The 68,039-nt window shown below is 52.8% G+C and overlaps 4 protein-coding genes and 1 long non-coding RNA gene across 11 annotated transcripts in view; 4 read left to right on the top strand and 1 right to left on the bottom strand.

Annotated features, from left to right (window-relative positions):
* DPF2 (double PHD fingers 2) overlaps positions 1-11,520 on the top strand; it is a 13,579-nt gene extending 2,059 nt beyond the window's left edge. The window contains exons 2-12 of one of the 2 annotated variants that reach the window (XM_061163941.1): positions 2,607-2,767; positions 3,154-3,261; positions 3,586-3,749; positions 4,561-4,653; positions 4,816-4,894; positions 5,404-5,445; positions 6,447-6,584; positions 6,710-6,838; positions 6,986-7,098; positions 7,613-7,694; positions 10,222-11,520. In XM_061163941.1, the coding sequence (XP_061019924.1) occupies positions 2,607-2,767; positions 3,154-3,261; positions 3,586-3,749; positions 4,561-4,653; positions 4,816-4,894; positions 5,404-5,445; positions 6,447-6,584; positions 6,710-6,838; positions 6,986-7,098; positions 7,613-7,694; positions 10,222-10,298 (1,186 nt within the window). In that variant the 3' untranslated portion in view covers positions 10,299-11,520. The remainder of the gene's footprint in view (positions 1-2,606; positions 2,768-3,153; positions 3,262-3,585; positions 3,750-4,560; positions 4,654-4,815; positions 4,895-5,403; positions 5,446-6,446; positions 6,585-6,709; positions 6,839-6,985; positions 7,099-7,612; positions 7,695-10,221) is intronic. The other variant, XM_061163934.1, reaches the window with a different exon arrangement.
* Positions 11,521-14,602: 3,082 nt separating this feature from the next.
* TIGD3 (tigger transposable element derived 3) lies at positions 14,603-17,748 on the top strand. Its single transcript, XM_061156571.1, has 2 exons — positions 14,603-14,756; positions 15,671-17,748. Exon 2 carries the CDS (start codon positions 15,687-15,689, stop codon positions 17,100-17,102), a length of 1,416 nt encoding a protein of 471 aa, XP_061012554.1. The 5' UTR covers positions 14,603-14,756; positions 15,671-15,686; the 3' UTR covers positions 17,103-17,748.
* Positions 17,749-28,298: 10,550 nt separating this feature from the next.
* On the bottom strand, positions 28,299-34,726 carry SLC25A45 (solute carrier family 25 member 45). 6 transcript variants are annotated; one of them, XM_061163896.1, is made up of 7 exons: positions 34,578-34,726; positions 33,832-34,038; positions 33,018-33,061; positions 32,760-32,831; positions 32,260-32,445; positions 29,898-30,156; positions 28,299-29,761 (listed from the first exon to the last, which is right to left on the bottom strand). In XM_061163896.1, exons 4-7 carry the CDS (start codon positions 32,784-32,786, stop codon positions 29,493-29,495), a joined length of 741 nt encoding a protein of 246 aa, XP_061019879.1. In that variant the 5' UTR covers positions 32,787-32,831; positions 33,018-33,061; positions 33,832-34,038; positions 34,578-34,726; the 3' UTR covers positions 28,299-29,492. The 6 variants fall into 6 exon arrangements, with proteins under 6 accessions (XP_061019879.1, XP_061019883.1, XP_061019869.1 ...); XM_061163900.1 differs by lacking the exon at positions 33,832-34,038 and having other exon boundaries at positions 33,018-33,106; XM_061163886.1 differs by lacking the exon at positions 33,832-34,038.
* Positions 33,552-37,076, top strand: LOC133071307 (uncharacterized). The gene is made up of 2 exons (XR_009696401.1): positions 33,552-33,809; positions 36,166-37,076. It is a non-coding gene; the product is annotated as an uncharacterized LOC133071307 (long non-coding RNA).
* Positions 37,077-41,199: 4,123 nt separating this feature from the next.
* FRMD8 (FERM domain containing 8) lies at positions 41,200-62,532 on the top strand. The gene is made up of 11 exons (XM_061163864.1): positions 41,200-41,359; positions 41,668-41,752; positions 43,387-43,554; positions 45,705-45,806; positions 46,138-46,196; positions 46,320-46,486; positions 48,748-48,972; positions 51,096-51,219; positions 52,123-52,266; positions 58,398-58,596; positions 60,882-62,532. The coding sequence occupies exons 2-11, from the start codon at positions 41,668-41,670 to the stop codon at positions 60,998-61,000; spliced, it is 1,392 nt and encodes a 463-aa protein (XP_061019847.1). The 5' UTR covers positions 41,200-41,359; the 3' UTR covers positions 61,001-62,532.
* Positions 62,533-68,039: the final 5,507 nt, after the last annotated feature.

Below are 68,039 nucleotides of genomic sequence, written 5' to 3'. Positions count from 1 at the left end.
TCAGGACTACTAGCTCATCTTTTCTGACTTGCATCTTGTTCTGGGAGAAGAATTTTCCTGTTTGTAAATTCTCTGTCCCTCCCAAATGTGGTGTCAGAATTGAAACAATCTTTAACGGATCTTACCAGGGCAAAATAATAGTATAAAAGAGCTGTGGTTGCTGACTGGTTTTGAAATCCTCTAAGTTAGGTAACAAGATCTGAAGAATGATGTTAGCTTAAAATTTCTTGCAGTAGGAGCCTTAGATTCTTAAGAGAGCTGTCATTCTTCCTTGCTCTATTCTCATCAGATGCTCTCTTCCTCCAACTTGTATTTCGTTATCAGCTCTCTCACTCACAATGCAGTTTGCCCCACCTTCTGAAATCCCATTTAACTCACAGGAGCTTTGATAGAACATCTCTCTCTCATCCATATCTCAACCCCTGCCCCTCCCCGCACCGCCACACAGTTTCCAGCCTCCTTGCTCTGACTTTGCAGTTCTCAGCCTGTCTAGCCCTTCCTTCCATCTGACTTACAGTGTCAGTATCAATTTCCATCAGCAGAAACAAAGGCGCTGCCGCACTTAGCCTTGTTTATCCAATTTTCCTCTGTTTAGTGAGGACGTGGCTGCCTCCTAAAGGCGAGCAAATATGAGCCTATTCCTTCTCTTTACTCTCCAGCACAGGCTTCATGCCTACCTCAAATTACAGTCATTACAGCACATTGACTCAAGCCAGACTGTCTTGTGGTGTCACTGCCTGCGTGCAATGTGTGTCTTTGTCAGTTGCTGGGAACGTTCTAAGCTGTGCCTCAGTGGTCTATTGTGGCTGCCCCATGAAAGCTGCTCTTAGATTCCAGAGCAGGGTTTGTTGCTGCAGGTTGAGTTATGAACATAAGCGACAGAGATTTGCTGTGTTCAGCTTCTCATGCTTGGAGTCTCCCTCTTGTAGAATATGTCAGAGCTTATCTAGTTCAGCGTCCCTAGTCAGTAGGCACCCCACTCCAGTACTCTTGCCTGGAAAATCCCATGGACGGAGGAGCCTGGTGGGCTGCAGTCCATGGCAGCGCTACGAGTCAGACACAACTGAGCAACTTCACTTTCACTTTTCACTTTCATGCATTGGAGAAGGAAATGGCAACCCACTCCAGTGTTCTTGCCTGGAGAATCCAGGGGAGCCTGATGGGCTGCTGTCTATTGGGTCTCACAGAGTCGGACACGACTGAAGCGACTTAGCAGCAGCAGCAGTAGTCACTAACATACCTGAGGTCCATGTGGGTTGACTAAATGTCCACATTTATGTGGTGACTTGCAGCCAAGCCAGATCTTTTTACTTCTGAGTCAGGATATTCCAGACACCTTCATGGGTGCTGAGGATATTGTGGGAAAGAAATCATCTGCCCTCAGTTTGTTTACTTTAAGATCAATCAAGGGGAATTCCCTGGTGGTCCAGTGGTTAGGACTCGGCACTTTCACTGCTTAGGGCATAGGTTCAATCCCTGGTTGGCAGACTTTAAGATCCTTCAAGCCACATAGTGCGAGGAAAGAAAAAGTTTGCTCAAATATATAAATGTGAATTGAATTAGTTTAAGCTCTAGTATTACTGTGCTTGTTAAACCCTGAAGGATGAGAACAAGGTTGGTTCTATATAGATGCTTCTTAGAACCAGATAACTCCTGGCATGGTGCAGTTTTGCAGCTTTTTAAAGTGCTTAAAAAATTCGGATTTCAGAGTAAGTCTTTTGAGTTCAAAAAGGTTTTCTTTAAAAAATTGATGGTGTGAGAATGGAGAAGGTTCTAGAAGAGGCCTTTGTGCAAACAGGTTTTCTATCAGTGTAATGGTACTTAGTAGAAAGTAGGCTTCAAGGGTGTTTACATATTTCCAAATGTTTTCTATTGGTTGTAAAGTTAGTATATAGAATTAGCTACTTTGCAAATACCTAGTTTAAAACTCAAAAGATATAGAATGGCACAAAGGAGAAAGTCCCCTGGTCGCTTGGTTTTTCTCTTGGATGCCTACAGTTTCTCTTCCACCACTTAGGGACATAAAAGGTAGCATCTCATAACACTCCTCAGCCCTGTACCTTTTTTTTTTTTTTTTTTTTTTGTAGTTATCTTAGAGATTGTTTAATATTTGTACATGAAGAGCTTCCTTTTTTTTTTTTTTTTAAATAGCTAAGTTGAATTTCTTTTTATGGATGGAGTTTGCTAAACTTTAGTAAGTCCCCCCAGATCTTTTGAACTCTTCTTTGTAAACAGGAGTAACTTCAGCTTCTCAGAATCCTGAGGGGTAAGAGAAGTAGCACTTTGGTTACCAAAGGGTTTGATTCATGAGTGGCACAGAACGAACATTATTTTCTTCTCCTCTTTGTGGGTTAGACTAAGGACTGATTAGACACAGGGTGCAATCATGTGCTCTGACAGTAATTTATTTGTAAGATACTTTTCCTCATAATGGCCTAGTGAAGGGGTTTGGTGTCCCATGAGGCAGAAATGGAAGCAAATAAAAGCAGAGTGTCATTCTCCCTGTCCCTTGAGCCTTCTAGAGAAGCAGATGGCAAGGGAAAGGGATAGCCCAGCACATAAACACACACATGTGCAGTCACACCTGAGTTTTATCTTTTCTGCAGGCTTGGGGAGCAGTATTACAAAGATGCCATGGAGCAGTGCCACAATTACAATGCCCGCCTCTGTGCTGAGCGCAGTGTACGCCTGCCTTTCTTGGACTCACAGACGGGGGTAGCCCAGAGTAACTGTTATATCTGGATGGAAAAGCGACATCGGGGTCCAGGTGAGAATCCACTCAGGAGCCCAGGGAGGAAGCAGCTTCCTCATCTTAGGTGATGAGCCAGCTGAATGGGTTTTCCCTTTTGCTTTCCACCCAGGGATGCATACGGTCTTCCCATGATTAGAAACCTGGAGAGGTTGAAACACCTTTTGTTTTCCACAGGGCTATATTGCTCAGGGTCTTGCTGGGCTCTGGAGAACTATGTGTTAGCCAAGGCCCCTGAGCTTACGTCTGTTTTCTTGTCCATAAGCCATGCTTCCTCCAACCCCAGGCGCTCACCATCCATATTCCTCCCTTGCTCTAGAACGCTACTCATGTAGAAAGTGTTTGATACTATTTTCTAGGGCTGTGTTAGGGTTTGATTTCTCTCTTTTTCCTTCCTTCCTTAGGATTGGCCTCTGGTCAGCTGTACTCTTACCCTGCCCGGCGCTGGCGGAAAAAGCGGCGAGCCCACCCTCCTGAGGATCCAAGGCTTTCTTTCCCATCTATTAAACCAGGTAAAGCACAGTCCTCCCTGAGAGGGATATACCCTTCTGCATAGTCAGAGGCCTGCTAATCACTTGTTACATACCAGGCCCAGTGCTAGATTCTAAAGATACCAAAATGAATGAGATGTGAGTCTCTCTGTAAAGAATTCAGTCTAATAGTTAAGAGACAAGTAAACAGATAAGTTATGATGCCAAGTAAACCAAAGCATCTTGGTTCCTGGGCAGCCAGAGACCAGAAGACAGTGACTGGCTTGTGATTGGTCTGACACTGTAGACCAGGCAGGTCTGTGTTCAGCCCTTCTGAGCCTCACCTCCTCCTGACCTTGCCCGCAGACACAGACCAGACCCTGAAGAAGGAGGGGCTGATCTCTCAGGACGGCAGTAGTTTAGAGGCTCTGTTACGCACCGACCCCCTGGAGAAGCGAGGCGCCCCCGATCCCCGAGTTGATGATGACAGCCTGGGCGAGTTCCCTGTAACGAACAGTCGAGCGCGGAAGGTACATAATTAACACTGTGGTTAAGGAAACTGTGGAGGAAACCAGCCTCCTCTTCATCAGAGGCCACCCGGTAATCAGAATAGCAGCAGAAGCTATGGGCCATGGGGGGCCCCTGCTCTTCTGTTCCTGCCCCATTCCTTAATGAGCGCCGGGTACTGACTGGCTTCATTGTCACCATCCTGTCTTTCCTGTTCCTTTTCTCGTAACTATAGACTCTCGTCTTATGTTGCCACCAGAGTTTTTTAAGTGCCTGGGGTTACATAGGTGATGTCCCTGCCAACAAGGAAGCGAAAACTGTACATAAAAATATGTCAGGCACTATGCTAAGCGCTTTTCTATCATTTTCTGCAGTCTCTACAATCTTAGGAAATAGGTACCATTGCCCATTTCACATACCTGGGAGCTGCAACACGTTAGTAAAAAGAAAAACTTGCCACAAGTAAGCAGCAAAGCTCCAGTTTAACTCTAGGAAGTTAGGTGTTGGAAGGGAACCGCTGCTGACATGCTCCCAGGTGGGAGATCAGAGGCAGAAGAGGGCATGCTACTTGGGGTATCAGGGAAATTTTTATGAAAACATGGCGTTTGATTTAGCTACTTGGAGATGGTGAGAAAGGCATTCCAGGCTAGGGGAACAACATGAAGAAAGGCTCAGAGAAAGAGCCCAAAGCCTTGAAAGAACAGCAGTGAGGAGTGAGGCTGGAGTGGAGCCGCTGGGTCACGGAGGCGGCTCTGGCAGCCTTGGCCAGTCCCATCATGGGGGAGCTGTTGGATGTTCTCATTTCTGCCCATCCTAATCCTCCTGTCTACTCAGCGGATCCTAGAACCAGATGACTTCCTGGATGACCTTGATGATGAGGACTATGAAGAAGACACTCCCAAACGTCGGGGCAAGGGGAAGTCCAAGGTGAGGGGCAGCCCGGGGGGTTGGGGAGCCTGCAGAGTCCCACAGTCTTACTGCTTCTTGTTGCTGTCATCCTTCCTGAATGAGATTAGCAGCCACTACCAGGAGAGTAACTCTTCAGGCCTAGACACCTTAGTAAGGGCATCTTTTTGCTCTTCTTTGCAGAGTAAAGGTGTGGGCAGTGCCCGTAAGAAACTGGACGCTTCCATCCTGGAGGATCGGGACAAACCGTATGCCTGTGACAGTGAGTGCCTCACGAGTGGGTGGGTAGTCCTTGCCTTGGACCCAGCTCCTCAGGATATGAGAGGAGGGAAAGTTGTATTCTTGCTGAAAGTGGTAAAACAAGCTTGGACTCTTGTCCTGCCTGCTGACTGGTTCCTTCTGAGATCCCAAAGAGGCCCTGGCCTCTGCTGCACGATGGGTGAGCTTTGCATGCTCTGGGGGAGATTTCTGCTGTCCTCTGGGGTGGGGGTGCCCATGAGGGACACATAGCAGGCAAAATTGGCCTCTCAGTAGATGACATCTGGGCCTGCTGGCCCCAATCAAGTCAGGCCCCAGGAGTCCAACGCTGACTTTTCCAACGTCTGTTCCCTCTTCCCCTTTTCTCTGCCTCACCCCACTTCTGACCCTCCACCCTGGGAGCACCGTCACCGCTGGGGTTTCTCTCTCGTTTGCTCTGCTTTCCTGCTGCTGCCGTACCTGTCTTAAGTGTACCAAGGCCCTCTTCTCATGACTTTTCTTTCTGTCTTTCAGATAGTTTCAAACAAAAGCATACCTCGAAAGCGCCCCAGAGAGGTAGCTCTCTCAACTTCTCAGACTTTTGGTTTTCCTATCCCTTTTCCCCTTCTCCCTTTGTTCCTGCCTTTCTCATCTGTGATGCTAGTGTTAAGGTCCCTGGAATGGCATGGAGATAGGAGCCCTGGACCTTCTGTTGTGGTCCACTCCTCACAGTCCTGGAAGCTGCTTCTACCTGCTTGTCTCCACCACATTGCTCTAGGGCTGCTTGGGCCCACTGCATGGGGTGGCTTCAGAAGCATTCTGAGGGACCCGTTATCCCAGATTCCTCTGCTTCCGCTTCCCCAAAACAGACATGTGGTGGTCAGCTAACGTTCCCCATCATCCCGCCACCCTTCCCATCCCTTCCCCATTCCTTTCCTGCCACCCCCCTATTCTTGATATCACTGCTCAAAGGTACAGGGTACCTCGTGGGGATCTGCTCTCCTTGCTGGTTGAGGGGTCGTTGGTTGTACAGAGCACTGATGTGGGCATGTCTTTGAGTTTCTCTGGGGGACAGCTACCCCAGCAGACTCAGTTGATAGATTTTCCCCGAGAGATCCACCCCTACTTCTTTATTTGGGCAGAGGTGGGCTGTTTTGTATATAGGGAGTAGCATGAGCCTACATTTACTGAAAGGTAAAAAAGTTTGGAGTCTTAGCTTTCCTCCTGCCTGCCATTATTGCAAAACTATAGAAGGTCCCTTTCCTTCCTGACCTGGACCTCCCCAGACTATTCCCAGGGCAGGCAGAAGGTAAGGGCTCAGTCTCCCAGACAGCTTGAGTGGAGGAGTAGAGAAGGCTGTGCTCTGGGCTTTAGTAAGTGGAGGAGCCATGGAAGCTTGAGAGCACCTGGGCCTGATGTTCCTGGCCACGGAGAGGCGGCTCTCAGTAAAGGTCTGTCCCTGAGCAGAGCTGATGGGGGTGGTTACCTCTGCTCAGGTGGAGCCTACAGCTTAGAGGGGCAGGGATGAGGTACCCTCAGATCCTAACACCTTTCTCTGCAATCTTCTCCCCACTCAGTTTGTGGAAAACGTTACAAGAACCGACCAGGCCTCAGTTACCACTATGCCCACTCCCACTTGGCTGAGGAGGAGGGCGAGGACAAAGAAGACTCACAGCCACCCACCCCAGTTTCCCAGAGGTCCGAGGAGCAGAAATGTAAGCTGGTGTCAGGTGGGGCAAGCAGGAGTCAGCCTGGCTGTGAAAAACCCTCCTCACAGGGATGTCAGGAGACGCAGAGGCCCACATGGGTATCGTCTGAGTTTTTCCCTTTCCCGTTATAGCCAAGAAGGGTCCTGATGGATTGGCCCTGCCCAACAACTACTGCGACTTCTGCCTGGGGGACTCCAAGATCAACAAGAAGACAGGACAGCCCGAGGAGCTGGTGTCCTGTTCTGACTGTGGCCGCTCAGGTATCTCCAACCCAGGGCCAGTGCAGCCCTGCCGGCACCCAGACCCTGAGGGGCCCATGGCTCACCAGCATCCAGTGGCTGTTATAGCCAGGTCACCTCACTGCTCCCCAGTCTTCAGCTCCCTGATTCACTCGCTCTCCTCCACAGGGCATCCGTCCTGCCTCCAGTTCACCCCCGTGATGATGGCAGCAGTGAAGACCTACCGCTGGCAGTGCATCGAGTGCAAGTGCTGCAACATCTGTGGCACCTCCGAGAATGACGTGCGTGTCCCCCCACCCCCACCCCAGCACACTCCTGCTCAGCTTTTCCTGTCCTTTCCACCAGTAGGAACTTTGATTTGTTTGGCAGGTGTTCACTGAGTATCTACTTTGTGTCAGACCCTGTTTTAGGCACTAAGGACGCTGAAGACAAACAGTGTCCCTACTTTCATAGGCTTTACACTCTTGTGTGAACAAGCAATTAGCAAGGAAATGAGTGACATCTTTATGATGTTCCATGCAGAGAATGAAACCAGTATTTTGGTTAACTGTTAGAGTAAGTGAATAACTGATTTAGATAGCGAGGTCTTTTCTGAGGCTGTTGGGGTCCCGGTGGGATGACAGTGACTTTCTGGGTGGAGCGGGACAGCAGTGGTTTTTTGGCCAGAGGGTCCCACATCTGTTCTTCCTGCCATCTGCCCCCGCCCCTCTTGGAAGAACCCTCCTAACCCATTCAGCGGCCCAGGCAAGGGGAGTCGTTCACCTCCCCCTTCCTCTTCCATCTCACCTCCTCTAGGATCAGCTGCTCTTCTGTGATGACTGCGATCGTGGCTACCACATGTATTGTCTAACCCCGTCCATGTCTGAGCCTCCTGAAGGTAGGTTTCCCGGTACTCTTACTTAGAACAAGTAGTTATTAGCGACTTGGAAAGTCACTTACACAGTGGGTGTATTCCCGTTATCAGTGATGCAGTCTTCCCGGTTAGGGAGGAGGCTCTTAGCCTTCACTCAGTCCAGAGTGCTTTACGAGCATTGCAACTTCTAGGGTGTGACATTCTTAAGTTAGCACCAGATAACATGAACAGCCACAGAAAATGGACAGCCTGAAGGAAAACATGCTGAGCAGAAAATAATTACCAGAGGAGAGAGCTGTTATCCTTCAGCCAGCCTAGAAAACTCAGTCATAGTTTGTCCAGTGAGGGACTTTGGTTTCACCACTCCATGCCTGACAGATTTGAGTGTTCATTTCCACCAGTTGGGAGAGGGAGCTGAACCTGGAACCTGAACAGTTTGCTCCGGCCCTCCAGCAGTGCTTAATAAGATGCTTCAAATTTATGGAAGGTCTTCGATGAAACCAGTGGGGACACCAAAAAGCGGCTGCCTCTCCACAAGTCCTCTTCTCACCAGATTTCTGTGCTGAAGTCCCTCCTTTATAGAAATTCAGAAGCTTACTCAGGAGCACATGAAGCCCAGGAGCTGTTCCTGTGACAGAGGATGTGGGCCAGCATTATAGGCAAGAGAAAGTAGCTCACTGCCTGATGTGAGCTGACTTGCAGTGTAGGTCAGACTGCTGTCACCTCCTAGAGGAGGATGTCACTAACAAAGTCTGAGGGTCCTTTAACAGCTGCAGGGAAGCACTCACTCGATCTTTCATCTGTCACACCACATTTATTTGTTTTATCTGTCAGGCAACATTTAGGGAGAAGTAGCATGTTTGGTGGAGAAGGAAATGGCAACCCACTCCAGTGTTTTTGCCTGGGGAATCCCAGGGATGGGGGAGCCTGGTGGGCTGTCATCTATGGGATCACACAGAGTCGGACACGACTGAAGTGACTTAGCAGCAGCAGCAGCATGTTTGGTATTTTTTTTTTAACCATAAAATACCAATTCATAGGCAAAATTCTGCATTAACTATAGAAAGGCTTTTCTATGGAAGTGCTGTCAGACATTGAGGTGGTAGAGAGTTGCAGGCAGGGGAGTACCCGCTAGAACCATCAAATGGTCCAGCCTCTAGGTCAGGAATTCCAAACTATGACCCCAGGCCAAACCGAGCTGAACCCAGTATATATAACTCACAAGCTAAAAATTATTTTTACATTTTTAAACAGAGTTTAAAAAAAAAGAAAGACTGAACTGTATGGCTTACAAAGCCTGAGGTAGTTAACACTGTCTGGCAGTTTACAGAAAAATGTTTATCAACTGGTATATATTGACGATTGGGTTAGAAAGGACCTTAGCTTTTTGAGAGTCACCTCTGAAGAGCTGACAAAAGCTATGGATTCTTTCCCTCAGAATGATGTTGAAATATACATATGTACAACTATGTTTATAGTTTTGAGGCATTAAGGGCTAATTTTGTTTCTCCAAAAAAAAGGCATAGAAGAATTTAGCTGTAGCAAGTATTAATAAATGAGGTATCAACCAGTTATTTTTCTTATAAGGATTATTATTTCCTGTTTGTTTTTTTTTATGAAACCAGACTTGGGTCACAGTAAGTTGCATCATCATAGCTGGCCCCCTTTTCCTCTCATTGGGTCCTCAGCCTCTGCTCAGACACCTGGTGATGGTGGAGAGCCCTTCTCTTCTGTCTGTGGGCTTTGCAGAAAACTCTACTGTGGAATCAGTATTGGTTTCTCTAGACCCTCTATTCATGATTTTTATTCTAGCCTTTGGGGCCATGAGAACAAAGTCTGGCTCTTCTGTAATCACAAGTTTAAAGTTCGGTTGCTTTAAAAAAGTTTTATGTCTCCCCAGGTCCTGTTTAGTGATTATAATTTATTAGGCCCAGAGGTCTTGGGAATCTGTATTCTAAAATAGGCCTCTATGGAGAAGGAAATGGCAACCCACTCCAGTATTCTTTCCTAGAAAATCCCATGGGCAGAGGAGCCTAGTGGGCTACAGTCCATGGGGATACAGTTTAGCAGCTAAACAACAATAACAGGAACTGTGGAACAGCTGCAACAAAGATGAGTATTTTATTTTAAATCTCTTATAAAATTTCAGCTGTACAGTATTCCCCACAAGTCAGCTAACTTATATAAGATTCACACATTTCCCATTCTATAAAAATGAAATTTCATGTCTTGATGTCTCATTCTTGAGGGTACTGTCAGAACTGCCTGAAAATGGAAACAGCTATTATTTGGATAAAAGAGAATTAAAAAAAAAAAAAATAGGCCTCCAGGTGATTCTTTCTTTCATCTCCATTGAGAATTATTTTTGTTTGAATGCTGTTTGAAGACCTAGAGTTTGTCCCTGCTCAAGATAACTGTGAAACTTTGCTACTGCAGCACATCTCCAGTCCTACCTGTAGCCAGTCATGCCACTGGAGGTGAGGGGTGGAGGTCGAAGGACAGCAGGTGAGGATTGTGTGGAGCCCTCCTAACCCTTTATGCTTCTCTGCAGGAAGTTGGAGCTGCCACTTGTGTCTGGACCTGTTGAAGGAAAAAGCTTCCATCTACCAGAATCAGAACTCCTCTTGATGTGGCCACCCCCGACCCCTCATACATCTAGGGCTGTTCTCTCCTCCTTTCTGTTTTTCATACCCACTTTCCCTTCCCCCTCTCTTTCTCAAGTCCAGAGAAGCGCAGGGTGGTCATGCCAACCTGCCTTTGGCAGCAGCAAGCTGAGGTGGTAGCTCTGACCACCTCTGGCCCCAGGCCCTCAGGGAGAACGGAGCAGCACACTGCTCCAGGGCATAGCTGTGGGCCCAGCTTCTCCCTGCTCTCCCTGAAGTGCATTCACTCTGTCTGCCTTGGGCCGAGGCCCTGGTGATCACAGGGTTCAAACCTCCGAGAAATGAGTGGGAGAGCAGCTCACTTCTCTCAGCTCGGCCTCCACTCTGGCCCCAGGGTTTTCCCTTCCTGTGAAGGTGAGTCAGACTGGGGCCTATGCCAGAGCAGCTGGGAGTGAGAACTGAGCAAGCTGGCAAGCAGCTGCCCATGCCCTCGTGCTGCTTAGCCTCACCGCCTCCTTCCCCGAGTGGCTTTCTGCGGCCCTCTGTTCCTGCAACCCAGGATCCTTTACCTGAGCCAGGACGCTCTTGGTCCTGCTCCTGACTCTACCCGGTTCCCACCGACCTGCCCCAGGGGGAGTAGCAGCCTCGCCCTGATGTTCCTTGTGCTTGCCTGTTTCATTCTCACAGGCCCTGGTCTCTAGTGACTGAAGCATTCCCCACCCTTGTTATTTTCTGTCTTCTGCCCCGCCCCCCTCCTTATTCCCTTTGGTTTTGTGGGGAGAGGGGAAGCATCACGGGGCCAGGCCAGAAGCTTGGGGGCCACTGGGAGATATTGGATAATGTGCCTGTTTTTTAACTCGATGAAAAAGCCTACCTCCGAAATCCCCTTTTTGTTCTTCCTGGACCTGGGCATTCAGCTCCTGCCCTTAACTGAATTGGGAGCCTCTGCCGCCTGCTCTTGTGTATCCTGTCTCCTGGGTCGTGGGGAAGCCACCTAGACATCTCTTTCTTCCCTCGCACACTTGGCTAGCAGCTGGTAAGGTCTTTCACACCCTGATTCTTTAATTTTCTGCCTGGTGACACTTTAATAGGGGGAACTGCATCCCAGGACAGCCTGGAATGTCCTTCCCCTTGGCTGTGGGCAGGCCCTAATTCACTGTCACTTTGGAGTTGAGGTGTCTTTTTTTTCTTTCTTTCCTTAGTTCCTATATTCTAAGCATTAGTACAAATAAACATTTTTACACAGAGCCTTCTGGTTTCTTTTATCTCCAGATCTCCTTTCCTGCTTAAGGCCACTTTATCCTAAAACTTTTTCCTAAGGACAGTGGTTTTTAAATGTTTCGAGGCATAGCTGTTCACCCAACTTAAAATTTTTGCTTAACCTTAGTAGATTAAGTTGATACAAAATTGGGTACTTTGTTTTAATCTTTTATGTAAATTAAGTTATAACAATATCTTATAAAGAAAAATGAAGTTGTTTTGATTAATACAAAGTTTGGGGGCACTCCTGGTGGCTCAGTGGTAAAGAATCCACCTGCCATTACAGGAGAAACAGGTTCAGTCCCTGGTCTGGGAAGATTCAATGTGCCTTGGAGCAACTAACCCTAATCCGGGGGCTACAACTATTTAAGCCTGTGCACTAGAAGCTGGGAGCCACAACTACTGAGGCCCACACCCTAGAGCCCATGCTCCCCAGCAAGAGAAGGCACTGCAGTGAAAAGCCAGAGCGTTGCAACTAGAGGAAAGCCTGTGTAGCAACGAAGACCCAGTGCAGGCAAAAATAATTTTTAAAATTGCAGTTAAAAATAACTTTAGAATCCTGTTTGTTTCTGTATTTTTGTGTTTTGGGGGGAAATTCTGCTGGATTTGTACATGCAAGCAATGACAGCTTTATAACAGCTGACCTTGCAATTTAAGATACTTAAAAATGGGTCCAGAAGCTTGATTATTATATAAATAGAATGACAGGAAAACTCATGACATCATGGTGAGACACGACTTTTTGCATAAGCCATGAACATGAGAGACCCCAACCTTGCTTGCCTGGCGTTCATTCATTTAATTGAATGCAGTGTGAGGGAGCCCACAATGCAGTGTTACAGCCTTTCTCCAGACAGATTTATGAGCAGAAAAATGAATTTCCTTTTCCTGCCAACGTATGAAAGGTATGAATCAGTTATGAACCCCCTGAAATATGCCTAGGGTTTTCTGGGACAGCCTGAAAGCCATGTGTTTCCTCCTGGAAGGCAGTGAGTGCCCTGGGCCCCTGTGCTCCGTTAAGTAAGCCAGGTGCTCCAGTTTGGAATTGTATTAGGAACACAGCACAGCCCCCATCCTCAGGTCTGTACCTGGAAGTAGGCCTGGAGCAGAGGGAGTAAAGCAGTGAAACGATCCTTGCTGGTTGAGTAATCTAAGGCCAGATAAGATGGTTAAAAGAAAAAGTGTAGAAGATGAGAATGCTGATGAGAACCCTGTATTATTGAGAGATTTGGAAAGGTTGCTCAAGGAGGATTTAGGATGGGACATAGAAGTATGGAAGAGGGATCAGGGTTGGGATGGGAAGGAAAGCCTGTGAGAAAGGGGACTCATCTGTGGCCCCAGCCTTCCAAGTGACTGTGAAGGGAGAAGAAAGCAGGCTAGAGCTGAGGATTCGGCATTCTAGACCCAGCGTTAAAAAGTCTTTATTGGACTTCAAAGAACTGAAGTCTAGCAAGGAAAGGAATACTACTAAATCTTGACTTTAGGAACTTGAGTCTTGCCAAAAGGTACCAAAACTAAATAAAAATTAATCTCCACATGCCCTAAATCAGAACTAGCCCCAAGCAAGTAGTCTTGAAGGAGGAGAAAGAACAGGCTCCATCTTGAAAGCAGAACTCCATCTTGGGCCATACTGTGGACTTTGAGCAATAGGCTCAGTGTCTATAGAAACGATATACCAACTGGAAAACCAGAACCCCGGATGGAAGAGCCCCAGGGCTCGTACCTAGACTCTCTGTCGCCTGAAAGAATACCCTAATTATCTATCTAACCCAATAGAATCATAAATTCTATTATGCTTATTGGGGTATGACCACAGGCCTATTGATAATTGTCCACTGTTAACTACCTAGGCTTAAGGCATGTGAATCACAGGCTAACTTTGTGTCTTCCTTTATTCAGACTAGTCTCGGAATTTGGGGAGGAGGGTTTGGGCAGATACACTGAGGGTATTGTAGCATTCTGGGAGACAAACTCACTCAGAAGGACAATGCAGACAGTGAGTGCAGTTATTACACTGGTGGGCCCAAGGCAGAGTCTCCTCTTAGCCAAGGACCCCGACCAGTTTTTGTGAAAACCTTATATACCCTAAGTGTATGTGCCCAAACCCACTTCCCCAAATTCCCTGAAACTAGTCGAGCAAAGGAAAAGAAAGATACAATCAAAGTTAACCGGTGATTGATATGCCTTAAGCCTAGGTAGTTAACAGTGGACAATTATCAATAGGCCTGTGGTCATACCCCAATAAGCATAATGAAATTTATGATTCTATTGGGTTACACAGATAATTAGGGTATTCTTTCAGGCGACAGAGAGTCTAGGTACGAGCCCTGGGGCTCTTCCATCCGGGGTTCTGGTTTTCCAGTTGGTGTGTCGTTTCCATAGATACTGGCATATCGCTCAAAGTCCACAGTCCGGCCCAAGATGGAGTCCTGCTTTCAAGATGAAGCTTGTTCTGTTTCCTCCTTCACGCGTATATAAGATTTTCACAAAAACTGGTCAGGGTCCTCGGCTAAGAGACTCTGCCTTGGGCCCGCCAGTGTAATTAACTGCACTCCTCTATCTGCATTGTCCTTCTGAGTGAGTTTGTTTCCCGGAAGGCGTGGCTACAACAGTCTTGTATCTTGGCTGACCGACCTGAGGTCAGTGCTGTCCATGGTAACATCTTTTGTGTGGCTTATAACCTGCTTCTATTTTTTAAAGACCACTGGGTGAGGGGAACGAGATCTGTTTGGTAGATGAGGAAGCTGCCTAGGGTCACGGCCAGGAAGACGTCCGGCGTCCACGCTGCCGAGTCCTGTCAGGCTCCGAGGGCCGGGCCCCCTGAGGCTGGCGGCGCATCCAGGACTCCCGCCGCGACCAGTCTCCGCCTCGCCATCCCTTCTTGCAGAAAGCTCGGTCCCCCGGGACCTGACGACCCGCCACTTTGGCAATGTCCAATGAGACTTAGCCGGGGGCGGGACAGACTCCACCGAAGGCCAATCCAATTGGTTCGGGGCGGGGCTGCGGCGGGTGGAAGCTGAGCGGAGAACCGCGGTCTTCCCAGCCGGGAGAGACCGCCGCGCGGGCTGCGCGCAACGGGTGCGCGCGCCCGCCGCCCGCACAGCCCCTCTGTCCGCTTGGCGCGTCCCTCTCCTGCTCTCCGGTAGCCGCCGGGAGGGGGCTCGGGAGTCCGGCCCCAGCCAGGGCTGAGACCGGGGCAGCAGCCGCGGGACGAGCGTCTGAGGTGGGTTCGGAGCGGAAGGGCTGGAGGCCGGGAGGCGGGGAGGCCGGGCAGGCGGATGACTGGGTTCGCCCCGCCAATGGACTCCGGGTCACCAGAGGGAGAGGCCGGCCGAGTTGCGGAGCCTGACTCCTGGCCTGCCTGGGTCCCGGACGCTCTTCCCCCCCGCCCTCCCAGGCCACAAGCCTCCCCGCTGAGGGCAACCCTCCCCTCTGGCTGCCCGCGGCCTCCTAACCCCTCCTGCCCTTTGTCGACTGTGCACCTGCCTTTCGGCCTTGTGCTCCGCCCGCCCTCTCCAGGCCAGGCCCCGGCCCAAGCCTTCCCTGCTCAGGACCCAGCCCCAAATTAGACTTGCTTCTTCAGCCCCTAGTCCGTCCCTCTTTGTCGTCTGTACACCTGTCACCCCCAACTCTGTTCATTCACTCCACCACCCTGCCCCCAGCATCTTCATCTAAATTCAGCCTAGGCCTTCCGCCCCCTGCCCGTCCTGGGGCTTCCTCCCGCCGCTCTGATTATCCCCTACACCTGCCCCCCTCGGCCCCAGCCCCCTGTCCTCCCCCGTCCACGCTCCTTTGTTGTGTCTGCAGCTGTCCCCTCGGCTCTATTCATCCTCCTCCCGCGGACCCCTTTCTCCCTCTGACCAGGGGGCCACCCCCTCCAGGCTCTGTTCTGTCATGCCTCCCATCAGTGCCCACCCAGCCTGGCCTGTTCCCTTCCTTTCAGCCCAGCCCTCTCACCTCCTACCCAGGGTACCCTTGCCCTCTCCCAGCTGGTCCAGCCTTCCCTGGACTGCCCCCCGCCCCTCCACACCAACCTCTCTCCCTGCCCCATATACTCTCTTTTCCTTGCTGCGCGCCTCTCCTAACCTGCGTAGCCTCCACCGTTGGTCCCCCGTTCACCCTTTCCTCCCTGCCCAGGTGCTGCCGAGAGGCCATGGAGCTGTGTGGCAAGAAGAAGCTTCACGCCCTGTCCCTGGCCGAGAAGATCCAGGTGCTGGAACTCCTGGATGAGTCCAAGATGTCCCAGTCGGAGGTGGCCCGGCGTTTCCAGGTCTCCCAGCCTCAGATCTCCCGCATCTGCAAGAATAAAGAGAAGCTGCTGGCGGACTGGTGCAGCGGCACGGCCAACCGGGAGCGCAAGCGCAAGCGGGAGTCCAAGTACAGCGGCATCGACGAGGCTCTCCTCTGCTGGTACCACATTGCCCGGGCCAAGGCCTGGGACGTGACGGGGCCCATGCTGCTCCACAAAGCCAAGGAGCTGGCCGACATCCTGGGCCAGGATTTTGTGCCCAGCATCGGCTGGCTGGTCCGCTGGAAACGCCGAAACAACGTGGGCTTCGGGGCCCGCCACATATTGGCGCCTCCGCTCCCCCCTGAGCCGCCTCCCCCAGCTCCCACTCCCCAGGCCCAGCTGCCTCTTTCTCTTAAAGATTTCTCCCCAGAGGACATTTTTGGCTGTGTTGAAGTGCCCTTGCTGTATCGGGCAGTGCCTGGCAGAGCAGGTACATGTGATCGGGTGCAGGTGCTGCTGTGTGCCAACAGCAGGGGCACAGAGAAACGGCGGCTGTTGGTCAGTGGGCCCCAGGCTGCCCCACGATGCTTCTTCGGGGTCAGCAGTGAGGCCCTGCCTGCCTCCTACCACCCTGACCTGGCCATCCCCTGGTCGGAGTGGTTGTCACAGTTCGATCGGGACATGGGGCAGCAGGGCCGGCAGGTGGCCTTGCTGATGGCTGCCCAAGTGGCGGAGGAGGTGGCAGGCCTGCCTGGGCTCTGCCACGTGAGGCTCTTGCCTCTGTCTGCTGCGAGCCCCACGCCGCCCCTGCCCAGCTCCGTGGTCCGGGCGTTTAAGGCTCATTACCGGTGCCGTCTGTTGAGCAAGCTGGCTGCCACCCAGAGCGATAGGGCTGGCATGTCACTGGCTGAGGTCGGGATGGGCATCACAGTGCTGGACGCTCTGCACATGGCAGCAGCGGCCTGGGCCAAGGTGCCTCTCCAGCTCATTGTGAGCAGCTTCGTTCAGGAAGGGCTGGCTCCCGGCAAAACACCACTGGCCCAGGACCAAGCCTCGGAGGTGCCTCAGGTCCCCAGTGGGCTGAGCCTCGAGGAATTTTCCCGCTTTGTGGATCTGGAGAGTGAGGAGCCTGTGTCTGGAGCCTGCAAAGAGGAGGTGGGCCCTGCAGACGAGGCGGGGGGCGGAGAGGACGGCTTCGAGCCCCTTCCCACCAAGGCCGATGCCCTCCGGGCTCTGGGCACCTTGAGGAGGTGGTTGGAGTGCAGTGGCACCACCCCGGAGCTATTTGAAAATTTCTATGCCTGTGAGGAGGGGGTGGAGCGACTCTGCTGCCTGTGAAGGGCCCTTCCTGCCGAAGCCCCCTCCTCTCCTGTTTCCCATGGAAACGCCCTCTCTCAGAAGGCAGGTTGGGGGCTGGTCTCTTTCCCGTGGAAATGGAGCTTTTGTGAAAGGTGTTGAAGGGAGACAAGTTGGGAGACCAAGTCTAGGCTCTGAGCAAAAGTTGTCCAAGCCCTGAGAAGAGAGTCTAAAGACAGGGCATTGGGTAGTGAAGCTCAGCTGCATAGTTTCTGAACCTCTGTGGAGGCTGGGACTTAGGAAGGTGGAATAAGGCTTTACAGACAGACAGACCCCTTGAACTCCGTGTTCAAAACAGTTCTGCTTCTGGAAATAAAGCTTTTAATCAGAAAAGAAGCCAAGGTGTTATTTTCATGTGTGTATGTGTGCTCAGTCATGTCTGACTTTTTGCAACACCATGGACTACAACTCACCAGGCTCCTTTGTCCATGGAATTTTCCAGGCAAGAATCCTGGAGTAGGTTGCCATTTTCTCCCCAAGGGGATCTTACTGACCCAGGGATCGAACCAGCATCTCTTGTGTCTCCTGCATTGGCAGGCAGATTCTTTACCACTGTGCCCCCTGGGAAACCCATTATTTTCATGGGAGGAGGGTATAGAAACTTTCAACTCAGGTTTTTTTGTTTTTGTTTTATGCAGGCCATTTTTAAAGTCTTTATTAAATTTGTTACAATATTGTTTCTGTTTTATGTTTTGGTTTTTGACCTCAAAGTATGCAGGATCTTAGCTTCCCAACCAGGATGAACCCTCATGCCCTACACTGGAAGATGAAGTCTTAACCACTGGGTCACCAAGGAAGTCCCAAGACTCAGATTTTTTAAACTGATTGCCAAGGATTGCTGCCATGCAGCTGTCTAGAGTTGTCTGAGAGTGACCAGGAGTGAACCTCCTCTCCCAGAATTCCAGCAAGAAGGAACCCTGGGCATGAGGATTCCTCATGGGCTAACAGACAGATTCTCAGGACATTCTGCTTCTCTGATCATTTCCTTCTTTGGGGAATTCACTTCTATTGGGGTGGTGTCTGAGAAAGGAAAAGGGGCAGCTAGGAACATTCTAGGGAAATAGAAGGAGCCAGAACTTGGAAGTCATTCATTTTTTTTTTTTTTTTTTTTTTCATTTGTCTGATTATTTCACATCTCTTTAGCAAGACTTCTTGAGGGCAAGGTTGCAAAGATCGTGTCCCTGCCAGGCAGGACCTTGCGGACAGTGGCTGTGGAGTGAGATTAATGGTCATCCTAAAGGCATGTCAGGACTGTGAGCCTAGGAAGCCTCCGGAGGAGGGGAGCTTTGAGTTGCAGCTGAAGGACAGACAGGAGAGGCAAGGACAAGACAGGACAGTCCTGGCCAAAGGGCAGCGGGCACGGAGGCAACTTTTCCCAGAGCGCACAGGGAGCAGGAGAGGCCTGGAGCCCACCGAGCCTAGCGGTGGGGCACCCCCAAAGAGTTTCAGTCATGGTGGGGACAGATTATTTGTAAGGTTCTAGAAAACTGAGGTGTGGAGTTGGGTCAGAGATGTGAGACCTAGAGGAAGAGAAACTCTCACTGGTCCCCGTGAGAGATGGGGCAGCCCAAGCCAGATCCAGGGAGCAGGGCAGGAAGAGGATGGTTTACCTGGAAAGGATCGGGACTTTGGACGCAGACAGACTCAGGCTGGTGAGGAGTCAGCTCCTGGCAGAAATCGTACATGTGGTCTTTCAGGTCTTTCAGGTCGACTGCGGGAATCACAAGCCAGCACAGTGCAGTTTTCTGAAGGCATCGCTGGCAAGGACGCAGGCCAGCTGTGCATCTCCAGCCCAGGCTCCTCCCCATGGGGGCCTCAGCCAAGACCCTTACTGGGTCTTACTGGGATCCTTACTGGGGTTGTGGGCTGAGACACTTCTTCCACCTTGATGCAGCATTTTTCACTCCCAGCCCTTCTCTCCCTCCCTCCCCCACTCCGACCCCCAGAGCCCATAAAGAGGAAGGAGCCCCTTCTGTAGCCTGCCATCTGACCCTCCTCTCCAGACTGGTGAAAATGGGCCCCTGGGGAGCTGGTGCCTCTTTCTGCCCCTCACAGGGACACCTCAGCGAATAAAGGCCAACTGTCCTTTCAGTTTGGCTCATCGTGCTCACTGACCACCTCCATGCCTGGTTGCTCAGGAGTGAGACAGAGATACGTCAGGGTCCACTCGTAAACGGTTCTGAAGCTTCTTGCCAGCTTTCCATTCACAGCATAAGATCCCAAGTCATCTGTCTTTCCCCACAGATGCTGCTTTCCTACCTGCATTCATTCCTTTTTCCTTATATTTATTTATTTCCCTGCTCTGGGTCTTGGTTGCAGCACTCAGGATCTTGAGTTGAGGCGTGCAAACTCTTAGTTGTAGCATGTGGGACCTAGTTCCCTGACCAGGGATGGAACCTGGGGCCCCTGCCCTGAGAGTGAGAGTCTTAGCCACTGGACCACCAGGGAAGTCCCCCTGCCTGTACTCATTTAAGTTGTCCTTTTTCTGAAGTTATTCCAGTTCTGACATAACTCTTTAAATGTTGAAGCCAAAACTTACGGGATCTGTGAAGACCTGACCAGAGCAACAGAGGGGACGGAGGAGCTGTGTTCCCAGGGGTCCGACTCCCGTTGGAGGAGCGGGATACAGCACAGGGTTTTCTCGTTGACTTCATCCCAGAGCCTTTTCTTTTTTTTTTTTTTTTAACCCATCCATTACGTCTTCCTTTCTTGTATTGTTACCAGGTGTCATACTTACCTCTTCCTGGGTGGCTCCATCTGCTCATTTAAGCAGCATTCACTGACATTTACTGAATGCTTTGCTTATGAAGTGAGTCCTGTTCCAGGACCTGAAGCTAGTGCTGAACAAGACAGAAAAAAAGAGGATCTTCCTCGCTAAGCCCTTCTTTCCTGGTAGAGGGGATAGAGAAGAGACAAGTAAAGAAATACACATGGTCATTTCGGACAGCAATCAGTGCAAGATGAAAATAAAATAACGACGTTCTACAGAGGGCTTCCCTGGTGGCTCAGTAGTAAACAATCTTCCTGCCAATGCAGGAGACACGGGTTCGATCCCTGGTCGGGAAGATCCCCTGAAAAAGGAAATGGCAACCCACTCCAGTATTCTTGCCTGGGAAATCCCATGGACACAGGAGCCTGGTGGGCTACAGTCCATGGGGCCAGAAAATAGTTGGAAACGACTGAGCATGCATGCACACAATAGAAATTATTGTTGTTGTTATATTCATCATCAGCATCAGTCTTGAGATAATGAATGTGGGATGCAGAGATCCCCAAAGCAGGAAGATCAGTTCCCTGTCTTCTTATATCTGCATTGTCCTGTGAGAAATTTCTCCCCATCTACCTTCCAATTCTCTTCAGTGGTGACAATTCTTTTGGGTTGTTTTTTTAATATATATAATCATTTTTCTCAAGGCAAAGAAATAGAGAAAAACAATAGAATGGGAAAGGCTAGAGATCTCTTCAAGAAAATTAGAGATACCAGGGGAATATTTCATGCAAAGATGGACACAATAAAGGACAGAAACGGTGTGGACCTAACAGAAGCAGAAGATATTAAGAAGAGGTGGCTAGAATGCACAGAAGAACTATACAAAAAAGATCTTCATGACCCAGATAACCACGATGGTGAGATCACTCACCTAGAGTCAGACATCCTGGAGTGTGAAGTCAAGTGGGCCTTAGGAAGCATCACTGCGGACAAAGCTAGTGGAAGTGATGGAATTCCAGCTGAGCTAGTTCAAATCCTGAAAGATGATGCTGTGAAAGTGCTGCACTCAATATGCCAGCAAATTTGGAAAACTCAATAGGGACTCCACAGGACTGGAAAAGGTCAGTTTTCATTCCAATCCCAAAGAAAGGTAATGCCAAAGAATGCTCAAACTACGGCACAGTTGCACTCACTTCACATGCTAGCAAAGTAATGCTCAAAATTCTCCAAGCTAGGTTTCAACAGTACGTGAACCAAGGACTTCCAGATGTATAGGCTAGGTTTAGAAAAGGCAGAGGAACCAGAGATCAAATTGCCAACATCCGTTGGATCATAGAAAAAGCAAGAGAATTCCAGAAAAACATCTACTTCTGCTTCATTGACTACACTAAAGCCTTTGTGTGGATCACAACAAACTGTGGAAAATTGTTAAAGAGATGGGAATACCAGACCACCTTACCTGCCTCCTGAGAAACCTGTATGCAGGTCAAGAAGCAACAGTTAGAACTAAACAGGGAACAATGGACTGGTTCCAAATTGGAAAAGGAGTACATCAAGGCTATATATTGTCCCCCTGCTTATTTAACTTATATGCAGAATACATCATGCAAAATGCCAGGCTGGATGAAGCACAAGCCAGAATCAAGATTGCTGGGAGAAATATCAACAACCTCAGATATGCAGATGACACCACATTTATGGCAGAACGTGAAGAGGAACTAAAGAGCCTCTTGATGAAGCTGAAAGAGGAGAGTGAAAAAGCTGGCTTGAAACTCAACATTTAAAAAACAAAGATCATGGCATCCAGTTCCATCACTTCATGGCAAATAAATGGGAAAACAATGGAAACAATGACAGACTTTATTTTCTTGGGCTCCAAAATCACTGCAGATGGTGAATGCAGCCATGAAATTAAAAGACGCTTGCTCCTTGGAAGACAAGCTATGACAAACCTAGAGAGTGTATTAAAAAGCAGAGTCATTACTTTTCCAGCAAAGGTCCGTCTAGTCAAAGCAATGGTTTTTCCAGTAGTCATGTATGGATGTGAGAGTTGGACCATAAAGAAGGCTGAATGCTGAAGAACTGATGCTTTTGAACTGTGGTGTTGGAGAAGGCTCTTGAGAGTCCCTTGGACTGCAGGATCAAACTTGTCAATCCTAAAGGAAATCAGTCCTGAATATTCATTGGAAGGACTGTTGCTGAAGCTGAAGCTCCAATACTTTGGCTATCTTATGCGAAGAGCCAACTCATTGGAAAAGACCCTGATGCTGGGAAAGACTGAAGGCAGTAAGAGAAGGGGATGACAGAGGATGAGGTGGTTGGATGGCATCACCGACTCGATGGACATGAGTTTGAGCAAGCTCCGGGAGTTGGTGATGGACAGGGAAACCTGGCATGCTGCAGTCCACGGGGCCGCAAAGAATCAGACACGACTGAACAACAATAAATCATTTTTTAAAACTTTAAAAAAATGATTTTATTTATTTATTTTTGCCTGTGCTGGGCCTTTGTTGCTGCACAGGCTTTTCTCTAGTTGCAGTGAGTGGGGGCTGCTCTTCAGTTGCGGAGCACGGGCTTCTCATTGCAGCGGCTTCTCTTGTTGCAGTGTATGGGCTCAGTAGTTGTGGCACATGGACTTAGTTGCCCCGAGATATGTGGGATCTTCCTGGACCAGGGATCGAACCCATGCCTCCTACATTGGCAGGTGGATTCTTTACCAGTGAGCCCCCAAGGAAGCCCTATAGTCATTTTTTTTTTTTTTCCTATAGTCATTTTTATACTCTCTTGTTTCCTCTCTTTTAATTCTTTTATATATTTAGATCTTTCATGCATGGTTATTTTAAATTCTGTATTTGCTGAGTATAATACCTGAAATCCTGGCGGGCTAAATCTGTTGCTTTTGTTTCTCCTGATGCCTTATTCATGGTGGCTTTTTTCTTAGTGGGTCTGGTGGTTTTTTGGTCCTGGAATTTTTTTTATTGGTTGCACTTTATCTCTGGAAAACCTGAAAATCCCCATTTGGGGACTCTCCTTTAGAAAAACCTGTAGTTATGCCTATGAGACACAAGGGGGCACTACATTCATGATAAATTAATTTCTGGGATGAGGGTGTCCCAGAGCTGAAGGACACTGGTAGCAGATGCTGTGGTTCATAGGAGCCCATCTTTTTTTTTTTTCTAACTTTTTATTTTAATTGGAGTATAGTTGATTAACAATGTTGTGTTAGTTTCAGGTGTACGGCAAAGTGATTCAGTTACACATACACATGTATCTATTCTTTTTCAAATTCTTTTCCCATTTGGGTTGTTACACAATACTGAACAGAGTTACAGGAGTCCATCTTAATTTTTTCCCACCACAGGGAAAGGCAGTTTTCTTTGTGGGTTCCCTTTACGGTAGTTGGAGTTTTTCTGTTCTACTCTTTTACTGAAGGTGTAGCCCTTTCCAGGATCTTGACTTAACTTATGAATGTTGGGCTCAGCTTCCTCACTCTTTGGGCCAAAGTCTTCTGTTCTGTGGGTTGCTTTCATCTTCAAGTTCTCAGTGCCACCGTTTGCCTCAAGGGCAGCACAGTTCCAGCACATGCTCACTTCCTTTGTTGAAGGGGTCTTTGGGAAGTTCCCTCACTTCTTGCCAAGTTAGCGATGGTTTTACAATCATATTTTGTCATCATGGTTGAAATCTAATGCCTTATAGTAGGAGGGCTCTGTGTAAATTTAGAGTACCAGCCTGCCAGGGGGAAGTGGGGAAGACCAGTTTTCATTCATTCATTCATTTGTTCATTCAACAATTATATACTGAGCTTCTGTAAGCCCACTAGTGTTTTAATGAGCAAAAGAGTCAAGGTCTCTGCCTCATGGAGCTTGCAGTTTAGAGAAGAGACGATTATAACCAAACAGAAAATGTTAGTTACTCTGTCATGTCCGACTCTTTGCAACCCCATGGACTATAGATTACTAGGTTCCTCCGTCTATGGGATTCTCCAGGCAAGAATACTGGAGCAGGTAGCCATTCCTGTCTCCAGGGGATCTTCCCCAACCAGGAATTGAACCTGGGTCTCCTGCACTGCAGGTGGATTTCTTACCATCTGAACCACCAGGGTCACGCAAATGAAAGTATGTGATTACAGACTGAGAAAGGGGAGAGAACATAAAAGTACAAGCCAGTGGTTCTCAAACCGTGGCTGAAACCAGCAGCATTCAGGAATAGAGTGCAAAGCAAATCCTCAGACCCTCTCCAAACTCACTGAATTGGAAATTCTGAGGGGGACCCAACAATCTGTATTTTAACAAGCCCACCAGGTGATTCTGAATCATTGGCCTAAACCAAAGGACACTGACTTAGAAAGAGGAGCTGAGGACAGTTTCACTAGGGAAGTGATCCTGAACTGAGAGCCAGAGGCACACAGACAGTGAGAACAGTGTTCGCGAGGCAAATGTCCTGCGATGGGAGGGAACCAAGAGAAGATGAATGTCCGAGTGCTTTACAGGCTGTGGAAGGGAACTGCCTCGATTCCTCCGAGCAATGGGAAGCCATGGAGGGGCAAGAGCAGTAGAGGGACCCGATCAGATTCGCATTTGAAAAGTTATTTGTCCTGATTTCAGACAGGACTTGAGGTGTGTTAGTAAGATCAGAAAAGGGAGAATAAGTCCCAAGTTTAGAAGCAGGATTCACAGGGGTTGGGGACCCCTTTGAAGTGGGAGCAGAGGAGAAGGAGAGCTGCTTTTCTGGCCTCCGGAAACTCTGGGCACGTGTAGGATGCTCACGGATACACAACCAGAGACAATTAGTTGGCTGTGTGGGCTGGGAGCTCAGGACAGCGCTCAGGCCAGAGATGCCAATTAAGTGTGACTCCTCTTGGCCCAGGGAGTCTGGCAAAAGTGATTTAACCAGAATCATCCCAGGGTGCTGCCTTGTCCCCCTTTACCTGCATCTGTAGCCCTCGAGTCTCTGTACCCAGAAATTAATCTCCTCCATTCTCCTACTATGATTGAAGCTGCAAGAATAAATATGACAGGGGACTTCCCTGATGGTCCAGTGGTTAAGACCTCACCTTCCAGTGCAGGAGGAACAGGTTCAATCCCTGGTCAGGGACCTAAGACCCCACAAGCCTCAGGGCCAAAAACCAAAACATAAAATAGAAGCACTATTGTAACAAATTCAATAACGACCTTAAAAATTAAGGATGACATTTGATGACCCAAATCCAATGAGACACTGTCTAACATGTTTACCCAAGTTGTAAACCCTTTACTTGTGACCCTCAAACACCACCCCCATGTTCAACCTCAAAGCAGGTTTGTTTACTATTTCCTATTTTTCAGGGACTCATCTCTGAATGAGTCTCAAATAATGATGCGTGAAAGTGAAAATTGCTCAGTCGTGTCCGACTCTTTGTGAGCCCATCTACTATACAGTCCATGGAATTCTCCAGGCCAGAATACTGAAGTATTCTGGGATTCGAACCCAGGTCTCCTGCCTTGCAGGTGGATTCTTGACCAACTGAGCCACAAGGGAAGCCTAGTGATGCTCAAACAACTTGTGTTAATTCCTTAAGGAGTTTAACAGGCTATTCTGAGGCCCTGCTGATGTAAAAACATCTGGCTTTTTAAAATATATTCAGTCATTTCCTGCCTGATCTTTGTTTGTCTTTCCACCCTCCTTTCCAAGAGGAGTGAGTTGTTTTCTTTCCAATCACACCACGCTTAACCCTCACCTCACCGCAGTGCTGTTCTCTGGGCCAGCTGGAAGCCCTTGCCATAGGCCAGTGGAAGCGACTCAGGCTTGGGACTGCATGGCCGGCCAGACGGGGGCCTGCCACTCTCTCTGGTTCTAATAAGGAGCACAGAGGAAGGGAGCTCCTGCCCCTTCACACAGAGAGGAAACAGAAACTCTGTGCCCTGCAGTGTAAAGACAAGCTTGCAGGTAGAATTATAGCCCGCAAAAGGATCTAATTAAAACCAAGTTGCAGGACTTCCCTGGTGGCACAGTGGATAAGCATCTGCTTGACAGTGCAGAGGACATGAGTTTGATCCCTGGCCTGGGAAGATTTCACATGTCACTGAGCAACTAAGCCTGTGCTCTAGAGCCTGCAAGCCACAATGACTGAGTCTACATGTCACAATGACTGAAGCCTGCATGCCCTAGGGCCTGTGAGCCACAGATAAGGAGCTCTGTGCCACAACTACTGAAGTGCTTTGAGCCTGTGCTCCGCAACAAGAGAAGCCACTGCAATGAGAAGCCTGTGCCCTGCAACTGGAGAGTAGCCCCCGCTCTCCACCACTAGAGAAAGCCTGCTTGCAGCAAGGAAGATACAGCGCAGCCAAAAAAACAAAACATAAACAGAAGTGATATTGTAACAAATGCAACAAAGACTTTAAAAAAATGATCTACATAAAAAAATCTTGAAAAAAAAAAGGTCAAAAAAGAATTTTGGAAATTTTACCATTATTATTTTAATTTTTTTGAAGCTGTGTGATTCTGTTTTATTTTTTATTTTTTGGCTGTACCACACAGCATGTGGGGTCTTAGTTCCCCAACCAGGGATCAAACCTGCACCCCCTGCTTTGGAAGTGCTGAAGCTAAACCACTGGACCACCAAAGAAGTCCCCTAAAAGCATTTTTCAATTTTCTTCTCTTGCTAACTGGTGAGGTGGTAAAAATGACAAACTGCAGAGGACCACTCTGACCTCCTTGCCCTGTTTCTAAGAACCACCTCCTCTTTCACTGCATACTCCTGTTTGCTCCCTCTGAAGCAGCCACCGACTCCCCTGAGAAGTTCTGATGACTGCTCCCCAACGCTGCAGTGTGTGGCTTAAAATCCCTGGCACTGCAGCGATCCTGGAGATCTTGGACTGGCCACTTGGGCTTGAGGACAGACCAGTTAGAGGGGATCTCAGAGGAAACTGGGGCACAGAAAGGGCACTGGCTGCCTCGGACAGACCCTGTTTTCCAGACCAGGAGCACGGGCTTCCTCACTCCGTGTGAGAGTGGAGGCCACAGGAACTGGAGTTCAAGTCAGCAGAATGACAACTTCCTCAGCTTGAAAAGGTCATGCGTTTCTTCCCTTAGAAGCATCCAAAAAAAAGAAGAAGAAGAAGAAGCATTCAGAGCACCATTTCTTAAACTTTAGCCTGGAAAAGTCCCTATAGCAGAAGCTATGGCTTTTCCACTAATCATGTATGGATGTGAGAGCTGGACGAGAAAAAGGCTGAGTGTCAAAGAATTGATGCTTTTTAGCTGTGTTGTTGGAGAAGACTCTTGAGAGATCAAACCAGTCAATCCCAAAGGGAATAAACTCTAGATATCCATTGGAAGGACTGATGCTGAAGCTGAAGCTCCAGTACTTTGGCCACCTGATGTGAAGAACCAACTCATTGGAAAAGACCTTGATGCTGGGAAAGGTTGAAGGCAGGAGGAGAAGGGGGCAACAGAGGATGAGATGGTTAAATGGCATCACCAATTCAATGCACATGAATTTGAGCAAACTCCAGGAGATAATGAAGGACTGGGAAGCCTGGCGTGCTGCAATTCATGGGACACAACTGAGAGTCAGACAAGATTGAGCAACCGAACAACCACAAAAGATCACAGTGAGAGTTTTGTGCAATGCTGGTTCCTAGGCCCCAGCCTCAGCGATTCTGATTCCATCAGTTCAGGGTGGGGCCTGGGACTCTGCCTTTCTAACCCCCTCTAGGAAGTCCTCTTGCTGCTGCTCCATGGACCACGCTGGGATCACCTCTGACCTTACCCACTGTGTTAGTTCGGGTAAAGGCTAAAGAGATGTCAGAATGCAGCACCCCAGGCAGCTGGTCAGCGGTGCTCGCTGAGTCCCTGGGTTCCAGGAGCCTCCTATATCCTCAGCAGTGGCCCCTATTTCCAGCCAACAGTGAGGAAACTCCTCTGAAGCAAGCGATGGGCAATTTGCACACATTTCTTCTGCTCACATGTCGCTAGCAAGAAGCCAAGCAGCAGTCTCCACCGAGGTGAACAGAGCCTCACTCAGTGGCCACGTGCTCAGTGGCCATGCGGTGAGGAGGGAAGAAGGGCAGAATGTTTAGGGTACCGTCTGCCACCTATGATACACGATCCCGTAAACAAGAGATCTGAAGAGCGCACGGGAAGGCTGATGTTGTGGGTCTGGTGAGTCTGGGTGAATCTGAGCTTAGGTGTCTCGTGGGAGACTGTCACAAGCCCCAGGCAGAGCAGGGTAGCAGAGCAACCAGGCTCTAGAGGCAGAGGCCCAGATTCGTGCAGGTGAGCTGTGTAAAGCAGCAGCCGTGCGACCTGGGACGGGTGACACGCTGTCTCTGAGCCAAGGCCACCTCCTGTGTAAACCGTGGTGACTACACTGTGATTGTCTTTATACGGGGCCCCAGTAAATGGCAGGAATCCCAGGCGTTCAGGTCACCATGCGGCGGGGTAGGGGAGGGGGGAGGGCCCTGGTTGATCTCAGACTAGAGTAGGATGTCTGCTCACTTTATTTGCCAATTAAGTGAACCCTTTCAGCTAGTTTTTAATTCCCCCTTGGCAATAGAGATGGTGAAGAAAACAAATGCCCTCGATGGGAGTGGGAGAGGCAGACAGTGCTCCGCTGGAGACCCCAAGAGGGGCCGGGTGAGGGGCTCTCTCAGTGGAAGCGGTAAGAGGGTGTGGGGGGCGGGGGGCAGGGATGTTGTGGTTGGAGTGGCGGATGGAGGTTGGGCGTGCACTTCATTTCACAAGCATTTTTCGGGTTCCTTCAAGCATGGGGCTCCGTGCTGGGAAACGACCAGAAATATGACCCTTGACCTCAAAGAGCACCCAGTCTAATTTGGAAGCTGAGAAGCAAACCCACAACCGTGATTAAGTACAGGCCAAGGCTGTGATCGAGGCATGGGGATGAGCAGAAAGGTCTGGAAACCTCAGGGTCAGTTCTGGGCAGGGGGAGGCGAGCTGAGGAAGGACTTCAGGAGACAGCACGTGGCCCAGGTTGGAGGTGGCTCAGCCCTGGGATGGGGGAGTCAGCCTGCAAGCACTGCCCACTGCTGGCCGAGAGGAAAGGAACCTTCTAGGTGGGAGGCCATGAGAGAGTACGGCTTGTTCAGGGACCTCAAGCAGGACTGGGCTGCTGAGAAGGGAGGGAGAGGAAAGTTGGGGGGCGGGGGGTGGGGTGGGGGCCTTTTCCTGAAGGTGACGGAGTCACTGAAGGATTCTGGACTAGAGGAGGCATAAAGGCTACCCTCAAGTCCTGCACAGAGAGGTTTGAAGGGAAGTGAGGTGGGGAGTGAATGAGGATCTCCTCACTAGAATCCAGGGAGGGTGGTTAGCACCAAGCAGCTCTTAAAGGGGCGAAGTCACAGGATGTGGGGGGAGCGGAATGTCACCAGCACCGCTGGCTCTGAGTTAACTTCTCAGATTCAGGAAGCAAAGGAATCAGGGCACGTGCTGCTGAGAGGCCCGGGCCAGCCTTGGACTTTGTGGGGAGGAGAGGGGCGTGCCAGGGACCCCAGGCTTCCTGGTCCCATGCCATCTCCCCAGCCTTGTCTGATCTGAGCACTGGAGGTGACTTGATAAAGTCACCCTCTGCATCAGACCCACAAGCCGGTGCTCTCAGCTTGGCCTCCAGTCTGGGTAGGTGGGCGGTGGTCCCGCCGGGGAGCTGCCAGAGTCACCCGCCTGGCTCACCCCCAGGAGAGGAGGAGGTACTCGTAGCTAAGGAAGGTGATGGCGTTGACCGGAAAGGCGCGGGCACTGTTGATGGTGAGCCCCCGGAAGAAGACCCCCAGTCCTTCCTGCCGGGCACTGCTCACTATGCAGTCCAGCAGCCCCCCGTAGGCTCTCTGCTTCAGCCCCGCCATCTGCATCCGGGACTTGATCACGTCTAACGGGGTGGCGGCGACCCAGGAGATGATGCCGGCAAAGCCCCCTGCCACCAGCACTGTGCCCGAGCCTAGGGGACAGGAATGGGGAGGTATTCGATGAGGAATGAAACATCCCCCAATCCACAGTCTCCCTGCCCATCCTCCAGGCCACCCCCCTTTCCTCCCTCCTCTCTGTCCCCCACTCTCTGACGCCACTTCACTTACTGGGGTTCTGGCCATCCGGTGTGAATTGGCGACACAGCCATTCATAGGTGACGAAATAGATTCCCAGGGTGGGGGTGTCCCTCAGGGTCAGGGCCCAGGCTCCCCGGAACAGCCCCCGGGGCCCCTCGGCCTGGAAGATGGAGGCGGCACAGTGAACGGGGCCCCGGTACCGGGGTGGGGGGCTCCCCGGCTTCGCCCTGGGCTCTGTCTGGTTTTGTAGCCGGACTTTGATGAGATCAAAAGGAGCCAAGCAGTAGGCCTGTAGGGAAGCAAGCACGAAGGGCCTGGGTGGACCTTTGGACAGGAACAATCTCTCCGAGTCATCTTAACGGGAGGAAGGCAGCGAGCAGACAGGGCAGCATCTTTCTGCAGGACCTCGTGGGCTTCCATGACCACTCTCAGCCTCTCTCACACTCAGTGGGGAATGGGCTATAGCCCCCTCCCTTACCATCAGACCCATGACAGCAAGGAGCCCTGCCCCTCCCCTCGGCCAAACTTGCTGACACACCCATGGCACTAAAGAGTTCCCTAGTGGGCCAGTGCTTAGGACTTGGTGGTTTCATTGCCATGGCTGGGGCCCCCCAAAAAAACAAAAAGAGAATTCCGTCTGTGCCCACAAAACAGCAGGGGATGGACCCCTCCCCACGGATAAAGAGGTCACCTCGATAGTGTTGGGGACTCAACTTCAAAGACTCCTCCGGCCTCACCCCCTGCCAGATGCCTCTCAGAGGCCCCTGGGTGGGGAAATGCGCCTCACAAAGCCCCAGACTCTAGCGTCCCAAGAAGGTGGGTGACAGGGTGGGATCTGAGGGTCCTCGAACACGATGGCTGAGGCGGATGAGACAGATCTGGGGTAACATTGGTGCTGGAGGGAAGGGAGGGGCCAAGGTGTGAATCAGGGATGCAACCAGGGCAAGTTCAGGTGAGGACTGAGGTCCCAGCTGAGGTTAGCACATCATTTCTGGACTTGGGTGTTTTTTGTTTTTCTTTCGTGGAAGGCACACAAAGTCCTCAGCCCTGGAGATGGCTGATGGCAGGCGGCGGAGGGTTGGCTATGGTGGTGACCTTTAGAGGGTGGCAGCTGGCTTACTTCCTCCCCCGCAGGAAGGGCAGTGGGCTGGGGTCCCTTCCTATGAGAAGGTGCTGTGATGTCACCCTCCCAGCAGAGCCCAAGGGCCGTACTGAGCTGAGGGCTTCACCTGGGGGTGTAGACATGGCTGGGCCAAAGGCAGTGTGGCAGGGAGGGGTGGGCTCTGGTCCCTGCCATCCCCACCCTGTGCCCACAGGGGCCAGAGGGATATCACACACTGTACCAGCCTTAGCTGAGTCAAACGCAACTTTTGTACACAAGAGGTGGTCATTCCTTGCTTTATGCTAACCAGAGTCTTCCTCCCCGTCACCATGCAAAATATACATTTTCTGCTCTAAGGTGGAAATCAGAGCCTTGGGCTTGCTGGTAAATGGAGCTTCATGTGGTCCCTGGACCCTGTCCCCATCAGTGACCTGACCGTCCCCAGTTCTGCCATCTGTTCTGCTTTCTGAGGAACCAGAGAGCAGGCGGATGGAGGAGCTGAGCCCAGCTGAACCTAAATCAGGCCACTTGACCTGGGGGCTCACTCTCTTTCCTGTTTTTTGGGGTGCAGGTCTCAGAGTTTGGGAAATATGCAGGCATGAGCCCCGCACTAGGGGCAGAAGCAAAGCCAGGACCTTTCGGGTCTCATGAATTATTAATTCACTGAATGAGCCCCTGACTCTGTTCTTTGTCCTTGCTCTCTGCCCTGAAGTGGACAGAGCATCAGGGCAGGTGTCAAGTAGAGGGTGACCTGGGGTACTAGCTGGGGGGTGGGGTACAGCTGGGTGCACGCCCTCCAGCCTCTGCACCCAGCCCCACCTTTAGCTGGGGTTCCCTCCACCCCACCCCTCAAAACCCAGTACTCGAGCACTGAGAACAAAGACCAGAACCAAATGGTTAGTCACTTAATAATTAACACCCTGGACCTCTCCCAGCGAGATCTGTGAATGGGTCACAGGTGAGGATCAGAGATGGCAACAGACCCCCCCGAGGTGGGCACCAACGGCTGTCTTCTTGGCACTGTCCCCCCCTCACCCCAGCTTTCTCTCCCCTTTGCCCCTTCTGTTCTCCATGACTCTCCCCTCCAGACCTGCAGCCTAGAAGGCCGCCACTCAGCCAGGCCAGGTCCCAGAAGCAGGCCTTTGCCCACCACTCCTCATGTTCCCCTTGAGAAGGCTGGGGATCTGCGGCTGTGGGTCACCAGAGGCGGGTTGGAGGGAAAGGAGTGAACTGATCATCACTATGCAAGTGTGTGTGTGTGTGTGTGTGCGCGCCTGTGCACCCCCTCACCTGCAGGAACCCCCCGGTGCAGCCGGCTATGAAGACGTGCGTGTAGCTGGGCGGCTGGGCCCGCCGTTCCTGGTGGGAGGTGGCTGTCAGCGCCAGCAGGGCGTTGCTGTAGACCCCAAACAGGACGGAGTTGACCACAGATATGCTGGCGATGGGGAAACTCATCCCCTTGAAGAAGCCCAGGAGCTGCAGAGACATGGTGTGAGCTGGCTGGGGGCTCTGGGAGCCTCCCCTTGGCCCCCTCCAGGCCTGGCACGGCCTCCTCTGGCTGGAAACCACTCCTGAGTCCAGCCACAGGCAGGTGGAGGCCAGCAAAGGCTGGGTATGGCCTCAGCTCCACTTTGGGGGGCGTGAAGCTACTGCTCAGCCCACTCCTGGTGGCCCCAGACTTGGGTCTTGTTTCTCTCTTCCAGGGGGCAGAGCCCTGCTGGGGGAGAAGGAAGCTGGCCCTGACCCCCAGAGGCCTCCTGCCCCCAAACCCCCCAACGCAGGCCACCCACCGACTCATGGCGGTAAGTCTTGACCATACAGTCGACGATGCCCCGGTATGTGGTCTGGGTCTGCAGCCGCACCTGGACAGGGAGAACAGAGCAGGCAGGCAGGCCGGGCGTCCAGCCAGCCCGGCCCTCGGGCCCTTCGAGCGGGACCCCAGCAGGGAGGGAGAGGCAGGGAGAACCTCCACAAGCCAGGCCCTGCTCTCTCCCTGATGTCTGCTTCAGCCGACATCTCTCCTTTCTTGGCGCCTCCCCTAGACTCACCTTCACAGTATCAAAGGGGTGTCCCAGGACCAAGCCCAGAGCTCCTGTGGGGATGATAAGGTGCTAGGAGTGAGGCCCCTCGGGCTGGGCTGAGGAAGCCAGGGTGTGCCAGAGGGGAGCGGGATTCAGGCCAGAGGAAGGGGGACAGGGCCCACCTTGCCAGACTCCAAAGAAATGCCAGTTGCCCCCTGGCACCTTCCTCCGTGCCAGGCACTGGGCAGGGAAGGTGTGGGGAGCAGAGAGAGCGAGCCTGGCCCTGCCTGGAGGACACACACGCGGAGGGGAGGAGCCAACCCCAGACACACAGGGTCTTCACCCGTCTGGACTTGACACCCAAGCAGTCTGCTGACTCGTCTAACTTGGGGACTGCAGGGCTCTGGCCTCCCTTCGGCTCACAGCTGCTGTCGAGGGCAGGGCCTTGGTCCAGCCCCTCCCTCCCAGTCCTCTGCTGCCCTGGCAGTGCAGAGTCAGGGGCCTTGAGAGGATGCCTGCTGGCACCAGGGGGGCCCAGCCCCCCCCCAGCATCTCCCCACCTCCTGGTCCTGCCCTACTTAGCAGAAGCTGGTCCTAGAGCTTTGGGGAGGTCACAACCCCGGAAGGCGAGTTCTGATGTCTCTTTCTCTTAAAGAGGAATGTCACTCAGATGCTGGGCCAGGGTGACAGTGCAGCTGGCCTCAGGGCTCACAGCCCATTGCCAGGTAGGACAGAGGTCCTAAGCAGAATGCAGGACAGCGGGTGATGTCAAAGGTGAACTGTCCTTCTGAGCCCTGGGGAATGGAGCTGGCAGTGCAGGTGAGTCTGGGAGAGCACTCACCGTGGCCCCACCCCTGACAGGTGTCCAGGTTGGGTGGGGGGGCAGCCTGGGGCTCGGCAGTAGCCCCCGCCTACTGCACCTTCCTCTCCTCACCCCCTCAGGCAACTCCCAGGAGGCCCAGGGACGGCTGGTTCTGGGCACTCCCAGGCCACCGGGACTTTGAATTCAGCTCCTCTCAGGTCACCCACCTTCCCCAGGAAGAGTGACCTGCAATTGGCATTGATATGACAGAGGGAAGGAAAGTGTCTCACCGGAGATCCAGCCGGCCACAAACTCCTCCGCGGGCATGTCTGGCAGGGGTGGGCACAGGTGGCTCCAGCAGAGGAGACGCTGGTGAAAGTGTAATTCCACCCTCCCCGGACCCTGGACTGATAATCTGCTACTAATGTTTAACCCCGGGTGAGGGCCGGGTGCCAAGACCTCAGGGGACCAGGATGGGAAGCCAACCAGCTCTAGAGATGTGCAGAGTGTGAGATCTCATGGGGCAGGGAGGATGGCCCACCGTGGCCTGAGCCCCCTGACAGCCAGCGAGGGCCTCGCGGTGTGACCAGGCCCAGCAGCTGGGCTCGGGCGCTGGGGGGGGTCCCTCCGGGGCTGCCTCAGTGGACAAGGATCTAAGGAGCCACCCCTCACCCCGGCCCAACTCCTGCTCATCCCCCAGCCCTGCAGAGCAGGCTGCTCACCCCAGCCGGGGTAGGTGGGGCCTGGCCACCAGGAGCCAGGCCCAGCCAAAAGGAGTGACTCACCAGGGCCGGAAGCCGCCTTCTCCAAGGGTTGTTTACCACGGACTCCTCAGCATGTGTCAGAAACAGCCTCCCTCGCCTCCTCCTCCCAGAGCCTCTTTCCCAGGGGAGAGCTGGGGACTTGGTGTATAAAGGGTGGTGTGTCTCTCTGCCTGGGGTGACCAGGCTATGATACCCACTTCTCTGTAGACAACAGCCCAAGCCAACGGGCCAGGGACCGGAATCGCTGTCTTCCTCTCTGCTTCCTTAGTTCCCTGCTGCCAGTTCACTAAACGAATGGTCACTCCAGTCACCCTCTTGCTCTGTTACGAGCTGTGCCGTGCTAAGTCACTTTAGTCGTGTCTGACTCTTTGTGACCCCGTGGACTGTAGCCCGCCAGCCTTCTTTGTCCATGGGGTTTTCCAGGCAAGAATATTGGAGTGGGTTGCCATTTCCTCCTCCAGGGGATCTTCCCAACCCAGGGATCCAACCAGCTCTTAGTTCTCCTGCACTGGCAGGCAGGTTCAAAAGACACATGCTTTGTTTTGAAAATGCTATTTTGTATCATTTAAAACTGTGTTGCCACTTGAAAAACGTGTTGCCACTTGGCCATACACCAGCTACTAACACAGCATTGTGAGTCAGCTATGCTGCTGTTGTTCAGTCCGTAAGACCTGTCCCACTCTTTGTGACCCCATGGACTGCAGCACGCGAGGCTTCCCCGTCCTTCACCAACTCCCTGAGTTTACTCAAACCCATGCCCATCGAGTCAATGATGCCATCCAGCCATCTCATCCTCTGTCGTCCCCTTCTCCTCCTGCCCCCGATCCCTCCCAGCATCAGGGTCTTTTCCAATGAGTCAACTCTTCGCATGAGGTGAACTATACTTCAACTTAAAGATTTGTGTTGCCTCTCTTTATAAATCGGATGATTGCTCGTCGGTCGTGTTTTCTCTGTGTCTGGTACTTTGATTTTTTCCTACTCTGTCATCTCTCTCTGCCCCACAAGGGGAGACATGTGCATGGAGTGAAAGAAGCTCAGGGTTTGGCATCTTCTAAACTGAGTTCCAGGGGCTTCCCTGGTGGCTCAGAGGTTAAAGCGTCTGCCCGCAATGGAGGAGACCTGGGTTCAATCCCTGGGTTGGGAAGATCCCCTGGAGAAGGAAATGGGAACCCACTTCAGTATTCTTGGCTGGAGAATCCCATGGATGGAGAAGCCTGGTGAGCTACAGTCCACGGGGTTGCAAAGAGTCAGACATGACTGAGCGACTTCACTTCACTTCACTTCACACTGAGTTCCAGTCTCAGCTACCCTGGCCAGCAAGGTGATCTGTCCAGGCACAAGCATTTTGAGGATCTCTTGTCTCACGTCATTTGGGAGGCTTGGGAGGTCATCAAGGGGGTTTCCAGGTGTTGGTGTTGTTGACAAAAATAATCAACAACAATCTACAATAAGAATTGAAAAGAGTTTTATTTGAGCCAAACTGAGGAATATACCCCAGAACACAGCCTCAGATAACCCTGAGGAACAGCTCTGGAGAAGCATGGTTTTCAGCACAGTTTTATGTCTGATCAGAAAAAGATTCGTCTAGTCTTTGTTTGGTTTTTTTCAGTAATCAGCTATGGATGTGAGAGTTGGACCATAAAGAAGGCTGAGTGCTGAAGAATTGATGCTTTTGAACTGTGGTGTTGGAGAAGACTCCTGAGAGTCCCTTGGACAACAGGGAGATCAAACCAGTCCATCCTAGAGGAAATCAACCCTGGATATTCATTGAAAGGACTGATGCTGAGGCTGAAACTCCAATACTTTGGCCATCTGATGCAAACAACTGACTCACTGGAAAAGACCCTAATGCTGGGGAAGATTGAGGGCAAGAGGAGAAGGGGGTGACAGAGGATAAAATGGTTGGATGCCATCACTGACTGAATGGACATGAGTTTGAGCACACTCTGAGAGATAGTGAGTGACAGAGAAGCCTGGCTTCTGCTCTGCTGGACTGCTCTGCTGCACTTCATGAGGTCGCAAAGAGTCAGACAAGACTTAACAACTGAACAAGAACAAAGAACATCAAGGAAATCAATGATTTAGTCCTGCAAAGTTTCAGAAAAACAAATCAGCACAAACATAGCAAGCCAGTATGGCCTTGGTGCCTGGGAAGGGTGTCTTATCATTGAAGAAGCATTTCATCTTTATTTTTAAGATAGTCATCTTTTTTTGTTTTTTTTTTCCGGCTGCCCAGCATGTGGGATCTTAGTTCCCTGACCAGGGATCGAAACCGCGCCCCATGCAGTGGAAGCCCACAGTCTTAACCACTAGACTGTCAGGGAAGTCCCTTTTCATGGACATTCTTTACTTCTGGTCAATAATTACAGCAGATCTACTGTGTATGTTTGATAGGCCACAAATAGGCTGTTCTAATTAGCATCAAATTCAAGTTAACTCATGTATAAGCCAGAATGACTTCCCCACATCTCAATAAATGAATATTCCTTTTGTCAGTGTCCCCACATCAGGACCACATCATCCAGGGTCATGTTTCTGTCTGTTAATCTCATGTGTATTCCTATGTGGTAAGCCTGGAAGACAGCAGCAGTGGGGCAGACCCATGGAGGCAGGCAAGGTGCTGACCGCAAGTTTGACTGCAAACCCAGAGGAATATGGCATTAGGAGAGCTTGGGGGCACTCCGATGGAACACATGCTTCACATCAACAAACATGAAATATTCTGTCAGATTTCTATTCTCAGGAATGTTGGGCAGTTGGGGCCTGGGGGTGGAGGTTGAGGAGAAAGGGATCTTCGCTCAAGGGCACAGAGACCCTGGGCTCAGGTGTCACTGCCCAGACAAAGCTGTGATGGCCCCAAAGGCAGCCCCAATCCCTGGAGTTGCCTGGACACCTCCCTTTCTCTCTACGTCACCACTGTTCCATGGGGAAACGCGTTCATAGTACCTCCAAAACAGACACTGAATCCAATCCCTCGCTGGCTCCCCCACTGCTTCTGCCCTGGCCCCAAACCACCATCACCGCCACTTGGATACCTGCCCGCAGCTGGCCTCCCTGCCCCTGCTCCATCCCTTCCACTTCCCCTTCCAGTCTGTCCTCCACCAGCAGCCCGATGATGCAACTGAAATTGAAGTAGACCATATCTCTCCCCTGCTCCACACCCTGCAATGGCCTCATCCTGCTCAGAGTCAAAACTGAAGCCTCGGGGACTTCCCCGGTGGTCCAGTGGCTATGAATCCACCATCCAGTGCAGGGGGCCCGGGTTTGATCCCTGGTCAGGAAACCAGATACCACATGCCACAACTGAGACCCGTACAGCCAAATAAATAAATCTTTAAAAACAAAACAAAGCCTTCCAGGCACTTCCCTGGTGGTCCAGTGGTTAAGGCTCTATGCTTCCACCCCACGGGCCACTAAGATTCCCTCCATATGCCTTGCATTGCAGCAAAAAAGAGAAACCCAAGGCCTTCCTAGGCTCTAGGGCACTTCTGGCCACACTGGCTTCCTTCTCTTCTCCCAATAGCATCCTGCCTCCATCTTTCACACCACTGCTCCCGCCCCCAGTTGGCCTCCTCTTGCTGGGCTAAGACATCACCTACGCAGTGAGTTGGCCCTGACTGGCTGGGTGAAGGTTGTCGTCTGCCCCACCTACCCAGCATTCCTGGTGCCCCTTCCCTAGCCCAACCCTCTCTTTCACTTGTCAGCTTCTGACGCTCTAAGCCATTAACTTGTCTGTCTGGGCAGGGATCACTGGCTGTTTTGTTCCCTCATGTTATCTTAAAGGCTTAGAACTATGTGTGGTACAGAGTAGGCAATGAATGAGATATGAATGAGTGGACAAGTCAGGGAAGAGCATTAGATAGCCCTGGGTCTCCAGTTCTCTCTCCCTATTTCCAAAGGGCCCCAAAGAATGTAAAGTTCCCAAACACCCCCTACCTGCCCCTTCAGATCTCCTCCAGCTCTTAGTTTCCCATCTGCCCGAGGACCAGTCCTGATGGTGCTTCTCCTCTCCTGCAGCTGCCAAAGCAGAATGCTTTCCTCCCCCACCACTTTCTCGTGGGTGGACAGGTTCTAGGGAGCAGGGTTCCATCTCCAACCTCCTCCCCCTGGAACTATCCTGGGCTCCTTGGGCTGCCCCCAGAGACCTTCCCGAGCCCTGGTCCCTCACAGACAGCTGGGCTGTAATCCTAGTTTTGCAGTTTGTTCTCTCCTGAGTGATGCTGGATGATCCCTCTGTGGGCCTTTACTGTTTGCAAAAGTCAGGGACCAGCCCAGCAGATTGCTGAATCCAAGGCCTCTTGGCTGTGAAGGCCATAAGGCTGCCTGTCCCTTCAGAATGGGCCCCACTCTGTCCTCTAAGCCCACCACACGTCCCCAGCTCAAGGGAGACCCACAGCCACTCCCCAGGGCCTTACAGAAGGGCCGCCGCACCCCTGGCTAGCTCGTCTCCAATTCTCCAGCAAGGTCCACCAGGTTAACCCTTGGCCTGGCAAAGCAGAGCTCAGGTCTTGACATTCTCTAGCTCACAACCTCCAAAGTGGCTTCACTGCCTGCCAACACCCCACCTCCGTGCCCCCCCCCCCCACACACATACTTCTACTCCTGGTGTTCATGCCATCCGTGACCCCCGCTGGGTGCCACCCACCTTCCCACCTGCTGTGCTGTTTGCTCAGGCCTTCCCTGCTGTCCTAACCTTGCTCCTGCAGCTCTCACTACCTGGAACGCTTTTAGGAATCTCTTCCAGCACCTCTCCTCGCTGGACCTCTCTGGGTTCGTCTCTTCACCACCACCACACATACTGCCAGACATCAGCTTTGTTACTGAACCTTCTGATCCTGTTTTCTCATGAAATGGAAATCTGATGCTCACCTCTTAGTGTCTTAGAAAGATTATAGCACTTAGAAAAGGATCTGGCATGCTTTCTATGCTCCACAAACAGCAGCTACCATTATTCTTATCAGCACTCACAGGGTCCCTGAGGTTGACATGAGGAAACACACATGAAAGGGCCTAGCACACAGTAGGTGCTCAGGAATTGAGGACCTGCTCTTCCTGCTTTTGACACTCTTTGGCTCTTAAGGCAATTCTGTCACCTTATGGGGCTTTACGGGCTTCCCCAGGTGGTGCAACTTGGGACTTCCCTGGCAGTTCAGTGGTAAAGATTCTGCCTTCCAATGCAGAGGGGGTGGATTCGGTCTCTAGTTAGGGAACCAGATCCAGCATGCCACAGGGTGCAGCTTTAACATTTTTAAAATAAATAAACGCAACATTGTAAATCAACTATACTTCAATTTTTAAAAAATTTTAATGCAAAAACAAAAAACCATGCATCTTTCTTGGTGTTCTCTCTCCTCTCTCCCTCCAGTTCCCAGTGAAACCATAACATAACCTTCCAGAGGGCAGGAGCTGTGTCTCAACCAGATCTCCACACCCTGCCCCAGCCCAAGCCCCACATCCCAGTAAGCACTCAACACACTGAACTGTGATTGCACTTCACCCCAGCCGGTTTAGGGAAGACACCAAACTATTGTGTCCCATCCCAGAGCCAGGAACCTGGAGGCAGAGGCCACTTCCCACTGCTCACATCTGAGCTCCCTGAGTCCCTAGGTCATGTTGGGAAGGAAGACATGATGTAATGGGCCAATCATGGGGCAATCTGGGTCCTTGGGGGTAGGCATAGAGCTGTTTCAAATATTAAGACTGGGACTGTGTTAGGCTGGAGCTGCCTTCCAACACGCTGCAATCAGGGCAGGTGAGCCCTCTACCCTCCACCCCTCACCCCACCTCCTGATCACCCAGCCCATTGCTGTCATTTGGAACAGTCTCTGGAAGGTGATCCATGGACCTGTTTTTTTTCTGAGATCTACACCGCAGGCACACACATGCTGGCCTTGCCAGGACACGTTGGTGGCATGACCCTGGGGATAGGTGGTTTCACACCTGCCTCCTCTGAGCCCAACACCTCTACCCAGCCTGGGAAAGCCGCAAGGTGTCCCAGGATGTGTGTCTAAGATAGTGAGGGCTCATGTGACTGCTCCCTGGGATAACAAGAGTGCCCAGCCTGGATTCCTGACACGTAACTAGAGGATCTTTGGAGGTCATCGAGTCCAATGTCTTCGTCTGACAGAGTGGGTAACTGAGGATCCGAGGGGAAAGAGCTTGTCTGGAATAGTCAAGACAGGTACCCAGTTCCTGACCACCCTGGGGAGCCCATCCCCACTCCCGGCCCCGAGGCACTGAGGCAGGCTGCCAGCATCAACTTTACCCAGAGCCCAGCACATTATGGCTCCGGGACACGTCCCCACGAAGCACCTGGCCTTCACAGGTGAGGGGACTAGCCCAAAGTCACAGGCGTGTGAGCGCCAGAGCTCGCGCCCCGAGCTCTATTCCCTATTTCCTTGAACCTTCGCCACATTCTATTACAGGCCAACAGACGGGGCCTGTGTGGGGGTCATGGGCCCTCCAATCACTCTGGTAGGTGGCGGGGCAGTTTGTCCACTCGGCTACCAGGAGCCTCAGGCTCGCGGCCGGCATAAGCGCGAGCTTGCGAGGGACGGGCGCGCGCGGGCGGGAGGCAGGGCGCGTGCGCGGCGGCCCCTCGCTCCGATTGGCTCCCGCGGGGCCGGAGAGGCGGGGCCGTGCGCGCCGCGCTTCCTCCGCCCGGGCTTCCGCGTAGCAGCCCCGGGAACCGGAGCGCGGGCGGGATCCTGCGTCTCGGCGGGCAGTGAGGACGGAGCTGCACCTGGGGGCCCGGGTCAGGGCAGAAACCTGGACTGAGGCAGCGGGCGCCGCGTTCCTGCGAGGTGAGAGAGCGGCGACGCCCTGCACCGGCCTCCCCCCCTGATAGGGGTGTGCCGTGTCGTGCCTGGGCATCCTGGCGAGCCGAGCTTGACCCTTCTCCTGACCGCCACGGCCCCGACTCCTTCCACCAGCCCCGATCTAAAGTTGACTGAGGACTCCCCCCAACCCCTCACCCCCGCTAGTCTGCACACCTGTGCCTTCAACCCTGGTGTTCATCTTCGTAGATCAGCTCTGAACCCCTTTCTTCCTCAGTGACAGCACCCCCATCCTTGGACCCTCCAGGAACAACTTTTTCTCTTTCCTTCTGCAGATGGACGGGCCGGAAGGCAGTACCGGGCATCCCGGCCCAGCTGATCGGTCCCATCGAAGCAGTGTATCCTCCGTGGGAGCCCGAGGTGGGTCCCTGACCCCAGTCCCCACCCCGCCGTACCTTCCTAGGGTTCCAGCCCCAAGGAAGTGACCCTGGCTCGTCATCTCTGTCATTGAAGATAATTTTATAATTAATTAACAAATAAGGTCTGTTGGGATGTGGAAAAGTGACAAGTTAGTTTGAAGACCTGAGCTCTGTCACTAGGCTACTTGCAGAGTTGGGTACTCACTTGTAAATCTTCCTCACTTGTAAAACCTTAGGTAGCTGTGAAATTCACATGAAATCTCATGAATGAAAAGTGACATATTCACTTTCTCTGTTTGGTAAATAGTTTTTTTAAAACAGGGATCATTATTTACATTTTATAGGAAGGAAATTGGACCCTAGAGAGGTTAAGTACAGGACACTGGAGCCTTCACTGCCCCAGATGTCCCTCTGAATTTCAGCCTCCTGGGGTGCTGCAATCCATGGTGTCACAAAAAGTCGGACACGACTAAGCGACTGAGCTGAACTGACTGAACTGGACGTTATTTTATGATCTCTCAAGAAAGTGACTGTTAGAGCTGAACAGATTGGGGATCCAAAAAGCACCTTCATTTGTGTTAGTAATAAACTATCCTCATTTGATTCACAGAAGCTCTGGGTGGGGTAGAGGGGGATGGGTAGTGGGGGATGGGTTTGGCGCCTGAGGCATGGGACATGCTGAAGTCAGTCAGCCAGCCGGAGGCCAGGCAGTACTGGAGCCCTCAAGGCTTCTTCACGGTGCCTCTGGTTCCAGTGATGGAGATTTGAATCTGGCTGCCCTTCCAAGGGTCTCCTTTGGGCTCCAGGCTCCAAAGAGACTGTCACCAGGGAACACTCAACTTCCAGGGTTGTACTTCAGCTGGCCTGTTTAAGACTTAAGTCCTCCTGAAAGGCCATCATGTTGAGTCCTGAGGCTTGAAGAATCCTAAGGAGGCTAAGCCCTGAAACTTGCTGTACCGCGGGGTGGCCTTGGGAATCCTCTGTCCCCACGTAGCTTGGGCCAGAGAGGGATAGTGGCTTGCTTAAGGTGTGTCACCAGCTCTCTCCCTCCTTGCTTGATTTACTAAGTGCTGTAATCTCAGGATGGGTTCAGTCTCTCTCTGCCTCAGTCCCACCTGTGGAATGTTCTCTTTCAGGGGAAAAGCATACCAGAGTCCTTGGGGCTGCAGGAGGAGTGTGTTGGGGGTGAAGCGGTCAGCCCCAGTTTGAAACTTTGGGGGTTTAGGGTGGGACAAGGCTGGTTCCTGGGCCAGAATTGCTGGCTTTCTGGGTGGTTTGAGGGTCTCCAGTAAGTCCCGGTAGACTTTAAAAAAAATAATTATGTGTTTATTTTGGCTGCACCGTGTCTTAGTTGCCATGTGCTGGCTTTTTAGTTGCAGCATGTGACCTCTTAGTTGAGGTATGTGGGATCTAGCTTCCTGACCAAGGATAGAACCCGGGGCCTCTGCATTGACAGCATGGAGCTAACAAGCGCTCTTCACAGGGTCCTTCGGGGATGCTGGGGCTCTGCCTCCGAAGTGTAGCCTTGGTTACCCCAAGGAATACAGAGTCCAACCCCAGCAGGTGAGTGGAAGATGCTTAGATGGCATGCCTGTGCTAGCTGGCCCAGCTGACCTTGCCCGGCCCACATTGCAGCAGCCGACGTGCTGGTGTACCTGGCGGATGATTCGATCGTGCCCCTGGCCATGGAGAACCTGCCCTCACTCAGTGCCCACGAGCTGCATCGGGCCATCCGCGAGGTTCTACAGCTTCCAGACATTGCCCTGGACGCCTTCGCGCTCTGGCTCGTCTCCCCTCTGCTGGGTAAGGCTTGGCACTGAGAAGCCCGGGGTGGGGGGGGGGGGGCTGGAAGGGCACTGACTGGCAGAGGAGAGGGCAGCTTCTAGAACCTCTGGCCACTATACATCAGGGAAAGATGGGACTCACATGTGTCCTGGAGCCACCCATGGCTTCCAGGACCCAGAGCCCTAGAACGATGCCTGGCTCCTCTGCCCCTGTCTCCTTTCTTGGTGCTGGTGGCAGGGGATGCTGGAGCCTGAGCATCAGGAGGAGCGGGATGGGGGACAGGGAGGGAGCCATGCACGTTCACGGACCACGTGGTCTGCGCCACAACCTGAGCTCGCATTTTGCAAGTAGAATTTCACCGTACCCTCGTGGCCCCAGCCTGGTCACACTGATGAGGAAATTGAGGTTTGGAGCAGCAAGTGGTGGGACAGAGGTCGGAACAGAAGCCTGGGTGCTTCCCCCAGCCAGCCTCTTGGATCTGCACCCTGCTCTTTGGAGGCTGGGAGGAAGGTGAGACCTGGCCCAGGATGCAGCCACCCCAAGGGTGCGGCTTTTCCTGAGGGCAGGGACGATGAGTGGGAACCCAGCTTCTCTGCAGGGACCCTCCAGCCCTGCCCGGTTTCTGATCACTTTGTCCTGCTTTTTCAGGCTGAGATCCCAAGGCAGGGGTGGAGCAAGAGTGAGGGCAGTGGGGGCTCTCCAGCCCTCAGGCCTGGGGGGTGTGCGGCGGGCTTGCAGAGAGCCCCCTGGGGCCTCCGAATAGGGCCGCTCATCTGCTGGCTTGGTCAGAAAAGGGGCCAGGGAGAGGATGCTCCACCTGGTGCCGGGGCCAGGCTTGTTCTGGGATTACATACTCTCCCTTGTAGAGAAACAGGGTCAGAAGGGTGAGCCTGGTCCCTGGGCCCCTAGGAGTGTATGCCTCTGCCCTGGAGGGAGGATATGCTGGCTTGGTGGAGGGGGGGGAATGCCTGTCTCCCCACCCCCACCCACCGGTGGGAGCTTCCTGCCCAGCTGTTGCTCTCACCCACCCGCTTCCTGCTGACCAGTCTCTCTCGGCTGCTTCCCACCCAGCTCAGCCGCCCCACCTTCACCCTCTGGCTATCGGGCAGGACTGCGGGCCCCTCGGCTTGTGTCTCTGGAAAACTGGGGGTGGTGGTTTCACGTGGCCCCTGCCCGGCCTTCAGCTCCCTGTCCCTGCAGTTGGCCAGCTGACTTCCTCCCCCACTCCCTCCTCGTTGCATTCCGTCTGCCCCCTCGCAAGAACATGAATGGGCCTCCTGTGTGGCCAGTGGGTTATGCCGGGCACCGCCTTGGCCAGGAGGCCCCAGCACGGGGTCAGCGCCCACTCTGTTCCCAGGCTGGGTTCAGGAAGGCTGAAAGGCCACTTCATCTTTGATGCGGGCCCTCAGGCCTCTTGGCCCCAGTCCGCCCCCAGAGCGGGTGCGGCGGTGATCCGTGCCCCAGGGCCGTGAGGCAGGGAGGGGTACCGCCTGCTGGAGCCACCCTTCAAGCTGGCTGTTTGGGAAGGTTTGACCTTCTGAGTGCCATTGTCACTCTGTGTGGAACAGGGCTCCAGGGACAATCTGTCTCGCTGGGGGGACAGCCTCTAGGCAGAAAGGCCCCATCTGGAAGTGTGGGACCACAGTCCCGTACTGATAACAGGAGTCCTCTGAGCTGCCAGAGCTCGGGGTAAGGCTGGCTGGAGCCCAGAGCCCCCCGGGGACATGCTTGGGTTGGGACTGGCAAGGCAAAGGCCCAGGCAGGCTCAGGAGCAGGAGAACAGCCCCCTGGGCCTCTGAGCCTATCACCAGCTTTGGGCTCTGCTTTGCAGGTCGTGCCAGGGGCATCAGGACCGCCACCCCCAGCACCTTCTGTCTGCCACAGCCTCTCAGCTACAGCCCACCCTGGGCGCTGTACGGAACAGTCAGACTGGCTGCCTGAAATCTGACCCCCTCTCACTTGCTGTTTGACTTTGGACAAACACCTTAACCTCTCTGAGCCTCAGTTTTCCCTGTGGATGAAATGGGAGTAGGGTTATTTCAGGGCAGTTGCTGTAAAGCCCTTGAAATGGTTCGGTGAACGTTGGCCCTGAGTGCGTCGTCGCTGCTGTGAGCGTGGGCAGTTGCGCTGCTCACGGCTTCACGGTGGCTTTCCCTCTCCTCCCGCAGAGGTGCAGCTGAAGCCCAAGCACCAGCCCTACAAGCTGGGCCGCCAGTGGCAGGAGCTGCTGCTGCGATTCACTGACGCCCCAGATGACGACGTGGCCATGGGTCAGTGCTGCTGCCTGTGCGTCCCTAGCTTGGGGACCCACCCGGGTCTGGGGTGTGACCTCCCGGCCCAGCCAGGCCTCCCCCGGCAGGTGGAGCTGCCCTCGCTGAGGCCAGGGCCGGCATCTCCCCCAGGGGAGGGGAGCTCAGGATAGGGTGGGCTGGGGGAAACAGTGAGCACCTTGAGCTAAGCCACACACCCCCATCTCTGGGCAGCTCTGGGGTTTTCTGAGTGGTGGTGGAGAAGGCTCGGGGACTGAGGAGACTGGGTCAGTTAGCGGGGAAGACAGGGTGGCTATGCGGGGTGGCCAGCAACCCCCTCCTCTCTCCCCAGATGAGCCTTCCCTACAGTTCCGGAGAAACGTGTTTTTCCCCAAATGGCGGGAGCTCCAGGTGAGGCAGGGAGCCCCAGGTGGTGCCCCCTCCCAGGGTGTCCAGCCTCCCCTTGTCCCTTGACCCCGGGACATGGGTGTCCCTCCGGACTGAGCCACCCCTCCCCGCTGTTCCGGCTCGCAGATCCACGATAAGGAGGTCCTGCGGCTGCTCTATGAGGAGGCCAAGGGCAACGTGCTGGCCGCCCGGTACCCCTGCGACATGGAGGACTGCGAGGCCCTGGGCGCCCTGGTGTGCCGCGTGCAGCTTGGGCCCTACCAGCCTGGCCAGCCCGCTGCCTGCGCCCTGAGGTGAGGGCCCGTGGAAGGGACCCCCCTGGTCTCAGAATCCTGGTTGCAAGTGGTCTTGCCAGGTCCTGGAGTCAGGAGGCCCTGATGCTGTGTGACCTTAAATGAGTCACCCCACCTCTCTGGACCTCCTCTTCCTCATCTTCTCTGGGCTGAGTGGTCTGGGCAGTAGGAGACAGGTGAAGTGACACCTGTGAGAAGACCCCTACTTGTGTGCAAGGGTGGAGCCCAGGCCCTGTCTGAGGTCAGAGGGAGTTGGGTTTATTCTCTTGGAAATCATAGCCGGGGACTGACCACATTCTGAGTCCCAGTTGCCACTGATTATCTGATTTAGTCCTGAACTCCAGAGACAGGCCCCATTTCCTGACACTCCAGCATGCTGCCTCCATGCTTCCCAGCTGTCTCTCAAGAAACCGTGCTCTTTGATGGGCAGGGCCTGGGGTTGTGAAAATTGAGTCTACCTGGGAAGTAGACCAGGCCTGTCTCTGACCTCCGTGGACGAATCCTGAAGTTTAGCAATAATTGCAATGAGGATGTACTTGGAACACAGCCTGTCCTAGACTCAGGGTTCCCCCCAACACCAGACCTTTGGTGTATAGCTGTGTTGCAGGGGGAAGGATGTGCCCAGACTGGGCCCTGTGCCTGGTGACTAACAGCTGGGGCCTAGCAGGGCCACCCACGCTCAGCGGAGCCTGAACGCTTCCAGCTGAGCTGGCTTGAGGCTGGCATCCATAGAAATGCCGGCTTTTGTGATGGGCATGTCTGGTCCTATTGCAGGTGACAGCAGACCCAGCTCAGACTGTTTGGACTTGAGGGACTTTGTCAGGAAATGGATGGGTCCATGGTGACTGAGGGCTTCCCAGGTGGCTCGATGGGTAAAGAATCCACCTGCCATGCAGGAGGTGCATGAGACCTGGGTTCGATCCCTGGGTCAGGAAGATCCCCTGGAGAAGGAAATGGCAACCTACTCCAGTGTTCTTGCCTGGAGACTCCCGTGGACAGAAGAGCCTGGCAGGTTACAGTCCATGGGGTTGTAAAGAGGCGAACTTGACCGAGTGACTGAGACAGCAGAGGGTGACTGAGGTTCAGGGGCTCTGATTGGGTCTTCCCCGCCCACCAGACCCGGTCCTCGCTCTCCTTGCCCAGCCCTGTGTCCTCCGGGCCAGCTTGCACTCAGGCAAGCTCTTGCCACACAGTGGCCAGGTGGCCACAGTAGTTGCATGTTGGCAAGAAGAGACCTCATCCCTCACGTGACCAGAGTCCTGAGACTCATCTGATGATGACGACTGGGCCCAGGTCCACCCAAAGGAGACAGAGTGGCCAGGGCACTGATTGGCTGAGGTCCAGATCCTCCCTTGGACCCGCCATGAGCCTGCACAGACCCCATGGACTGAGGGTAGGAGGCCGGATTTCCAAATGACAAGGGAGAGATGTGGGGGGACAGATGATGAAAATGGTAGTCCTGAGAAGTCAGGGGACAGTCCCCTGGACACCCCTTCTCCTGCTGCTCTGCAGCCAGGCCTCTCCCCGCATCACGTTCCTTTCTGTGTCAGGGCCACAGGGCCGGCCACCCCTCCCCGTGGCCTGGAGTCTTGCTCCTCCAGAAGCCTCCTCCCTCTTCAGTGAAAATGACGACCTCAACTGTGTTTGTTCGGCGCCTGCCATATGCCAAGCACATGTCAGCACCCATCTGTATGAGTAGGGATCCCTGTCATTGAAACGTGGAGAAACGGGCTTGGAGAGGCGCTCATACCCAGCTGCGGTCCACCGGGAGGGCCGGCGCCCAGCCACAGTCACAGGGCTCTGAGGGGGAGACACGGAGCCATCACACCAGGACTCTCAGTCTGTGTGATTGAAAATGCCCTTTCCTTCATGAGCCTGTGCTGATGGTGATTTTTTTTAATGTCTCTATTTAGCAGAACAAAACATCAATGGCTCTAGGTCATTTACACTATCTTTTGATTGTAAAATTGCTGGCTTAGGAATCCAGACCCTCCGGACTCGGTGACACAGACTTGTCCCCAAGACCCTCTGGTCACCGTCTGGTTCTGGGATGGGCCTGGTTTCAGCTCTCATCTTGTCTCCTGGCTTTGCCTTCAGGCCTCTCACCAACCAGGCACGCTGCAGGGATGGGGGCAGTGGGCTCTCTGGGGGCTTATGTCCAGGCACCCCCCCATGCTCCCCGCACCCCAGGACTGCACCTTCTTCCCAACCTGCAGGCACGGAGCCGTCCTCAGCCCAGCCCCATCTCCCTTCCTCTACAGGGAGAAGCTGGACTCCTTCCTCCCTGCCCACCTCTGCAAGCGGGGCCACGGGCTCTTCGCTGCTCTCCGGGGCCGTGGGGCCAAGACCGGCATGGGCGAGCAGGGCCTGCTGAACGCCTACCGCCAGGTGCAGGAGGGAGCCGACAGCGACAGCGAGTGTGAGGCCTCCCTCAGCCCCCACTACCGCGCCTACCTCCTCAAGTGCCACGAGCTGCCCTTCTACGGGTGAGCGGCTCCCAAGTGTGGCCACAGCCCCGGGCACTGTGTCCCTCCCCGGCCTGTGAACCCATCTGCAATCCCACTGAGCTGTGTCCTTGAGGTGCGTCTAGATGCCAGCGCCTCAGGCTCCACGGGTCCCGGGCTGGACACTTCCTCCCGCTCTCCTGTCACGAGCTCGGACACCGGGCAGGTCCTTTCCTCCCTCCTGCTACAGTCACGTGGCCCCTGGACCTGCCACCTCCCCTTCCGCCAGCTCTCGTTCACACAGGCACTTCTAGCCCTTAGCTCTTGGGTACCTACTGGGTGCCAGCACTCTCGAGGTGCTAGAGACCCCTCAGTGAGCAGAAGAGACCACTGTTCCTGCCCATGAAGAGGCCGTTCTAGGGGCAAGAGAAACAACAGTAGAAGCAGAGAACAGACCATGGGCAGGCAGCATGAGCCGTGAGGACAGTGGCCACACTCCAAAGAGTGCCAAGGCTCAGGCCGGGTGGTGGTGCCCCAGGAGGGGAGATTCCAGGGGTGGTCGGGTTCCAGAGGTGTTGAGGGTGGAGTGGAAGGAGCTCGCTAGGTGTGCAGGAGAGGAGGTGAAGGGGAGCAGGCCGAGGGGACTCCAGATTTCTGCCCGAGCAGCTGAGGGGTGGTGACACCAGCTGAGACAGGATGGTGTGGGGCGGGAAGGGGTACAGGTCAAGGCAGACTGGGGGCTTGTCTTTGGATGTGTTGATTTTGAGATGCTTGCCAGACCTTCAAGTGGCACTTCCAGGCGAGCCCTTGGGTTTCTGAGAAGAGAGTCAGGTAGTGGATGAGTCATCAGAATGCGGGCGCTGTCTGAAACCAGGAGCCCCAAGAAATGGCCACAGAAGTGAGTTTGGACCAGGTAGAGGATGCCAGCCAGCCCGGCAGGAGGGTCTCTGCCAGCCGGGTGAAGGGAAGGGTGAGGAGGAAGAATGACCAAGCTTCAGGTGCTGCTTCTGCAAGGTCGAGTTCAATGTGGCCCCTTGGGGCCAATCGTTGACCTTGGCTCACGCATCGTGGAGGGGGCAGCAGGTGGAGGAGCGAGAGAAAAAGAATTGGTGACAGTGCGTGGAACCAGCTCTCTCGGGAGCCTCCCTGTGAGATGGAGCCCAGGGGTGGAGCCGCTGTGGGGGCGGGCAGAGAAAATCTTCCACTACCATGATGAGCGAGAGGCGCGTGTGCGGACAGGGAGGACCTGATCAAGTGAGGAGTTGAGGTGCGGGCGGGCGAGTGGCCGCTCTTCCGGTCCTCAGTGGAGTCAGGAGTCTGCCCAGAAGGGGAGCCCTCCCCGAGCTCAGAACTGAAGGCGGAGCGGGCTTGTCTCCAGTCCCCTCCTGGGGCTGCAGGATTTAACTATGGCTCTGGCTTTGCCAGAGACCCAGGTTCGATCCCTGGGTTGGAAAGATCCCCTGGAGGAGGGCATTGCAACCCACTCCAGTATTCTTGCCTGGAGAATCCCATGGACAGAGGAGCCTGGCAGGCTACAGTCCCACAGGGTCTCAATGAGTTGGACACGACTGAAGTGACTAACACCTTTGCTTTCACCAGCTTAGCCAGGGGTGAGGGCCCAGGGCACAAGTGTGACAGACCATGGCGGGGCAGGAGGGAGAGGGTGGCAGCTCAGTGCCTGGGTGTCTCAAGGCCCCTGGCCCCTTGCCCTTTCTCAGTGTCAAGTTCTGAAGTGGCTTCCCTGCCTGAGCTGCCCGTGGGGGGATGGTGGGCAGCCTCAGCCCCCAGGCTCTGAGCTCTTGGGCTCCTGGCCGTTCCTGGAACATCACTCACTCTGTCTCACACCTGTGTTCAAGCTCTGCCTTCTGCCTGTGGGGCCCAGCTCGCTCTGTGCCACCCAGTTCCCCTCCTGTCCTGTCTATTCCAGCCCCCCTGTCCTGCCTGATCAGAGGCCACCACCTCCACAAAGCCTCCCTCTGGCCCACCCGCTCCGTTTCTCTCTCCCTGGGATGGGTTTCCACTTAACCTTTAGTCACCCAAACAGCATAAGCTTCTCAGGTGCCTGGAACAGGGCCTGGCCAGTATACTTACTGGTGAGTGAACCCTGACCCTGGCCTTGTTCTTGGTGCTGGAGGGGACAGACTAACCCCAGTTTCCCTCCCCAGGTGTGCCTTCTTCCACGGCGAGATTGACAAGCCAGCCCAGGGTTTTTTGCACCGGGGCGGGCGCAAGCCAGTGTCTGTGGCCATCAGCCTGGATGGCGTGCATGTCATCGACTGCAGGGAGAAGGTAGGTCCTGCTCCTCCAGGGGGGACCTGACGCGGGGGCCTCAGTGGAGAGGAGGGGAGGGGGGTCCTTACCCAGGCCTTCCTGGTTCCCTTGGGCCTGTGGTTGGCCTCGGGGCAGGGTGGGCAGCCTCTCTGGCCTCCTTCCCTCGGATGTCTCTGGGTCTTCCACTGTCGTTCTGGGGGCTTCGCTGAGCCTACTGTGGGTCAGCTTTCCTGCCCAGCCTGCAGGGGAAGGGGGTGACTAGGGGAAGGGGCTGCAGCTAGTGGAGAGCATCTGGCAGGGCCTGGCTGCTCTGCCCGACCAGTGGCTGGAGACTGGTGGTTTTCTGGAAAAACCCTACGACTGGGAACCCTCCCAGCTGTCAGAGTCCTGCTCTGCCTCCTGCTTTTGGCGCTAGCTGTCTCCGCTGGTTGTCTCAGCCTGTGTAGAAGTGATGTTGGCAGTCTGCCCCAGGGGCTTCTATGCACCTGGGCAGGAGTCCCTCCCATGCTAGCAGACAAGTTTTGGGGAGACTTCCGGTGGTCCCCAGAGAGGGACCCCAGCCCTTCCTGGGCACCTGCTCCCCGACATGCCGTGCCCAGCTGCACCTCCTGCCGAGATGCCACCCAGCTGATCGCTGGGGGAGGAGGGTCTCCCCTCCCCCCCGTCCCAGCTCTCAGGGCTTGACCTGCTGGTGAGAAGGGCTGTGGGTTAGAGGTCTCAGTTCCTGGACCACAGCCCTCCTTGAGGGTCTGATGGAAGCAGGGATTCCTCTCCTGAGAGAAACTCACACCTAAGTTTAGGCTCAGCCTTGGAGGTAAATATAGCCTAGCCAGGTGTCTGCTCTTGGTGATGCCCTCGGGGATGGGGCAGGGCAGCGGGCCTCTGCCCAGAGGAGTCCAAGCTCTATCTTCCGCTGGCCAGCACGTCCTGCTGGGCCTGCGCTTCCAGGAGCTGTCCTGGGACCATACCTCCCCCGAGGAGGAGGAGTCTGTGCTATGGCTGGAGTTCGACGGGGACAACGAGGGCACACCGGTTAACAAGCTCCTCAAGATCTACTCCAAGCAGGTAGGGGTGGGTGCTGCCCACACCCCGGCGGGGATGGGGGTGGAGATGGTGGACCAGTCGGAGGTCTCAGACTGGCTAGCAAAGAGGTGAGAGGGCTGCTGAGGGCCTGGACACCAGGGAGCTGACTCCTGCTGACTGGGAGCCACCCAAGAGGGTTCGGAAGGCCAGTCAGGTGGTGGGGCAGCTGGGGCAGTGGTTGGTGGAGGGCTGCCCAGGGCTGTGACCAGCGTGCCTTTGTTTCACTCTTGTGCACTCAGCACCCTGTCTTCCCACCCCAAGCTCCACCCCTGTCCCTTCTCCTCCCACCCTGGTCACGGCCGAGGGCCCTTCCAGAGCTAAGTGCCTTGGTGCTCCCCTCCCGGAGCAGAGATGCGCTCCAGGGACTCCCCGTCTGTGAAAGCACAGACCCTCCTGCCTCTCTGCCTCGAGCCTCTAAACCCTCCTGGCCACTCTGCTCCCTCTGCCCCTGCCTTATCACTGGCCTAGACTTTTTTTTTTTGGTCACACTGGAGCCTGTGGAATTCTAGTTCCCTGACCAGGGATCAGACTTGGGCTCTGGAGTGGTGAAAGCACAGTCCCAACCACTGGAACACCAGGGAATTACCCAGGTCTCTCTTTTTTAATCTAAATGTTCTATTTCTTTAGCACAGTTTTTTGTTTTTTAAATCTCAAACATCCTTTTCTTTTAAAAAAAATACCTGTTTATCGGCTCCATTGGGTCTTAGTGGCGGCATGCGTGATCTTTGTCACGTCATGCGGGATCTTTCATCGCAGCGCACGAATTCTCTAGTTGTGGCACGTGGGCTCTGGGGCACACAGCCTCAGTAGTTGCAGTGCACAGGCTTAGTTGCTCCGCAGCGTGTGGAATCTTAGTTCCTGACCAGGGATCGAACCTGTGTCCCCTGCATTGCAAGACAGATTCTTAACCACTGGACCACCAGGGAAGTCTCCATGTCATTGAATTACAATATACATACAGAAAAGTGCCCAACTCCTAAGTGTATATAGCTCAACAAATTTCCCAAAAGAAACCCATGTAACAGACTTCCCTGGTGGTACAATGGGTAGGAATCTGCCTGCCAGGGCAGGGGACACAGGTTCAGTCCCTGGTCCAGGAAGATTCCACAAGCTGAGGAGCATCTAAGAGCCCGTGTGCCACAACTGCTGAGCCCACACTCCGCAATGAGAGAAGCCGCCGCAATGAGAAGCCGGTGCCTGGAGCGTAGCTCCCGTTCACCACAGCTAGGGAAAAGTCCGAGCAGCAGCGAAGACCCAGTGCAGCCAAAAATAAATAAATTATATATTTAAAAAAGAAACCTAAAAATAAAAAAGAAACCCATGTAACACCTTTCAGATTAAGAAAAGCCCCTCCTTGATCCCCCTCCCAGCCGTGGCCCCCACCAAGGGACCCCCGCATCCTGACTGGTGTCACCCCAGAGTCGTTGTGCCTGGCTTCAAACTTTACGGCAGAGGGTCCCCATGGTGCCTTCTGTTCTGCCCAGTCTCGCGCTCAGCCCTGTATCTGGGAGCTCCATCCCACTGTAGGTGCCAGTGCCATGGTCTCCCACTTGCACTAGGCCTTCCCATGTGTGAGTTTGCCCCTCTTGACTTTCCCGTCCCATTGCTGACGGGCCCTTGGGTGTCCAGTTCTGGCCTGTGGCAGAAGATGCTGCGTGTGTCCTCTGTGCACACGCCCAGCTTCACGCCCCGGAGCCGACTGGCCGTGTGCTGGCGGCTCTAAGAGTTATAGTATCGTCATCTTGTCCCTTCAGCCACTCTGGTGGTTGAGGAGGGATATCTCCTTGTGCTTCTTTTCTTTACTTTTTATTCAACTTTATTGAGATATAATTTACAATAAAATGCACCTGTTTTGAGAGGTGAGTTTTAACATGTTCACATAGCCACCGCCACCACAGGCAAGCTACAGAGCTGCTTATTTGCTGTCCACGTATCTTCTTAGAAGTGAAACGTCTCTTCACATCTTTTGCCCATTTTTTATTGGCATTATTTCCATCACCCCCAAATCTCCACATGATTTTAGTTGGCATCCCCCCCCCCCCACACACACACACAAATGAGGTTGAGCACCTCTTACATATATATCCACCATCTAGATGTCCTGTTTGTTGAAGTCTGCCAATTTTTCTTTGGGGTTTTCTCTCTTTTTTTTTTAATTGTTTTATACATATCTTTTCAGATGATGAGATACGTATGTATGATTTCAGACTCATCTCTTCACTTGCTATCTGATACCTCCTCTTGGCTATACCTAGAGTTTTGCTTTCTCCAGAATGTCATATAAACACACTTATCGTATTTACCCAGGAGAAAGAGGCATATGTCTACACACAGATTTACACTAAGATGTTCATACACTTTTGTGTATCATAACCAAAGAACTGAAAACCACACAAATGTCTGTCGACTGGTAGATAGATAAACAAATAGCAATCCAACCGTATAGTATGTATACATACTCTCTGCAGCCTTTTGAGCCTGGCCACTTTCACTAAGATGCACGCTGCTGAGATGATCCGCATTTCACGGTGTACTGGTCTTTTCCTTTTGACTGTTGAATAGTGTTCCATTGGGTGGATGTACTACAGGTTAGCTCTTTACCCATTGAAGGATATTTCCAGTTTGGGACTTTTGTGAATAAAGCTGCTCTAGACATTTGTGTACAGGCTGTGGGGTGGGCGTATGCCTTCAGTTCTCTTGTGTAAATACCTAGGAGTGGGATTCCTGGATTGTATCATAAACATATGATCAGCCTTACTGGAAGCTACCAAACTGTTTTCCAAAGTGACTGTGCCATCCTACAGTCCCTCCAGCCATGTCCGAGGGTCCAGGTCTCCGCATCCTGCTCAGCACCTGTGGTGTCAGTGTTTGCTTGCTTGTTTGCCATTATAATGACTGTACGGTAGTGGCAGGTCAGCGTGGTCGTCGTCTGCATTTTCATTAGGACTTGGGATGTTGATTATCCTTCTGTGTGTTTATTTGTTACCTGTAGGTCTTTGATGGAATGTCTGTTCAAATCATTTGTCCACTTGGTTGAAATCGGGAAATTTGTAAAATAATTTTATTTATGTGTTTTATTTTTGACCGTGCTGGGTATTTAGTGCTTTTTGTGCAGGCTTTCTCTAGTTGCAGCAAGCGGGGGCTACTCTTCATTGCGGTGCTCTGGCTGCTTCTTGTGATGGCTTCTCTTGTTGCAGAGCAACAAGGGCTCTGGGCACTGAGGGCTGCAGTGGTCGCAGCACATGCGCTCCGTCGTTGCAGCGCACGGGCTTAGTTGCTCTGCAGCATGTGGAATCTTTCCGGACCAGGGATCGAACTTCTGTCCCCTGCATTGGCAGGCAGATTCTGATCCCTCGTGTCACCAGGGAAGTCCCTAAATTGGCTTATTTGTTTTCTTAGTGAGCTATAGGAGTTCATTATATGTTCTGCATACCAGTCCCTTATCAGATTAATATTTTACAAATGTTTTGTCTAATAACTTGACAAAGTCTATAACTTTGTCTACAACTTTTTATTTTCTTAAAAAAAATGTCTTTTGAAGAGATGTTTTTAAATCTTCTAGTCCATTTATTTTAAATGACATTTAAAAATCATTTTATTTATTTTATTTATTTACCTTTGGTTTTTCTGGTGGCTCGGACAGTAAAGAATCTGCCTGCAATGCAGGAGACCTGGGTTTGATCCCTGGGTCGGGAAGATCCCCCAGACGAAGGGAATGGCAACCCATTGCAGTATTCTTGCCTGGAGAATTCCATAGACAGAGGAGCCTGACTGGCTACTGCCCATGGGGTTGCAAAGAGTTGAACACACTTTGTACTGGATCTTCATTGCTGCACAGGCTTTTCTCTAGTTGTGGCAAGCGGTGGCTGCTTCAAAGTTTTGGCATAGAGCTTCTCATCGCGGTAGCGTCTCTTGTTGTGGAGCACAGGCTCTAAGACTCGCAGGCTTCAGTAGTTGTGGCACGTGGGCTCCAGACACAGGCTCAGTAGTTGTGGCACACCAGCTTAGTTGCTCCTTGGCGTGTGAGATCTTCCAGGATCAGGGATGGAACCCATGTCTCCTGCATTGGCAGGGGTATTCTTTACCACTAACCACCAGGGAAGCCCCCGGTCCATTTATTTTATATCTCCATTTATTTGTCTTTGATTTCTTTCACTAACATTCTGTGGTTTTCAGCATACATATCTTATATACCTTTTATTAGATTTATCCCCCTCCCCTTTTTTTTTTGGTGATACCAGAGATGGTACTGTTTTTTAGTTTCAGTTTCCAGTTGTTGGCTGTGGTGTGTAGAAACACAGTTAATTTTGTTTTCCTCATATCCTGTAACCCTGTGAAACTCACTCACTTGTTGAAAGCAGGTTTTTTGAGGCTCCTTTGGGATTGTCTCTGGACCGTTAGACGTTTTCTGTGAAGGGGGCAGTTGTGTTCTAACTTTGCTGGCCACGTGCCTCTCCCTGGTCTTGCCAGGCAGCACTGGTCTCATCTGGTGAGTCGGGGTGACCGGACATCCTGGGCCTGAGGGGAAAGCCTCCAGTCTTGCTCTAAGTAAGCGTGGTGTTGGCTGTGTGTTCTATAGACGCCCTTCATCAGGTTAAGGAAGTTCTCTTCCATTTCTAGCTTGCTGAGTCTTATCCTGAATGGACATTTCATTTTGTCGGAGGCGGCTGAGGTGTAATGGCAGCCTCCCCCAGCCTCAGGAGTGTCAGGCGGTGTTGGAGGACCTCAGAGGGCGGCCCTGTTGCGCTCAGCTCCGGGCAGCCCCCTCAGGGAGGAGATGGCAGTGTGGGGCCCGGACCTCCCGTGGTTTCCTGCCCTGCTTGCCCTCCTCAGGGTGGCTTATGTTGCTCTGGAGCAGCGTCGGGTCGCCCCATCGGGTGGGCAGTCACCGACCGCCCCCTTGGCCTCTGACCCTGCTCCCCAGGGGGCTTTCACCTCAGGGTCCAAAGCCAGCCTGCGTCTACCCCAGTCCTTGCTGTGCCCCGCTCCCTGAACACGCCCTGCCTAGGCAACGCCACCTGCTGGCAACTTTCTGTCTGTGGATCTGCCAGCCCTGGCCTTCCCCGCCCTAAGGTGCCCAGACCCTGCCCGCTAACATCTGGTCACGTCACCTTTTATGGCAACGTGTATAATGTTTCAAGCCTGTTGAGAAGGCTTGAGGAATGTGTTCAGGGGAACCGCCTACCCCACCCAGCTGACCTCACGACTCAGCCAGCAAGCCAGGCTCCCCTATCCTTCACTATCTCCTGGAGTTTGCTGAGATTCATGTCCACTGAGTCGGTGATGCTATCTAAACACCCCATCTGCTACCACCCCCTTCTCATTTGGCCCTCAATCTTCCCCAGCATCAGGGTCTTTTCCAAGTCAGTTCTTCATACCAGGTGGCCAGAGTATTAGAGCTTCAGCATCAGTCCTTTCAATGAATATTCAAGATTGATTTCCTTTAGGATAGACTTGTTTGATCTCCTTGCAGTCCAAGGGACTCTCAAGAGTCTTTTCCAACACCACAGTTCGAAAGCATCAATTTTTTTATGGTCCTTCTGCTTTTTAATACACTGTCTGGGTTTGTCATAGCTTTCCTTCCAGGGAGCAAGCATCTTAATTTCATGGCTGCTATCACCATCCGCAATAATTTTGGAGCCCAAGAAAATAAAATCTGTCAGTGCTTCCACTTTTTCCCCATCTGTTTGCCATGATGTGATGGGACCGGATGCCATGATCTTATTTTTCTAATGATGAGTTTCAAGCCAGCTTTTTCACTCTCCTTTCTTTTTTTCGGGAAGATCCCCTGGAGGAGGAAATGGCAACCCACTCCAGTATTCTTGCCTGAGAAATCCCATGGACAGAGGAGCCTAGAGGGCTACAGTCCATGGGGCACAAGAGTCGGACACAACTACACAACTAAACAACAATCTGACCCCTGAAGTCAACCCAAATGGGGTGCCTCCCCTGGCCCACAGAACAGACTCCCCTTCTTTTCTCGTGTAGAAGGTATTTGTTTCCTCATCGGCCTCCCCCACCAGCGGGTAGGGCATGTGGGTCTGGATCCTCTCCCTCTGCAGCAGGTAATAGAGAGCCCCCCAGGCCTCACGCCGGCCCCCTCTCCTCCCCAGGCCGAGCTGATGAGCAGCCTCATCGAGTACTGCATCGAGCTGAGCCAGGCTGCGGAGCCTGCCGCCTCCCACGAGGCCGGCCCCACCTCGGCCTCTGGCTCCTTACCGCCCCCTCACCAGCGCCCCCAGCTGCGGAGGCAGGGCAGTGTGGTGTGCAGCCGCATCCAGCACCTCTCCACCATCGACTACGTGGAGGAGGGTGAGTGACACCTCGTGCTGTGCATACACACCTACACGTGTGCATGTGCACACCACGGGGCGCTCCGGAGGTGGGGGGCCGTTCCAGATGCAAAGAGTTAGCCTCCAGCCAGCAGGACCTGGCGGGGGGCAAGGGTGGGGTGCAAGCGTCCCATCACTTGATGGAGAGTCGGAGGCCTCCCTCTGGGGCCCCAGCAGCAAGAGCCCCTCACTGCTGTGTCCACAGGCATATCCTGTGAAAAACTAGAAACTACTAGTGTCTGCTACTAAAGGTGTGGGTGTGGGAAGGATGGATACATACCCTGTGAAATCAGTGCAGCTGGTAAAGATGACATAGGTGCCCTAATGCACGCTTTCCCTATTGGCTCAGTGGTAAAGAATCTGCCTGCGATGCAGGAGACACAGTTTTGATCCCTGGGTCGGGAAGATCCCCCATAGAAGAGAATGACAACCCACTTCAGTATTCTTGCCTGGAGAATCCCATGGACAGAGGAAGCTGGCAGGCTACCATCCATAGGGTCGCAAAGAGTCAGACATGACTGAGCGACTCACACACACAACACACATGATCTGCAGTTGATTGAACTGGTGGATGAGACCACACTTCTGTGAAGGGCCAGCTAGAAGTTATACCAGATTTTTGACTGCACAGAGGGTTAGCATCTCAACCGGCCTGTTGTCTAAGGGCCAACTGTATTTGTGGTTCATCAGCTACTATAAACAGCATACTTTACCTGGTAGCCAAATCCTTACCTGGAATCTATCACTGTTTCCTCAGGATAGATTACTAGAAATGGGGTTGCCAGGTCAAAGTGTGCGCCCACTGTACCCACCCCAGGAGAGAAGGAGGCACCTGCCTCTCCATCCTCACCCACCACAGGTGTTATCTTCCTGAGGGCAGTGAGCTCGTCAGAGTTGGCCTTCGGATGCTGGTGAAGTGAGGTCGTTTTTACATGATTGATCACATACAGTTTCTCCATGCATTACCATTTATTTCTGTTGCCTATTTTTCTTCTGTCACTTGCTTTTGAAAATTAACGTGTTATGTTAATACGGTATGTTTGTTAGAATTAATGAACCGACATGATACAGTAAATTAACGGAAGTCCTTAGTGTTAACCTTACCTAACATCCTTTTTCAGATGCAGGGTCCCATCCAGAACACCACACTTCACGTGGTTGTCGTGTCTCCTTAGGCTCCTCTTGGCTGTGACAAGTTTCTCAGACCTTCCTGGTTTTTGATGACCTTAAAGTCTTGAGGAGTACTGGTCAGGCATATTGTAGGATGCCCCTTTACTGGAATCTCTCTTCTATTTTTCTCATTATTAGACAAGAGTTAAGGGTTTGGGGGAGGAAGATCACAGAAGTAATGTGCCATTTTTACCACATCATACCAAAGGTGCACTGTCAACATGGTTTTGACTTTTGATGTTGACCTTGATCACCTGGCTTGAAATTTTTAACTTTTAAGAAGTCTTTTTAGGGACTTTCCTGGCAGTCCACTGATTAGGATTCCAGACTTCTACTGCCAAGTTCAATCCCAGGTTGGGGAACTAAAATTCCACAAGCGCCACTCTCTCCCTCTTCCCCCAGAAAAAGTCTGTTTAATCTCATCGAGGATCATTTTCAGGCACTGGTATGTATTATAGGTATTTTGTGACTTTGCTCTGTTCTTTCTTCATTTTTGTAATTGAATTATGTGTGTGTTCAGTCATGTCTGACTCTTTGCGACCCCATGGACTATACCCCGCCAGGCTCCTCTGACCGTGGAATCTTCCAGGCAAGAATACTGGAGTGGGCTGCCCTTTCCTACTCCAGAATTGAATTACAGTTGACATACTATATATTCATATATATAGTGATTTTGACATAGTAATTCAATAGTTTTATATGTTACGAAGTGATCCTCCTAAGTCTGGTTATCATCTGTCACCATACAGAGTTATTATAGTATTACAGACCATATTCCTTATGCTATCTATGACATCCCTGTGAGTTCTTTATTAGCTGGACGTTTGTACCCCTCTCCAGTCTCTTTTCGAACAGGTTTGGACACCACAGCAGGCCCAGCATCAAATGGAAACCCTGGTGACCTGATTTAGGAGACTGGCCCCCTGCCCCTGATCCTCTCACTATGGGAGGGTTGGGGGTGGGGCTGAGGCTCACGAAGCTGGTGGGAGTGAAGAGGGTAGCTCAGCCTGAACAGGGTCCAGAATGGGCTCCCCTGGGGCCAGGCCCTTCCCTGGGGGGGTCCTCCTCAGTGCATCCTTCTTGTTCCCCCAACAGGCGAGATGATCAAGCGGGTGAAACCGAAACGCAGCACATCCTTCTTCAGCCGGCAGCTCTCCGTGGGCCAGGGAAGCTACACCGTGGTGCAGCCCGCCGACAGCCTGGAGCAGGGCTGAGGGCCGCCTTGCAGGCAGGAGGGCATGGGGGCATCGTGCTGCCCGAAGGCAAATGCCGGGGTGGGGGGCGGGGAGGGCGGCCTCTGCGTGTCGACAAGTCACTTCTGGGCCGGGCTAGGGTGTGCAGAGCTGGCTGGGGGCTGCCGCAGGCTCCCTCTCGCAGCCTGCCTGCCGTCCCCTGGACTCCGGGCTCCGCTGCTGTCTCTGAACCAGTCTGACCAGGCCCTGGCCACCCGCTCCCACCCAGGGGCTCGCCTTTGTGCCCCTCTCAAGACAGAGTATCCCCCGCTCAGAAGTCCCTCTGGTGGCAGGTGGCTGAGCAGTAGGGCTCAGGACGCTGCAGAGGAGAGTGTGTGTGTCTTTGGTTTTTTCCCTGGACGTTGGGGACCACATCCCCACACTCCAGCTCATTAGGCCAGGCTGGGACACGGCCCTGCAGGAAGAGGGTAGGGGGCCTCCACAGACAGTGAAGCCCCCACAGAGCCCTCTCCAGCTGGATGGAACTGGAGGGTCCCCTGTGCCCCTCCTGCTAGTCTCCCTTGTGAGCAGGAGACCCTGACCAGAAGGAAAGTCTGCTTGCTGATCTTTGGTGGTGTCACTGTGCTGGGAGGTGGCCTGCGGGCCCACACTCCACACCCAGAGGAGCTCCCAAACCCCCTGGGGGCTTCCAGTTTCAGTTTTGATCTTCTTTATGATCTGCTTTGGTTCCATGAAGGCTGTGAATTCAGGCGACTCACGAGGGTGCCCCCGCCATCTCGGAGCTGCTGGCACTCCTTCCAGGATGGTCCTGTGGTTTCATCCAGCCCCAGGCTCATGCTCGGGAAGTCCCTGGCCGGGATGGGTCTCTTCTTTCTCGGGGACTTTGTAGGGAGGTGGATGTGGCCTGGGTGGAGCTCTTCCCACGGCCTCCTGCCTCCTCCCAGAAGAGCTGGCCTCTCAGCCTTGGGCTCCTTCTGGGTGGTCACCCCACCACCACCGTCAGGGGCGCTTCCGGGGACTTTCCATAGGAAGGAGGCAGATCCAGCCGGACACAGGGTTTTCTTTGGAGAATGTGGGGACACGAATGTGAACCTCCTGTCTCCGGATGTCAGAGCCCACTCACCTCCTCCCTTTGTTGGCTCTTGAACTCCAGATGTTTCCAGCGGGGCTTGCCCTCCAGCAGTAGGGACTTTGGTATCTGTCATAATGAATGGGTGTCTCCCAGCTAGAGAACATCTCATCTCTCCTGGAGACCTCACTGGCTCCCAGCCCCTCTGGCTCCTAGCCCTCCGGTTATCTGCTCCCACTCACTGTTTTGATGCCAGGTGAATTCTTATCTGATAGATTGAGGGGCCTGAGGGATGTGATGGGTGTGTGTGTACACAGATTACTTGTTTTGACTCTTCAGCCTCTTCTTCCTGTTTTCTGAGCAACCACTGTGCCTTAACTTTTTCTGTCTGCCCTTGTGGGACAAAGCAGTGTTTCACTAAGTGCCCTTTGAATATTCCTATCCTTTTGTATCATGTGACTTATTAAAATCAATTTCCAGCAAACTTTGTTATTTTTGTTCTGTCGCTAAGTCGTGTACTGCAGCACTCCAGGCTTCCCTGTCCTTCACTATCTCCTGGAGTTTGCGCAAACTCGTGTCCATTGAGCCGGTGATGCCATCCAACCATCTCATCATGTGACTTAATATTAATAAAAGCCATTTCCAGTAAACTTTGGGGTGGTTTATGTTATGAAATAATGAGAGTGTGTTAATTACAGCCTGGGAGATGATTATAGGCTGCATATTTGCTTTTTATTAAATATGCATGAAGAAGACTTACCTGGCAGTCCAGTGGTTAAGACTCCATGCTCCCAATTCAGGGGGCACAGGTTCAATCCCTAGTTGGGAGCTAAGATCTCAGGTGCTGCAAGGAAGATCAAAGATCTCACGTGCTGCAACTGACTCCTGGCACAGCCAAATAAATATTTTCTAAAAATCAATTAAAATACTTAATAAAAAGTAAATAAAACAACCCACAGGGAATTGCCTGGTGGTCCAGTGGTTAGGACTCACTGCTATCACTGAGGCCCCGGGGTTCAATCCCTGGTGGAGGACTGAAGAAACCACAAGCCATGTGGCACGGCCAAATAAATACAAATAAAACAACCCACATTTGTGATCTCTCAGTTCCCAAAGTCAGTCTGAACTGAAGTCTCACCGAGCTGAGATCCATGTCGGCAGGGCCACATTCCTTCTGGAAGCTCCAAGGGAGAATAAATCTATTTCCTGGGCTCAGTGGCCCCTTCATCCTCAAAGCCAGTGAAGGGCAGTGGGGTCCTAATAGCACTGCTCTCTGCCTTCTCTCTCCATGTTTCTCTCTGGCTCTTCTGCCTTCCTCTTCCTCACGGTTACACTGGGCCAAGGCAGATAATCAGTCGTGAATATTCATTGGAAGGACTGATGCTGAAGCTGCAACACTTTGACCACCTGATGGGAAGAACTGATTCATTGGAAAAGACTCTGATGCTGGGAAAGATTGAAGGCAGGAGAAGGGGACAGAGGAGGAGACGGTTGGATGGCATCACCAACTGGATGGACATGAGTTTGAACAAGCTCCAGGAGTTGGTAATGGACAGGGAAGCTTGGCATGCTGAGGTCCATAGGGTCACAAAGAGTCGGACACGACTGAGCGACTGAACTGAACTGAAGGCGGATAATCTAGGATAATTTCCTTATTAAAGTCTACTGATTAGCAATTTGAATTCCCCTTCGCCCTGTAACCTAACATTCACAGGCTCCGGGGTTAGGATGCAAACATCCTGGGGGTCCTTATTCTGTCTACCGCGCCATCCTTCCTGCCACAGCACCCCACCCACGCCTTTGTGCTGCATGTGGCAATGGGTTTGCCTCCTCTCCGCGGGCTCTGACCAGGCCTCCATATGCGGTCGCCAGGGGAGCTGGAGCGGCTGCCTGTAGGTTGCTGGTCCGGCTGTGGCCAGCAGGGGGCAGTTGAGCCCACCCTTTCCTCTCCAGCTCAGCGGCAGAGGCGGAGCCCGCACTTCCTGCCTGGATCCTACGCAGCCAGGAACCCGGAGCAGAGCGGCTCTGTGGTCCTCTGGTCTGGCGCTGCATGCCTTCCGCTTCCCTGGCTCCTGACCGCCGCCACCTTCCTCTGGTCCACGATCAGGGGTTCTGGGCCTCCAAGAGCATCAGATACAGGGCTTCTCCTTGTGGACCACAGTTGGTGTTCAGTTCAGTCGCTCAGTCGTGTCCCACTTTTTGCGACCCCATGGACTGCAGCACACCAGGCCTCCCTGTCCATCACCAACTCCTGGAGTTTACTCAAACTCATGTCCATTGAGTCAGTGATGCCATTCAACCATCTCATCCTCTGTCGTCCCCTTCTCCTGCCGTCAATCTTTCCTAGCATCAGGGTCTTTTCAGATGAGTCAGCTCTTCGCATCAGGTGGCCAAAGTATTGGAGTTTCAGCTTCAACATCAGTCCTTCCAATGAATACTCAGGACTGATCTCCTTTAGGATGGACTGGTTGGATATCCTTGCAGTCCAAGGGACTCTCAAGAGTCTTCCCCAACACCACAGTTCAAAAACATCAATTCTTCAGCTCAGCTTTCTTTATAGTCCAACTCTCACATCCATACGTGACTACTGGAAAAACCATAGCCTTGACTAGATGGACCTTTATTGGTAAAGTAATATTTCTGCTTGCTTCTTAATATGCTGTCTAGGTTGGTGAGGGACCACATTTTTCAAAGATCAGGATCTACATCCCAAGAACAGATTCTGCTTTGGGAGTGCGTGTTTGTGTGTGTGTCTGTGTGATGAAAACAGATTCTGCTTTGGGATTATGTGTGTGTGTGATGAAAACAGATTCTGCTTTAGGACTGTGTGTGTGTGTGTGTGTGATGAAAACAGATTCTGCTTTAGGACTGTGTGTGTGTGTGTGATGAAAACAGATTCTGCTTTGGGATTTTGTGTATGTGTGTGTGTGATGAAAACGGAGTCAAAATATTTATAACCATGGAATCCAGGAAGTGGGGTGGGCACACCCTGGGGCTTCTCACGTCCCTTAGTCCTGCTCCCACCTTGCGAACAGGAGCTGACTGTCCCAGGCCCCAGCCCTCCCCCAACCCTGCTTCCCAGCAGTCCCGCCCATCTCTCAGCACCTCCCTCCCGCACTGTACTGCGCCCTCAGCTATTTTGAGCTACTTGTCATAGGTATAATTTGCAAGTGGGAAAATAATAATAGCTCCAGCTCTTCCCAGGACCTCTGTGTCCCCTGCCCCTTTGACCTTGGCGTTTGCGGAGGAGGGGGAAGTGGTGACAGCTGACTCTCTGGGTCGGTAAGCACAGGCCTCCCTCCCAGCATCAAGGTCAGCAGCCTCCAGGGGCAGATGGACCACTTGGAGGGGTTCCTCTGCCCGGAGAAACCCCAGCACCACACATGCCCCTCTCTCTCTCTCTCTCTCTCTCTCCTCCCCTCTCTCTTGGATGCCACTCAGGTGGCCAAAGGGAGTCAGAACAGAAAAGTCTCCTTCAGAGGGTCAAGGAGCATCTGAACAACCAGTGCTCCAGAGGGGTCACTGGAGGGGGTGGGGGCTCAGGCCTGAAGACAGTCCCGTCCGTGGGGACGCAGCCTAAGGAGCTCTGGCAATGGGGGCTGCAGGTGGGCCTGGGGGAGGGGAAGGGGGGCTGTGCAGACACAGACATGCAAGGTGGTGGGTGTCAGCACTGCCCAGCCCCTCACCCAGAGGTGGACACCTGGTGGGTGGGGCTTGGCATGAGGCTGGCAAGGTGGACCCAGGCCAAAGGGTGGATGGAGCCTACAAAAGCTGGGACTGACTTAGTCTTGTTGACTAAAAATGATGCACAACTTGGGAGCTGCGAGTTAAGTTTTATTTAGGGCAAAATGAGGACTGCAGCCTGGGAGGCAGCACCTCAGACAGCTCTGAGAGGCTGCTCCAAAGAGGCAGTGTGTGTTTGTGTGTGTGTGTGTGTGTATGTGTGTGTGTGTGTGTCGCTCAGTTGTGTCCGACTCTTTGCGACCCCATGGACTATAACCCTCCAGGCTCCTCTGTCCATGGGATTCTCCAGGCAAGAATACTGGAGTACGTTGCCATTGCCTTCTCCAAAAGAGAGGCAGTGGGGGAAGGTCAATATGTAAGATTTGGTGAAGGGGGAGTTCCATGCAATCAAGCACTTACTTTACAAGAGGTTTTCTGCTATTCACAAGCATCTGCTGTCATCATGAAGGGATTTAGTGCTTTTCTAGATATGAGGAGATGCAGGATTGGGATCATGAAATCAGTTCCTGAAAATATCCAGTTATCTAAAGACCTGCCCTACCAGAGTACAGATTGCCTCACTCCACCCGGAACTCCCTCAGGGGGTGTTGAAGGTCCATAGCTGCAGCAGCTCAGGGTTCAGTCTCCACAGAGGCAGATGGCAAATGCCCTTGTTGTTCAGTCATTGGCAAGGCTCTTGGCAAATACCAATTTGTAGCTGACAGTTTGCAACAGGGGGGCTGGTGAGGACGTCTGGGAGCCACTAGTGGGGCAACAGTGGTCAAGGGGGGCAATGCTTGTGGGACCAGGTCCCTCATTTCACAGGCCTTTCCCCTGCTGGGGGCTGGGGGTGAGGACACAACCACTCAGGGTGGGGTGGAGGGGACAACTGAATCTGGTCAGCACTTAGGGGCAGGGCTTCAGGACACCAGGACCATGAACCTGTAAAAGAGCTGGCAGGAGAAGGGCAGGGTGAGCTGCAGGCAGGAGGCCAGCGTGGGCAAGGCTCAGGGATGGGGGGGGCGGGTAGGAGGGCTGGGGCACCAAGGGCTTGATATCCTTTACGTGGCAGGAAGTCCCAAACATCCGGATGCAGGAAACACATGGACAAAGTTATTTCCTGGAGGCATGGCCTGAGGCCCAAGCCTGGCCTTAGGAACAGCGGGGTGCTCCTGGTTGGAGCTGCCTGGCAGTGGCCAGGAAAGGACTTCAGGAACCCAGAAGCTACGTGCCCTGGGACCCCCAGAGGAGGCATGGGTCACACGTGTGAGAAGCCCTCTTCTAACTTAGGATCCCCTCCTTGCTTCCCTCCCACTTTTTTACACACATGGATTCAAAAACTTAAGAGTGTGAACTGCAGATGGGCTGGCCCATCTCCTCCTCTGCCTTGTACACCAGGGTCGGGGAGTATCCACCCCTGGCACCCTCTCTCTGGAATGTCTCCCACCAGCACTGGCCTGGAGAGCCACCCCCGCCCCGGTTTCCTTAGCCACCCAGAAAGTGAAAATGAAAGTCGCTCAGTTGTGTCCGACTCTTTGTGACCCCATGGACTATAGTCTGCTAGGCTTCTCTGTCCATGGACCTCTCCAGGCCAGAATACTGGAGTGGGTAGCTATTCCCTTCTCCAGGGGACCTTCCCAACCCAGACTCCCTGCTGGGCTGCAGGGATCAAACCCAGACTCCCACATTGCAGGCAGATTCTTTACCAGCTGAGCCACAAGGGAAGCCATAAAAAAAGAGCTTGCCTGCTGAATCACTTCAGTCATGTCTGATGCCTCCAGGGGATCTTCCCGACCCAGGGATCAAACCTGCCTCTCGTGTCTCCTGCATTAGCAGGTGGGTTCTTTACTACCGGCACCGCCTGGGAGGCCTGGCTGGAGCTGCCCGGCAGTGACCAGGGCCACCCTTCACGTGAACTGCTGGGCTGGGGGCCACAGGGAGCAACCCCTCTCCTTTCTCCTCCTCTCAAGACCTGGGAGTCCAGGGCTGGACCTGTAATCGAGTTGGTGGGCCTGCTGCTGACCTGGGAACTCATTTCCTTCCTTCCATCCGTCCAGAAACATCACAGATATTTACTGACAGCCTCACAGCGGACAGCAAACTTCCGTCGTTCAGTTGCTAAGTCACGCTCGACTCCTTGCAACCTCGTGGTCTGCAGCCCGCCAGGCCTGTCTTTCACAATCTCCCAGAGTTTGTTCAAAGTCATGTCCGTTGAGTCGGTGATGCCATCCGACCATCTCCTCCTTTTGTAAAGTGACCTTTACAAAA

This window comes from Dama dama, chromosome 2 (genome assembly GCF_033118175.1).
Source record: "Dama dama isolate Ldn47 chromosome 2, ASM3311817v1, whole genome shotgun sequence".
Classification (NCBI taxonomy): Eukaryota; Metazoa; Chordata; class Mammalia; order Artiodactyla; family Cervidae; genus Dama; species Dama dama.
This window is presented reverse-complemented; position numbering and strand designations above follow the sequence as displayed.

Excerpts from the sequence above, each read along its gene's own strand:
- FRMD8 (XM_061163864.1), top strand. The coding sequence starts at position 41,668 with ATGGACGGGCCGGAAGGCAGTACCGGGCATCCCGGCCCAGCTGATCGG. Across the intron at positions 41,753-43,386 it reads ATCCTCCGTGGGAGCCCGAG|CAGCCGACGTGCTGGTGTAC; the intron begins GTGGGTCCCTGA and ends CCCACATTGCAG. Across the intron at positions 46,197-46,319 it reads CCAAATGGCGGGAGCTCCAG|ATCCACGATAAGGAGGTCCT; the intron begins GTGAGGCAGGGA and ends TCCGGCTCGCAG.
- TIGD3 (XM_061156571.1), top strand. The coding sequence starts at position 15,687 with ATGGAGCTGTGTGGCAAGAAGAAGCTTCACGCCCTGTCCCTGGCCGAG.
- SLC25A45 (XM_061163877.1), bottom strand. The coding sequence starts at position 34,119 with ATGCCCGCGGAGGAGTTTGTGGCCGGCTGGATCTCCG. Across the intron at positions 32,446-32,759 it reads AGACTTACCGCCATGAGTCG|CTCCTGGGCTTCTTCAAGGG; the intron begins GTGGGTGGCCTG and ends ATGTCTCTGCAG. Across the intron at positions 29,762-29,897 it reads ACCGGATGGCCAGAACCCCA|GCTCGGGCACAGTGCTGGTG; the intron begins GTAAGTGAAGTG and ends CCTGTCCCCTAG.